General features: G+C 31.0%; 3 protein-coding genes across 11 annotated transcripts; 2 read left to right on the top strand and 1 right to left on the bottom strand.

Annotated features, from left to right (window-relative positions):
- Positions 1–1,524: 1,524 nt before the first annotated feature.
- Positions 1,525–21,798, bottom strand: LOC143067996 (circularly permutated Ras protein 1-like). 2 transcript variants are annotated; one of them, XM_076241714.1, is made up of 15 exons: positions 21,731–21,798; positions 18,657–18,801; positions 18,002–18,187; positions 15,622–15,804; positions 14,194–14,711; positions 13,493–13,719; positions 12,975–13,059; positions 12,295–12,492; positions 11,356–11,548; positions 10,803–11,048; positions 8,503–8,619; positions 7,580–7,675; positions 6,925–7,016; positions 6,474–6,600; positions 1,525–5,262 (listed from the first exon to the last, which is right to left on the bottom strand). In XM_076241714.1, exons 2-15 carry the CDS (start codon positions 18,777–18,779, stop codon positions 5,101–5,103), a joined length of 2,553 nt encoding a protein of 850 aa, XP_076097829.1. In that variant the 5' UTR covers positions 18,780–18,801; positions 21,731–21,798; the 3' UTR covers positions 1,525–5,100. The 2 variants fall into 2 exon arrangements, with proteins under 2 accessions (XP_076097829.1, XP_076097828.1); XM_076241713.1 differs by lacking the exon at positions 21,731–21,798 and adding an exon at positions 21,202–21,359.
- Positions 21,568–46,515, top strand: LOC143067998 (uncharacterized). 8 transcript variants are annotated; one of them, XM_076241715.1, is made up of 19 exons: positions 21,568–21,700; positions 23,433–23,495; positions 25,202–25,261; positions 25,958–26,120; positions 28,084–28,173; positions 29,339–29,575; positions 30,501–30,849; positions 31,799–32,039; positions 32,502–32,651; positions 33,905–34,066; positions 34,552–34,702; positions 35,276–35,381; positions 36,277–36,318; positions 37,895–38,008; positions 38,626–38,640; positions 40,245–40,404; positions 41,607–41,732; positions 44,797–44,864; positions 45,383–46,515. In XM_076241715.1, exons 1-19 carry the CDS (start codon positions 21,573–21,575, stop codon positions 45,487–45,489), a joined length of 2,532 nt encoding a protein of 843 aa, XP_076097830.1. In that variant the 5' UTR covers positions 21,568–21,572; the 3' UTR covers positions 45,490–46,515. The 8 variants fall into 8 exon arrangements, with proteins under 8 accessions (XP_076097830.1, XP_076097836.1, XP_076097837.1 ...); XM_076241722.1 differs by having other exon boundaries at positions 21,569–21,700; positions 25,185–25,261; XM_076241721.1 differs by lacking the exon at positions 41,607–41,732.
- A 4,332-nt stretch (positions 46,516–50,847) lies between these two features.
- Positions 50,848–59,548, top strand: LOC143067995 (cytochrome P450 2B5-like). Its single transcript, XM_076241712.1, has 8 exons — positions 50,848–51,595; positions 53,422–53,641; positions 54,002–54,128; positions 54,944–55,097; positions 56,070–56,206; positions 56,838–56,931; positions 58,429–58,638; positions 58,867–59,548. Exons 1-8 carry the CDS (start codon positions 51,220–51,222, stop codon positions 59,085–59,087), a joined length of 1,539 nt encoding a protein of 512 aa, XP_076097827.1. The 5' UTR covers positions 50,848–51,219; the 3' UTR covers positions 59,088–59,548.
- Positions 59,549–60,343: the final 795 nt, after the last annotated feature.

Raw genomic sequence — 60,343 nt, forward strand, 5'->3', positions numbered from 1 at the left:
AAGAATCTACATACACAGTTAGATTTGGTATATCAAAGAACCCCATTTATTCAATTTTTGATGAAATCAAACAAAGTTTAATTTTGGACCCCGATTTGGACCAACTTGAAAACTGGGCCAATAATCAAGAATCTAAGTACATTTTTAGATTCAGCATATCAAAGAACCTAACTGATTCATTTTTTGTCAAAATCAAACTAAGTTTAATTTTGGACCCTTTGGACCTTAATGTAGACCAATTTGAAAACGGGACCAAAAGTTAAGAATCTACATACACAGTCATGACAGTTAGATTCAGCATATCAAAGAACCCCAATTATTCAATTTTGATGAAATCAAACAAAAGTTTAATTTTGGACCCTTTGGGCCCCTTATTATGTTGGGACCAAAACTCCCAAAATCAAACCCAACCTTTCTTTTATGGTCATAAACCTTGTGTTTAAATTTCATAGATTTCTATTTACTTATACTAACGTTATGGTGCGAAAACCAAGAAAAATGCTTATTTGGGTCCCTTTTTGGCCCCTAATTCCTAAACTGTTGGGACCTAAACTCCCAAAATCAATACCAACCTTCCTTTTGTAGTCATTAACATTGTGTTTAAATTTCATTGATTTCTATTTACTTAAACTAATGTTATTGTGCGAAAACCAAGAATAATGCTTATTTGGGCCCTTTTTTGGCCCCTAATTCCTAAACTGTTGAGACCAAAACTCCCAAAATCAATCCCAACCGTTCTTTTGTGGTCATAAACCTTGTGTCAAAATTTCATAGATTTCTATTAACTTAAACTAAAGTTATAGTGCGAAAACCAAGAAAATGCTTATTTGGGCCCTTTTTGGCCCCTAATTCCTAAAATGTTGGGACCAAAACTCCCAAAATCAATACCAACCTTCCTTTTGTGGTCATAAACCTTGTGTTAAAATTTCATAGATTTCCATTCACTTTTACTAAAGTTAGAGTGCGAAAACTAAAAGTATTCGGACGTCGGACGTCAAAATTTGCGGTCGTATAAAAACATTTTTAGGTTCAGAGATATAAGCCAAAATCTACATTTTACCCCTATGTTCTATTTTTGGTTGGTTGGCTGGGTCACCGGACACATTTTTTAAACTAGATACCCCAATGATGATTGTGGCCAAGTTTGGTTTAATTTGGCCCAATAGTTTTAGAGGAGAAGATTTTTGTAAAAGTTAACGACAACGGACGACGACGGACGCAAAGTGATGAGAAAAACTCACTTGGCCCTTTGGGCCAGGTAAGCTAAAAATGAAATGCTAGCCTTTTATCAACAATAAAAGTGAATACAAAAATACAAGAGGCAAAACCATTTACTTGACAACACAAAATCCACTAATATATCAGGTGTTAATGGTCAGACACACCCTGCTTAACATGTGACATCTTCTAATGAACACAAAACACATATCAAACAAGACTTGTTGGTGTATATATAAAACCTTCCCAAAAAAACCCATCACATTTGTTTTTCATTGATGTTTGAAATAAACAAATAAAACTGAATGGGAAATTTACATTCTAAATTTTTATTATAAATATTAACATTAAAAAATCATATCTTTGATACAGAAGTTAAAAAAAATAAATAAAACTACATATTAACATATTAAACATATAGTACTTCACAAAGAGTACGAACATAAAGCAAATATTAAAAATAAACAATATATCAAAGCATAGATGAGAAGAAAAAACTAAAAATAACAAATGCAGTAAATTTTAATCCATCTTTGGTGTCAATGTGTGAAAATGCTCAATGAGTAAACTCTTGGTTTCTTTAACTTTCATCATTTTGATTTCACAAAAATGCCCAGAAATAAATCATATCACAAGATTTGCGTTTGTAAGGATAATTAAGACTATTAAAATGAAAGAGGTTAATCAACAAATGAGTTAACATAATTCAGGATGCAATAGATTCGCATATATCATATATTAATAACATGAGATAATAATATTAAAATATTTTATAACAACAAGTAAGTATGGCACATCAACTATTATTTCTTTTTCCTCATATCATTTAATCTTCAATTATTTATATATTCCATAATTTTGATTAGCTGACACCAATTGTATTGATTTTAAGATGGTTTTATTGTTCAATATAAAGCAACACCAATAAGTAAATTCAATGAATTATCATTGACAACAACAATATGAAGGAATGTTAAATAGAAATCAATGTTAAATAGAAATCAAATAATAACTTTTATTAAACTTTGTAATTCCTTTTTAACTGTTATTATAAGAATTTTTATATTTTTTATTACAGTGTTTTTTAATCATTGACCATACACATATTTTTTTGTATAAAGCATTCATTTGGTTCTAACGAAATGTTAATTCAGTCCCATCTTTACAGTTTATATAATAAATCAAATCTTTGCAACCTAAACTACACTAAATAATTAAAGCTTTATAACATTGTTGACCTTTGGTCATCTATCTGTATTTTGAAGCAATGATGTAATATCCATGACGTCATTGTGAAGTAATAATTATGGCAAAAGTAAATTGAATTTCTTTATCTGAAAAAAATAAATAAAAATAAGATGTGGTATGATTGCAATGAGACAACTATCCAACAGAGTCCATGTGAAGTGGATTTATGAAACAAAAAGTCACTGTTCAGCCTTCGACAATGAGCAAAACCCATAGTATATATATATATAATCAGCAATAAAATGCCCTGACATGACAAATTGTTAAATAATTCATAAGAAACCATATGCTCCGCAGGGTGCAGCTTTATACGACCGCAGAGGTCGAACCCTGAACAGTTGGGGGAAGTATGGACACAACATTTAACTTGACACAGCTCTGAATTTGGATTCTGATTAAATAGTTGACACAACATAGGTTTCTGACACAGAACTTAAATTGGACATTACTTATTATGGTCAATTATCCAAAATTTAAATACATGGTTATATTCAGCATATCATAGAACCTCAAGAATTCAATTTTTGATGAAATCAAATAATGTTCAATTTTAGACCCTTTAGACCTCAATGTGGACCAATTTGATAACCGGGCCCAAATATTAAAAATCTAAATACATGGTAAGATTCAGCATATTGAAGAACCCCATATATTTAATTTTTGTTGAAATCAAACAAAGTTTAATTTTGGACCCCGATTTGGACCAACTTGAAAACTGGGCCCATAATCAAAAATCTAAGTACATGTTTAGATTCAGCATATCAAAGAACCCCAAGAATTCAATTTTTGTTAAAATCAAACTAAGTTTAATTTTGGACCCTTTGGACCTTAATGTAGACCAATTTGAAAACAGGTCCAAAAATTAATAATCTAAATACATGGTTAGATTTGGCATATCAAAGAACCCCAATAATTCATTTTTTTGATAAAATCAAACAAAGTTTAATTTTGGACCCTTTTGGCCCCTAATTCCTAAACTGTTGGGACCAAAACTCCCAAAATCAATCCCAACCTTCCGTTTGTGGTCATAAACCTTGTGTTAAAATTTCTCTTCACTTATACTAAAGTTATTGTGCAAAAACCAAGAAAAATGCTTATTTGGGACCTTGTTTGGCCCTTAATTCCTAAACTGTTAGGACCAAAACTCCCAAAATCAATCCCAACCTTCCGTTTGTGGTCATAAACCTTATCTTAAAATTTCATAATTTTCTGTTTACTTATACTAAAGTTATTGTGCGAAAACCAAATGTCTTCGGACGACGACAACGACAACGACGATGATGCTAACGTCATACCAATATACAACCAAAAAATTTTCAATTTTTGCAGTCGTATAAAAACTAAAATAACAAATGCAAATTTGTTTTGCAGTCGTATAAAAACAGATTTATGACAAAACATTAAAAGAAAGATAAATGTGACAGGCAGCAACAAACAACAACAACTGAATAACAGTCTCCTGACTTGGGACAGTCATACATAGAAAGTGGTTGGGTTAAATATATAAATATGAGCACTCAACCATGCCTGACAGATGTGTTACAGCAAAAATAAGAAAAATAGTAAAATTAATCATCAATCACTACAATGCACAAAAACCTTCAACAAAAGCACAAAAGACACAACCTGCAGATCTAACTATGAAAAGGTTGGAGTTTGTCTTAGCTTCTCATCCATATCATAAAAGAATCTCAAAGTGATTCCAATTTTAGTCAAAACTGGGCTAATATAACTGGATTAGGAGAATAAAATCACAACTAAAAAATACATATACCAAACAAAAACTGACAATAGCTATTCTAGTCTAATCATGTTTATTTGCAAATGATCAATATTTTGTTCAACTTATGACTAAAGTTTTAGACATAACTCAGTTGGTTTAAGTTTGGTCTTGTGTTGATAATTATACATAGACATAACAAATATCATATTATGTCTCTATTGAAAGATACAAATGTTGTGGCACTTACAAGCTAAAAAAACTGGTTAAAAAATAATAATTTAATCTTGAAGGTTTCCAAGACTATGACAAAGTAAAATGGCACTGACAAACTGACAATTTTTTTTTAGTAATTTGACCTTTTAAACAAAGGTTAGATCATATTGATGTATTGATGGTATCATCTTATAATGATATACCCAAATGCCTATATCAATCCAGTATGTCAAACACAATAGTAATTTGACTTTGAGGTGATAGGTTCTTACTTAATGTTCAATTGTTACATAATATAACAACACACATCAGAATTGTATTTTCAACAATAAAAATTAACAATTAACAAAAACTTAAAGGTAAAATCTTAACAACTTTTAATCTGTTTCATCTTTATATCTACAAAAACATCAACAAGGTTTATATACTCATTTTGTGGTCATCAGCCATTTTGTATTTTGTGACAAAAATATAGATTAAGATACAAGCAAACTACTTCTATATGTCTCGATGTTATATACATAACAGGAATGACATATAAATGTGTATTATGTTAGAATTCTTAATAAAAACATTTGACACAGTACTATAAAACAAAACAAAATGTTTCCTGCAGCATACATCAGGCCTGTAGAAGTTGAAGAATTGTGTATATTTATAAATATAGACCTGATCTACATACTACAAACATTAATTGTTTATGCCATGTAGTCATAGTACTGGGTTTTAACCCTTTCATCCTTGACCTGTTTCTTCGAAGCATATTGACCCTTTGATCTGCTGTTTGAGTATCTTTCCATGTTGTGAGATCTCCCCTGTGAAAAGGCATTACTCACTTCATCTCTGTATCTTCCTTTTTGCTAAAAAGTAAAATGATCAAGAGATTAACTAACATAGATAATTAGAAATTTAAAAGATCTATTGACAAAAATTAATCAAATTATTCTTGTCAAGTGTTAACCAATCAAAGCATTTTTCAGTACTGACACATTACAACAACTTGTTTCATATGTCATTCAATAAGCTATAATTTCAGAGACAGCTTTTTTTCACAAATATATTGTTTAGTAATAAAAAACATTGAATTCATACAAATGAACATAAATGAAGTACTTAAAAATTATTGTACTATTCGTTTGTACTAAAAAATGTACATACTAGTTTTGTATATTGGTCTTGTTGTAGGACAATTTATGAACATTTTTTTTTTGTACTGGTTAAGTAATTTGCTATTATTGCACTTACAGTAAAATTCTAAATCAAAATATAAAACCAATGAAATATTGTTTATTTATTGTATCTTTATAGTACTACAAGATTGAAATACAAATCTAATACTTTATAAAAATAGTAAAAATTTAGTACTGTACAATTATAGTACGAAAATCGTTCAATTGTTTGAAAGTACATTATATCTATGCTATGTTGTTGATGTACACTTCTTTCTAGTTCATTAGTATTTGATGTTTGATTATTGGAGGCTATCTGGGGTTTTTAAAAGTCTATCTTACCCTTAGATCTTGGCTCAATAAATGAATTTGGTTTGTAAGATCAATACATTTATACTAAAATAAATACTCCTTGGTATGATTAAAACCATAGATTCATTTAATAGCTAAGATTGTAATTGAGGTAGTGCTATTACATATTAATTCCAGCTGTGTTATATTAGCATTTTTATGATTATTTGCCCTTGTATCTTTAGTCATTTATATGACAAATGAAGCCTTGACAAACAGTTTTTTCATTAGCAACCATTTTGACATAACTCACAATCCCAGTAACTATAGAGCAGTAGAAATTACTTTTTTCAAGAATGTCTTGAATGTAATCTATATACCAATGTCTGAGCCGAGAAATCTGTTTTCCAAGAGTCAGACTGTATAAACAAGTTGAACAACCAGGCCCATGTCTGTATAACACAATGATAGTTGGTTTTAATTACAACTTCAAATAGATGAGACAAATTTTAGGTTTCAGGCTAAATAGTAAAAACAATTTACTTCTTTTAAAGCTCTAAACTAATGTGTTCCGTTGGTCCTAATTATGTGTGTAATATCTATATACTAACCTTTTTCAGATCTTCATGATTTTTTAGTTGTTCCTGAATCAGTTTACTCTCTGACAAATAAGCACATCTCTCTTCCATTTGGTCAGCACCATGTGTTCCTTTAGCAATCAGAGCATTGTTGGAACATCTACAGAGTAATTATACAGTAAATAAAATTAAGGAAAATGGAACTTTCATCATTTTAGTTTTTAAAAAATAATTGTGACTGAAAAATTATTTGTTCTATTTTACCATTATTACAGGTAACTTTTTATAAAGGAGATCAATGTTAAAAAAATAAAAAAGATGAACATTTTTGAATTAATAATCCTCATCAGAGTTGTGTGCAAAATAGTATATTGTTCTTAGTACATTTGTAATACAATTCGATTTCTGCAGTCTTATCATTAAATTCAATTTTAACATATATTACAGTAATGCTATCCTGGTTAAGATTTCAGATGCTACTTACAAAATATTCTTAGCTCTATCAATATCTCCTTCACTAGCCATATCAGATGTAGTCTGCACAGTGGCCACACCCATTACAGCAACATTCATACCCTGCAATGGTGTACATTATCTATAGTATATCCAGCATTTTCTTTTATTATCAATATGGAATTTGACTTTAATTCCTTTTAAAACTTGCCAAAAGTGAAAAAGGTTTTGTAGAAAAACACAAATAGAGTTTGGGTCCAATCCTAAATTGTTGCTAATTGCCTGAATTATTCAAAAACATTAAATATACCAGATAACAATCTTGTTTACAATACAAAATCATGTTCATTTTGATTCCATGAAATCTGTAAAATCTATTGGTACTAAAATGCCCAGGTATATTCAGAATAAATCTCTAATTCTATTGATTATGATGGTCTTTTTAAAACATTATTTTCACAAGGTAGGGTTAAAACTGTTTTCAACTGTGTGTAAATAAATTCATAGGGTATCATGTGGTAGTTGAAATTATTCATTGCAATCAATTTGTGTACTGTGAATTTTCCTGTGACCTCTCAGTCTGTCCGTTTACATATTGGCCACCTTAGTTTTCTCCTCAATACATCAAAGGGACTTCAATATTTAAGAAATTAAATGTTAAATGTTAAAAGTTTAAATGTTTATACCTCCTCCATATCTAATCTTTTGTCAGTAGTTTGGATTGATTTGCTGATCACACGTAACATCTTTTTCCCATCTTTAAAAGTAAACTTTATCTGAGCCTAAAACAAATAGCAGAAGCTATATCACAAATTTTGAACTAACATATTTTCAAAAATCCAAACTATATAATTATATGGCTCATACTGACATCTGTTTTAAAGCAAATTAACTGATTCTGGGTAAATATCTGCTTTATGTGTTACTTACACTGGAAATACTTGACCATTGACATTGGAAAGTCTACAAATCAATGCATTTATTCACAGACAATACAATAACTGAAGATAAATGGGGAATATGACAATAGGACACAGATAATGCCCCCACTTGCATATAAAGTTATAAAGGGCTTTAACTCAGGAAGTGACACTACCCAAATTTGTACTTGATCTGAGTTTTGTAGTAATAAGCATTGTGTCAATAACATTTGATTGAGTCAAACTCAAGTTAGAGAACACAAAAAAAAATCTGCAATTTTTCCATTTGTAAAAGGCATAACTCTAGAATGGTAAAAGTGACGCCACCAAACTTCAAACTCGGTCAGTGTTTGTGGTAATAAGCACTGTGGATCAGTTCCATAACATTTAGTTGAGGCAAACTAAAGTTAGAGAACAGAAACCAATTTTTGGGCGTACAGACGGATGGAAGTACAGACAATGGTAAATGTCAATGGCCCTCCCAGACAGCAGTAGCATAAACAGTATTCAGATATTGATATCATCAATAGTACAATGGTATGATAGGTTATATGAAAACTAGAATTATTGCAGTAAACTTCAATAATTTCTAACCCTTAGAGTCAAATTAAAATTTAATATATATCATGGCTATATTAAAGCATAGTTTCTTTTATTAGAACAGCATGTACAAGTAGGTGTTTTCTTACTTGGAATGGCAGGCTCTCTACATCCAACTTTTTGCCAGGATTTTTAAGCTTGAATTTAAAGATAATATCAGTGTCTTTGGTGGCATTTCCAACCTCTTTAACAACTCTACTGCTGCCCTGAAATAACAATAAACAAAATTCATTAAAATTGAATACAGCTAAGAAATGTAAATGCACATGCTCTATTCACTAAAGATCTAGTTAAAAAAATCCTAAACCAACTTCTGAAAAGTAAAAACCACTATCATTAATGACATAGTAGGGGAAATAAAGGTTGGCTTGTTTTATAAACCTTCCTTTAGGTCAATACATAAGCCACTTTACACCATCTATAATTTCACTATTTTTATGCCCCACCTATGATAGTAGAGGGGCATTATGTTTTCTGGTCTGTGTACTATGGACACATTCTAGTTTTTTACTATTTTCAACTGGGATAGAAAAACAGTGAAACTATAGATTTCCATATGATTAACAGGTAAGAATAATCTTCATCAGACATAATATAGACCAAAGGCTGGAAAGCCAAAAGACAAATCCTTAACTCCAACAGTGTTAAAATGAAATTTTGTAAGATTCCCCCTCTTGCATATAATGTTATAAAGGGACATAACTCAAAAACAATAAAAGCAAAGCTACCCAAATTCTTACTGCATCTGAGTTTGTGGTAAAAAGGATTGTGTACAAGTTGTTTCATATCATTAGGCTAAGGCAAACATAAGTTGGAGAAAGGAAATAAAAATTTCACCAATTTTCTATTTGTAAAGGGGCATTACTTATGAACGGTTAATGTGAGGCACCCAAATTCATACTTGATCTGAGTTTTGTGGTAATAGGCATTGTTTATAAGTTTCATAACATTTAATTGAGGCAAACTTTAGATAGTTAATGGAAACGAAAATTTCAGCAATTTTTCCATTTGTAAAGGGACATAACTCTAGGAATGAAAAATGACCCCACCAAAATTCACACTTTTTAATTGTGTTTTGTGGGAATAAGTATTGTGTATAGGTTTCATAACATTTGTTTGAGGCAAACTAAAGTTAGAGAACAGAAACAATTTTTTTGTATATACTGACAGATTTACCAACAAGGGTAAAACTAAATGCCCCCTCTGCTACGGCAGGGGCAAAAAATCACAATATTTATTGTCCTTAATTTAAAAGAAAATTGCTAAAATAATTTAATTGGTTAATATCAAGGCTTCAAAAAAATATTTGAGCCAGCCGGACATTTTATATCTGATCCCGATTTTTGTCCCTTAAGACTTAGTCACAAAAGGCAATTATGGTAATTAGATGGCCATTCCAATGATTGACATTACATTAAAAAAAAACGTTTTAAACTTTACTTTGATATGAATTTGATGTTCGGATGTAAACTGTTAAATTTGGCAGTGCATCATTCAAAGTGTGCACATCAGCGTGCTCATATCTGCCTTAGACTCTTTATTTGTGCAAAATGACATTGTCAAAAACTTTACTTTCGTTTTTTAAATCACATTTTTCTAACCGGATGTTGACTTGACAATGGTAAAACATGGGCCCTAAACGGATACGTAAAATCCGTGAAAGTTTACAAAGCACGACTGAGTGAAGAAGCTCTTTCCACCACGTTATTTTCTTCAACAAAATACTGATACAGGTATCAATGATAATTTTAGCATTTTTGAAGAAATGTAGGATGCATAATTAAATTTCCCACCTGTGCACATGCACACACATGTTCTAGTTCATACAACATAGTTCTGACGATTTTTCATTTAAAACATTTTTAAATTTTTCATCAAATCATGTTGATAAACTAATTTCTAATAATTTTAATCTTTTGGACGAAATCGATTTGATACAAACCGCTGAAATGTAAGAAAATAATTGTGAATAGACCGATCAATTTCTACGATGTCCGGTACTGAAAATTGATCACCTGTCACCTGAACAAGTAGATTTCAGCTGTCCAACTACTAGTTAGCCTTGATAAAAATTAGAAAGTATTGAAGTAGGGGATGTTTTGACAGTAATTAATCATCATGTCACTTTAATGACCGGAAATGTGTTGATGTTAAAGGCAAAAGGTTGGGTCAAAAAGATCGTGAATTATGTTAAAATGACTGAAAAAGCCTTGATAACTAAAAAGTATATGACCGTTTCATGCTTTGCCCAGCTGGACTTTTATCGGACATTATACAAATGTTCGGAATATATGACAGTTTTGGAAGCCTTGGTTCAAATATCATCTGTAATTTTTTTTAATAATTTTCATTCATCATTTTGGTAAATCTCAGCTAACAATAAGTTTACCTTAGGATATTTAGAATCATCAATTTCCAACTCTTGATGAAGCTGAAGTGTAATAGAAACAGCTGTAGCTACAACATAATTTTGTGAGATCAAACGTAACTGTCTGATCATTTCCAGTGGATTCAGGACATTAATGGTTCCACCTGAGATCTCAGCACATTTGGATACTTTCTGTAACTCTACTGGTTCTCCTTGTACTGCTAATAATGATATCACAATTCCATTTTCTCTGGCTTTATTTCCAACCTGTAATACCAATATAATATTCAATTAAAAAAGAAAGTTCATTTTAACAACAACAATCAAACACATCATCATATTTGAATACAAATTTAGATAATCATCTATCCATTTCCTCAATAACCAAGTGATGGATTTCAATTTATTATTTAGAATTGTGTAAAAAAAAATAGTTTGCAAATTTATTTCATTAACTATAAAAAAAAAAAAAAATATATTAGAAACTTCTCCTTGGTTATTTACCTGTCAGTGGTTTATTTGTTTAAACTTTTTCAGAAGAATTAATTATTAATTATACAGACTGCCTATTAACCTTTTTATAAAAATGTTCTTTTGATTCTGAACCATCAGTCCCTCCTCCAACACCTTGATTGGGAGCTCCATCAGTACACAGAACAATTTCTGATCCAGTTGTTCCCATGGCAATACCCATAGCAATAGACAAAGCAGGCCCAAGGGCAGTACAACCTTCAGTACGCATGGAGTCAACTTTAGTCGTCAAAGTACTGAAAATATCATATAGGTGATTATTTCTATTAACGTTAATAGGGATTCTTGATTATTTTGGAGAATACAATTTTTTTTTAGAATTCAGTATATAGGTATATAGTACATGTACCAGATTTGACCTCATATAAATTTCACATGAAATGTTTTGTCTGGCAATTCCTTAGCATTGTATCATTTTAGAGCATTTCATTGGCAACTTATGATGAATGGATAACAACATAAATGCAAGTTACATTTCACTTTCAAACATTTGTTGTCAATATTTTATGAAAAATCTTTTAAAAAAAATAAGCATACTTTTAAGTTTTTTATATACTTTAATCATGATTAATTTTTAAAAATATATTTGGAGTTATCACATCATACAGACCACCTGAAGTAACTAAATATCACCATCATATGTATGTTCAAATTTGACTCTAATATATGACTATTTAAAGACACTTATGCAATTCTTGTTGTGTAAAGTGTTATTATGCAATTATATTTTTTGTAAATTGTTTTGTTATAAATTTCTCAATTGAATTATTGGATATTTTCATGACAGGGACTTTTATACCCAACTCTATAGTATAAGTTTTTCTCATTGTTGAAGGCAATATTGTTGCCTATAGTTGATACATCCACTTTATTTAAACTTTGGTGGATACCGGTAGTTGTCTCATTGGCAATCATACCACATCTCCTTATTTTTCTAGATAAGATGCTGTAGAAGTTCAGGCTTTCTCCTGGCTATACGTACCTGCAGGATTCTGAAATGGGAGGTACTGTCATATCCATAGCAAACTTCTTTCCTTCATCTAATAGTGAGTTATAATTACTGAAGTTGCATTTACATTTATGCTGGGTTCCATCATGTTTAAAAATATCAACATCTGATGAAAACTTGATTAGCTGAACTTTCCTATCAGGTTGATCTATTTCAAGTCTTTCAAGTTGTCTGGAAAAAGACAGATTAATCAGATTCATTTAAGGTTGATAGTAATAATTTTAAAGAACAGTTTGTATCATGATCTTTTAACTGAACAGTGATGATGTTTTTTTGTTTTTTTCTAGATGATTTTGCTTTTAACTTTTTAATTGTACAATTGACAGTCCTCATTTTTTGACAAATCAAATTAAAGAATGTTATATATCACAATAACTTTTTCATGAAGTTTAAAATGTTTTGTATCATCATCAAGTTTATCAAGGATATATTTGGCAAATACTACTTTTGAAGATAGACTGCTCTAAATATTTTTTTAAACTGAACCAAGAAGTTTCTTATATGTTTGCAGTTTAAAATTTAATACACTTTGAGGAAGCAAGCTGTTATAAATTATATGACAAAATTGGATAACATGCTTAAATGAGTTGTATTTCAAAATGTACTTAAAATCACAATATATTACATTAAGATTTAAAGTTTAGAATAGATACCTGTTCAATGCTTGTTTAATGGCTGCCAATCTGGTGATATACTCAGCTCCATATGATGTTCCATCACGCTGACTTCGCCATTCAGCTGTTAAAAAAAAATTATAATGTTAAAAAAAATTATAACGTTAAAAATAAATTAAAACTGATTGTCCAAGACATTACTGATATTAAAACCTTTTATAATGAATTTTAAAACTATCTAGTAAGAATTGTACACATGTGAGCATTTACAATGCAACTTTCTATAAAATTACCATTTATTAGGGCATTAATGATTTTTTAATTTCCACCAGACATTGCTGATAAAAAATTTTGATATAAATTTCATGACAATCCTTCCAGAATTTGTTTAATGATATTGGGTTGCGGTCTCATTGATATATACATATACCCTACATCACCTTTTATATGTAAAAATACTAAATGTTTAAAATTATTTACCATTCATTTTCATGAAATTCTTATTTGAATTTATGTTTTTTTTTCAAAGATTTATCCATAATAGAGCTTTTACTCACATGTAACTCGGGACATCTCTGTACTCTGGTCCATTGAACCACTCACATCCATACAGTATATCTGGTATCCTTTACTAGGTCCTTTAGGTTTGGCTTCTGCTTCTTCACCGGTGGCCTCCTCCTCTTCGATTTTATCAGGAACAAAAAGTACATAATCATATGTCTCTTTGGTTGGTATTTCCTCTTTTGCTAGGCCCATAATGGTATTTTCTTTTCCACAAAACTCACTAGAAATAAGAATGATATAAACTTTATCCCTTTTTTTCCAAACCCCATATCAAATCAAAATTTTCTTTTAAATATAACAAGGACTTAATTTATCTATTATACGTGAAAGGAGTGATATTTTGAATGCAAAAATTTCAAGTTTTTTTCTTCGGCAGAGGTGAATTATATGCTTACAGTGTACATGCATTATTATGATAACAATGTCTAAAATTATTTTTTAGGCAGTTTTCAAGTTAAGTTAACATGCCTGTAGTTTACAATGTTTGTGATAATAGCATCACAAAATGTTTGCTTATCGCATATACAATGTACAGTTTGTACATGTATCTACCTAGTAATAAAGAAATACATAGCACTAACCATAGAAATTCTTGCGATTATCTTTGTATCTGTAATAAAAAAGACCTTACTAACAGCTAATATTTGCAGTTGAAATGGTGTACTGAAGAAAATCTATAACATACAATACTTACCAAATCCATTTAGTCTTGTCCTCTTCTTGTGTGATTTTAGATACACAAGATAATACAGCCTGACATTTTTCGCATGTCACAGGATCACCTGTAGCTATGTCTGACTCATCTTCCAGATCTTTCATAGAAAGCAACAATACATTTGTATCAGCTTTCTTCACTTTCATTTTGGACTTTGTTTTATGACCCCTAAATACAGGGAAATCTCCCATGCTTGCTGGTCTTTGTCTTCTAACCGGGGCTGATGCTGCTCTGTCTCCTCGTCTAAATGATCCACTTAATGTACGCCACAATGAGGACAATATTCCTCTATTTTGATCTTTTCTAGAAGTAACGCCGGAAGCTTGTGGTGTTTCTGGTTTTGATTTACTTTTCTGTACTTTCTTCTTTCCTTTTACAGTTATTATTTTTCGGTATGAATCCTCAATAGTTGGATCATAGTTTTCCATAAAAATTCCAGATGTAAATTGTAATGTCAGACAGGATTTTCCAACACCTCCACTACCATTTATTACTATCTGTCAACAATAAATAATGGTTTAACTTTATGGCCTTCAACAATGAGCAAAACTAATAAGCCATAGCTTTCGTTAAAAGACCCCAAAACAGAATGTGCCAGGTTTCAACATGTTTGCAGGCCCCCAACATCAAAAGTTTACATTTGCATTTAACTTTGAATTAATATTAGAAAGGAGACACTCATAATTGATATTGCAAGAAATTCTACATTGTATATCAATTTCAAATGCTCCTGCTTAGACAGTTTATAATTTTACATCTACCAGCAAGTCAAGTGTTTTAAATAATTATAATTTTAACAGCTAAAGAAGAAAAACATTGAGATATATTGGTGGAATCTATTCCTTTGAGGATATTTAGAAAAAGAATGAAGGCAAGTTTCATCTTGTGTCTAATGATTTTCAAAGATCCAGTTCTTCTATGCAATGTGACATCATCAAGTTTAGCATTTAAGACATCACAATAACAAAATAAGAGAAAAACAAGAAAGCGTAATGTAATCATTAAATTTTGATCAATGATTATGCAAACCACACAATGATTTTTGAAAAAATAATCAACTGTTTGGGGAAAAATAAACTTGTAAAGAAATGGAGAATTTGGATTATACATTTCATCAGACGACTGAATGTTAATTATAGATGTATATTTTGTTACTGTTTTAGAGTTTCAATGGCACAAACTTCTCATCTAATTTTATAATGTTCTTTGATATCGTGTTAATTATGAACGTATATTTATGCAGATATGTTTTTGTCATACCATGCCTTTACAGTAAGTGTTTTACTCTCATGGATTTGCAGTCCATTAAAGCTGAAACTTGTATCATTGACCCAACTGACAAGAAATTTTACCAAGTTCATGTCATCATTAATTTCTGAATTTACACTATTATTTAATTAACCATACTTTGTATGAAGATGCTGTGCCAGGGATTTCTTTCACTAATGTTTCAAAGGCTTTGGTTACATTGATGGCAGTTTTGGCTGATGTTTCTAAGAAGGGAATTCCTAGTCTGGCAGCCAAATCGGACCCTTCCTCTGTTGTGATTTTACGTTCACTTTCAAGATCATTCTTGTTTCCACACAGAATCTACAATTCAAAAAGCATTTTTTCTTACTTTTTCTGACATGAAATCAATACTTTATTCAATAGACTGAAATAATACAATTCTGAATGGAAGCCCTTATTTAAATTCTACATTCCAGTAATGAAAATAGGAAATTCATTTCTAATCTATGCTTTATGCTTCTTTTTTCAGAGAACAAAAATCTTTCTATCCTTTTCTGTGAAACATATAAGATTTTACTGTTATTTTTTTTAAACCAGACACAGTCACACTGCTTGATATATTGCTGATTTAAACAGATAATTTTATTGTACATAAAAGGCTTTTATATTTTAATTTATTATGGGTTTCAATTACTCCTTAGATAATTTCATATTTTTAATGAAGTATATCTAATAATGTGGTAATAGCAGGAACAATTATGGCAACTTATTTTCCTTCTTTTGACCATGAATCAGGTATAGAGAGTCATTAAGGTAAATAATGTGTTATCCGATCCTTTCCCTTACTTTCTTAGGGCACTAAAATGTTACCCTAAATCTTCGAAAGTCATCCTTGCTGTCAGGGAGTTTTAGGTTTGATGCAATTCCAACTTTAATGTTGAGAAATTTAAATCCAGAGAAAATTATATTTGTTGAAACAAAGTAAAATTATTGGTATAATATATGGACCTGACTTGTTTTGATAGAAACATCATTAACAGCAAACTAACCATAGTCATGCAGACTCATTCCTTTTTACACATCCTTAGATTTAAGAATCATAGTAAGTTAGTCAGTTCAGTTATCTCCCCTTTAAAATGCTTATTTTACATTCTCTGGTAGGGTTCTACAACTCTATTTAACCTCATTCATATCTGTCTATCCATTAAAAGGAGTTGCTCTTATAAGCTATTATCACAAATTGAAATAGTAAAGATCATAATAAATTTGATTATCTCCCCTTTAACAAGTATGACAGTGATGCTATTCCTGTATGCACACCAGCAATTAATGATCTACATTTTTGTAAGTTTTCATCAATATCTCTCCACCTGTTAAGAGGGGTAGGGCATACTATAGATTCTTACCACATATAGCACTATTGATGTAAACACGTCAGTTCAATTATCTCCCCTTTCCCATGCAGGACCAGATTTTATTCCCTTGAGTTCATCCTTATGTAGCGTTCTAAACTGTGTATAATTTCATCAATATCTGTCTACCATTTAAGAGGAGCTGTGCTTACAAGTTAGTAACACAATTGAAATATTGGAGGGAATACTTTGATAATCTCCCCTAAAACTTTGAGGACAAAGTAAGTAAGTCAGTTCAATTATCTCCCCTTTCACATGCAGGACCAGATATTAAGTATATCTTCCAGTAGGGCTCTACAACTATGTAGAATTTCACCAATATCTGTCTTCCTATTAAGAAGGAGTTGTGCTAAAAATTTATTAACACAATTGAAATATTGAAGGGAATATATCAATTATCTCCCCTTAAACTTTTAGAAATTTTAGTTGACTGAAACAATTGGACATTTTAACATATGTTTTCACAATATTATGGCAGTTGAATTTTAATCAGATTTTAGGGCCAAATAATAAGTGAGTGGAATGGACTCTTTTCATTATTTCCCTGTAACATTATACAGGTATAATATTCCTTTATGCACATCCTCATGTAATACAGATACAGAAATGTGTAAAATTTCATCAATATCTGTCCAACAGTTTAAGATAAGTTGTGCTTACGAGACTATTACCAGATATTGTAGTAAGCAAATTAGTTATCTCCCCTTAAACATGTAGGACATCTAGTCATTAAGGATGAGTTGCAATTACAAGGTGGGTGGACAGATCATACAGAATTTCCTTAATATACCCAATATAGGTTTTAATATAAACATGATCTGGGGCTTAATTTTTGAATATCTCATAAATGTTTATCAAATGTAACAATTACATCAATAAAAACTCCTTTTGTCTGAATAACATAGTACTGTAAATTCAGAAATTATTCAATGTTTTTCTTATTGTGAAAAAAGTGAGAGGGTTATAATCGCAATAAATTAAACCTCCATTTTGAAATTTTTCATATAAATTAATAACAACAATTCACAGTAGTATATGTATCTTAAGTGATTTTTTTGTCATTTCTATCCTACAACACGAACCACTAAATCTATGTACATGTTTTTTTTCAGTTTTTAGTATTCACTGTTGTTACTAAGACTTACAGCTGGGACTGTTTCTGTATCTTTTATTTTTAAAAGAAAGTTATATATTGCTTCAGCTTCCTGGAAAGACTGAACATCATTGATACTATATACAATCATAAAACCATCTCCAGTACTTATATATTGATCTCTTAAAGCTGAATATTCCTCTTGACCAGCTGTGTCCAGTATATCTAAAATACATTGCTGAAATAATAAAATATAATAATTTGTTAGAACATTAATACACTTCCCGAATGTGCTTTCTCTTGCTGTTTGTGATCCTGGCTCACTATTATTTTAGTAGAGCTACAGTTGAAAAACAGAGGCAAGTAAACATTAACTGAAAGTAAAAATTATGCAATCCCTAAAGTCTAACAGAAAATATAAACCCCACAGATATGATCACTCACCACTGTAATACTTGAAGAGCATTTGAGGATGTCAGTATGTTTTTCATTTGGTTTTCTTCAGACACAAATCATAGTAATGATCCAGAGTTTTGTTTTCAAAAGTTCAATGTAATGTTTATCGTTTTTAATCTAAATATCTTAATTTGTAAAATATATGATTCTATGATGTGTTTTGAAATCAGTTTATCATCACCTGTTTCCTTTTTATGTTTTTTATTACTGTAATATTATTTACAAAATAGATAGGTAAGTTACATAGATACCTGTTCATCAGAATCTCCTCCACTGTTTTGTTCATCAACCTCCTCAATAATATCCTCTATATCCTCTGCTACCTCCTCATCCTCCTGTTTACCAGTAAACACAAATTGTCCCCCAAATTGCATTTCAAAGTTATTTTGTAGCTACCTGAAATATTCAAATAGTTACACAGATTATTTTACTTCATCACTGGTAGCGGTGGAACAAGTTTTATTCATCAGCTTTTCTCCGTCAATTTGTTTGTTCATTATCTGCTTACTAAAATACATGTTTATGATTACTGCAAAGGTGATTTTTTGACAGGTTTTTATTATCACCATTTCAAAACGTAAACTTTGTATCTTAATTTTTTCCCATATTTAATCAGATCGCTAAAAAAGCTAAGAAACCCCCCCCAGAGAATATTCTTTGGGTAAAAGTACTTTAGTACAGATAACATGTTGATAAGAAAATGTCTATTAAATCTAAATGCAATAAACAATGTGAATAAAAGAACAGACTGTTCCATTGTCCCCACATTGCACATATATACATTTTTTGTACCTTTATCTGTTCTTAGTCCAAGGAGAATAATCAAAAACAATTTTTTATGTTCTTTAAAACTTTTTTTGAAATTTTCTGACTTGAAGACTTGAGAACAATTTCCAAGGACTGCTTGTTAAAATTGGCATATATTTTTTTTAAATGACTGATACATTGCTGTTATGTACCTGTAATATAAGTTTGATAATTTTTTTTTAGCTAAAAACTACTTTTAAGAAGGTGTGGAAGGGGGTTTTATAGAATAGAGAGTAATGAGGAGCTAAAATATAAAGAATAGAGAATAAAATTAATTAGGTGCTTACATAATAATATAAAGAATAGAGAATAAAATTAATTTGGTGCTTACATTATGTATATAATAATATAAAGAATAGAGAATAATGGACAAAAAATTTAAAGAATAGAGAAAAATGGCCTACAAATTAAAGGACCCCATCCTGACCCTCATTTAATAGTACCCCTATGTTCTATATAAAGCATTAGTAACAGCCATGTTTCTAGAAGGATCACAAGGCAAAACAGACTCCTACAAAAGTTGTGGTCTGTATAGGTAACATGACCATCAAAATTTGCAAAGGATCCATATTGCGCAACTTTGATGCGCAACCTTTATCGCATACCCTTTATCACACACCTCCTTTTTTTTCTTTTTTTTTTTTTACATAAAGTCAGTTTGGGTTTTTTTTTTGCTTAAGAAAAATTTTCCTCAAAATAGGTCAATTTTTTGAATGACGTCATTGTTTGGTATGTGACGTCACGAACGTCTAGTTTTCATATTGTATGTGATGTCACGAACGTCAAGTTTTCATATTTTTTGGCACACTAAATGCAACTATAAAAAATACAAAACACACAAATAAATACAATAATACAGTTTAAACAAAATATTTTTAAAACAATAGCACGCAAATTGTAAGGTAACCCAGGTGCTTTGGATAAGTAATTGAGCAGTTCTTTTAAGGCCTTTAAAACAAGACAAAAGTAGAACTGAAGGTAACCCAGTGCTATGGATCAGAAAATAGTTCATATAATATAATACTCTTTTGTTAAAATATATGATAAAGCGTATAATACATGACAAAATCTGTATCACATGCCGTATCACCCTCGACCAATTTCATCCCTCGGGCCTAAAGGCCCTTCGGCTGATATTGATGTCTCGGGATGATACGACATATGATACGACATATGATACGGATTTTGCCATGTATTATTCTCTATATAAAATTTAAGAAAAAAACAATAATACATGAATCATTGATTATAGAACAAAGTTATAAAAGAGGGGGGATAGGACCTTTATCGGGACTCCGGGATCAGGTGTTTTTAAGCTCAGGATTTCGGGATTGACCCTTTCGGATCTGGGAATTCTATTTTCCACATTTCGGGACCTCGGGATTTCGTGTTTTTTAGCCCGGGATCTCGGGATATCGTGTTTTTAAGCCCTGGATTTCGGGATCAGGACCCCTCCTAACCCCCCTCATAAAATATAAGAAAAATACCAAGAATAAAAAAATTATTCAATTTCAACAAGGATTTGTATAGTAACTTACTATACAAATCCTTGATTTCAATAAATTAATATGTTGTAATGACATTATAAATTTTATAAACAGAAAGTAAATTATCAGTGGCGGATCCAGGGGGGGGGGGTTCCGGGGGTGCGCACCCCCCCTTTATTTTTGCCGATCAATGCATTTGTATCGGGACATATGTTTTGCACCCCCCCTTGCACCCCCCCTTTGCCCTGGGTTAGCACCCCCCTTTCGAAAATTCCTGCATCCGCCCCTGATTATATTGTTTGATTTAAAGATATAATAAAAAAATTGTATATTGTTCCAAAAGCCTAAAATGATGAGCAAAGTACTGTATAACAATGATTTTTTAATATAAATTGAAAGACACAAATCATAATAATAATTTGGAAAACCATGTTAAATTATAAAATCACCTTTATTGAGTTATAAATGCCATGTTCTTCCAATTTAAAAGAAAATTACTTACTATTTTTTCCTTCTAACAATTATAAACTTGTGAGTTTTTTTCTTTAACTTATTATTCAAATAATTTCTATTTGACAGCGTGTCGTTTATGATGAATTTCAACGAAAAACAAAATGATTCTGAATTTATAAATACATGCTGTCAGAACTATTTTTATCCTCGACAACGATTGGTGATTTATTTTTAGAAACATCTCAAAGTTAATATTAATTTTAACAGATACATTTATTGATAAATTATAAAAGTAATCAATATGAATAGAAAAATGAAAGGAATCTATCTATATTATATTTTCTTATTTTTCTTTGAGGTTTTCTTTCATTCCAATTATAAATTTAAAAAAATCTGGAGAACTAAAATAGATTTTGATACATGCGTAATCGAGGTGGAGACTCTTTTGTAAGGAAGACTCGTTTCGTCCCTGTTTGTTTGCAAATGGCGTCCTCGAATGTTGAATATTACCAAAAACAGAAGGAATTGCAAGATTTTATGTGTGAACAGTATGTAATAATCACAGGACAGTTACTTACATGAACCTTGTTACATTTTTTCATGTCGGAAAGCTATTTACTGTTTTTTTTTTTTGTATTTTCATATGCATACAAAATATATAACTATGATAATTTGCATTATTTGGCTTTTATTTGATTTTGATCTAAAATCACAGACATTATTATGACTATAATGCATGACCTCTATGATATTTTGCCAATAGATGGTGTTAAAATCACTCTAATGTTCAAGAGGTATACATGTTCATGCAAACATATCTGATTTATAAAATATTTGAATTTTCTTGTCTTGACTTGTCACTGGTCACCTCCAGATCAGGTCCATTCTAGTATTACACCATATCGCTCTTTCTGGATGACTCACGAATCTGTCCCACTTGAACTATTGATGTCAAACAACACTCAATTTTCCATTGTGGCGTCAGATATTTTTTATAATGACATCAAATTTTTCACGGGAAACTGTCTGATGTCCTGTAATGCCGGACAAATCGCCATAAGGTGTATTAATTTATGCAAAAAATTTATTTTATTTGAAACTTTAGCAACTTATAAGAAAATTGCATGTTTATACAAATTATTCAAGATAATAGATTATTACCAGAGACGTCCAGAGTTCGATTATTACCAGAGACGTCCAGAGTTCCTAAAATAAATTCCTGGTGGTCCTTGAACATAATCTGCATGATGCTTCACACTGTTATCTCTATTGCAAAATACCCACATTGTGTCGGTCCTTTGTAAAATTTCAAAATTCTATTTGCAAATGTTTGCTGTAACAAAGCATAACCTATTATATTGTCATTTGACAACACAGGGGAATAACTCTATTTGATATCAGAAGTGTAACTGAAAAATGTAAGTCAATAACTATTTTCCTATTTAGAGTCAGACAAGATAAGTACAACATAAATAATATCATAGTAAAAATGAGATCTGTAAAGCTCGATCTTAAACTGACTTTCAATTTAAAAATAAATAACAAAAAAGCACATAAAACAGAGTTCAGCACTCATTTACATAAAAAAAACATTAATAGATTAGCAGTATACTTCAATCAAAGCAATTAAACTTAAAGGATATTTTACTTAATTGCTGATAAAGAGAAAAAGACTTAAAAAACTGAAGGCTAAAGACTTCTCTAGTGGGCAGCAAATTTTAATCATGTTATTTGATGATATACATGTACATAGTATTTTTATGTCATTCCCTGTTGGTAAAACATGAATATACTTAAAAGTTGTAAGTCTGCTGCTATTTAACAAATTATTGATCAAATTTCATCAGCCATTTGTTACAGGAAGTAAACAATATATTATTTTCACCAGGAAATATAAAACTGATCCCCACTGCCACAGGATAACCAAATGAAAAACCATTGTATATGTAGACATGGGAAAGATGTGAAGGTAGACAAAATCCATTTTACTTTTGTGGAGAAATTTGATTTATACAGCAGATTTGCTAAATTTTCCTTGTCTTAAAACTACAAAAAAAATATAAATACATGTAAATAGAATATAGATGTGTAAGTATTGTATTGTTGTTTTCTCCTGGCAGGCTGGCACTCCGGCTTCCTCCACCAATAAAAACTGACCACCACAAAATAGCCTAAAAGCGGTGCTTAAAAGTGACGTTAAAACACCAAAAAAAAAATTATATTAGTAAAAGAATCCTTAAATACAAGACCGAAATTTTACATAACTTTATATACTTGCAGGGAACAGAGAAGACAACATTTAGAACATCAGTTACAGGTTTACTCTAGGTCTGATGAAAGACTGTAAGCATTGCATTTATCATTAAGAAAGTAATCCTTTTGTAAATATTTGAAAACATTCACCCAGGCATGAAATGTCTAATATAAAACTAAAAAATGATCATGTAGATGTCACCTTCCTAAACGTCAATGTTGATTTTTTTCATAGTTGATTTGGTTGTATAGGAAGTAGAAGAGTCAAGACATAAACATTGTTTAACATTTTAAAATCATCGTATTTACTATTTAAAAATTATTTTTATACAGGTTTACCCAATTTTACCAAGTACTAAGGGTACAAGAATAGTGTTTCTGCTCTGTTGCCCTTTCTGCCACTTAGCTGTCACTCAATATTGGTTTCTGGGTGATATTTGGAGATTCATACATGTACATTTTTGTACTTGTGATTGTAATCAATTTTCGATACATTTTTATAGATTTTTGAAAAGATGGTCCTTAGTGCAGAAAGAGCTATAGGGATGATTAATGGAAAATATTTGTGTGAATTTGAAGCAAAGTTGGATACATAGTCACATATTATGGCAGAAATATCCCTTTTGTTTTAAGGCTGACAAATCCATTGTTAAGGTCACCATTTAGTTAGAAATAGATCCAAATCAGTGCATATCTTCTTATTTCTATATATAATGGATTTCTTTTTGATAGGTCTTGAAATTGGGCCAAAAATATAATAATTCACCTTAAACCTTCAGTCATGGTTCATCGACTTTGGGTGGTTAGTTCTGTTAGATAACAAATTACATAATCAACATTTGCATTATAAAGTGTCTTTGCAAAACATATTCAAAGGCTAATGTCAGGATTCTCACTAAGACGAGTCCATGAGTCCTGGACTCATCAAAATCTGTCTGGACTCACCATTTCAAAACTGGTGAGTCCACAGATGCATCAAGATAGAAATATTTTGTATAAACTGAACACAGTTAAACACAAATATCATCATTTTATAGCAAAAGTTTAAAAGTGATCTGAATTTAATGTCATTTCATTGCTCTGTTAGGAAATGGAGACTAGAATATTACATTATATTGCAATAAAATATTTTTTTCTTTCTGTTGGACTAATCATGGCTAAAAATGATGAGTCCCTGGACTCGCCTTTAAAAATCCTTATCGAGAACCCTGAATGTTAAAGAATGCTATTGCTTAAGAAACTTCATTATTATATCCTTTAAGTCAGAATTGAAAGGAAATATCCCTCTTAAAACATGTGTCTATGATATGCAGCAATTGGTTAACTCTAAAATACGTTTGATTCAAAATCGTTTCCGTTGCCTGAAAAACTCTTTAGTTATTTCCTGATTTCTAAAGTCATTTAAATGTTTATCTGCTAACTGGATTCTTGATATTTGAACTTTTAAATATAAAGTCATTGTGGCAATGTACCTGCTTGTCATTTTTCTTTAAAAAAAATCTTCTTCATTCTTATGTACATAATCCAGCATTTCCTAGATAAATATATTAATTTTATCATTTAACACATTTATTTGAGCAGTCATAAGGAAACTATCTCCATTAGAATATTTATTCCTTTTTGTCTACATATTGACATAGATTTTATACCTAATAAATGCACAAATGATGTCAAATGTCACGATCTAAAACCAAACAATATGAAGGAAAGATAACGATTGGAATCTAGCGTATTGAATGCAGTTATATTGTGTCCCTACTATATTTATGTTTGAAACAGGTAACTTTTGTCTTCAGTCATAGAGTTAGTAGAATGGCAGGTACCAGTTATTCAAAATCTAAAGACACATCAAACAAGTAAATAAAAAAAGCACAGTGTGTTTTTGATGTCTGGACAGTGGTTGCACAGGAATATATTGATATGAACATAATTTACCTCATTACTATGTTTTTTCCAATAACATTGTGGCACATGCTTTGCTATTATTTTCAGATGTATACGTGAGGAAGCACCATTTTATAACTAACAATTTTGAAATGTTGCAGATATAAAAGCTTATGATGCACAATCATATAAAAATCACTTGTTAGAGTTATTTCAAGCTCATGATATTTTTTATTTTGTAACTGAAATCTTTACTTCCTTATTCTCTTACTACATGTACTACGTATACAGATTATGATGGTTGTAATGGGGTTACCTTCTCACACTATTTGCTGAATTTATTATTATACCAAGAAGTTTTCCCTAGCTTAAATGATTTAGAATAAGAAATTTTAGGTCTTTGTGATTCTTACATAGTAGTGCTGTAAACTAGTGGTAAAAGTTAAAATAAATAATTATCATACAAAGATGAGAAAAAAATTCTATATCTAAATACTTATTACGTTTCATAAAAAGTGAGTATGTATCTTTAAGGTACCAGCAATTGTTTGTTTCTCTGTTTGTACTCAAATAGAAATATATCTCTGTGTTACAAAAAAAAAAAAAACACCATGAAAAATGGTTAATGAATATTAATATGCATGTATATTTACTTTGTTTTCTCATAGAGCTAAGCTAAGAGCTACTAGATTACAGAGCTATTGGAGGAAAATATGTGAAGATCAGAGAAGAAGTCAGCAAAGGAATGACCAGATTTTAAAAGAGTTTGATCGAATTGATGCACATTTGGGAAACTTGTCAGCTAGGACAGAGAGACTGAGACTTCTTAAGGCATGACTAAATATTTTTTTAATGGCCAAGATTACAACTAAAACCATACACATGTTAACCAATTTTCTGACAATTATTCAGTTGAGCTTTAAATTTATCTAAAGCTATATACATGTATTTACCTATAATCATATATGACACTAATATTTTACATCTGAAACAACCTTCTCTCTGTAACTTACCACCTTACTGTCCTTTGATATACCTAACTTTCACCTTAGGTTTATCCAACTTTCATTTTTGCAATTCTTTTTTCACACCTGATACTTTTAAAACAGGTCTTGATTAAAATTGAATAAAATTGACCATGTTAGAAAATTAGGTAACACATGCATGTGTTTTGATTTCAGATTTTTTATGCCCCATCTACAATAGTAGAGAGGCATTATGTTTTCTGGTCTGTGCATCCATTCGTTCATGCGTTCGTCCGTTTGTTTGTCTGTCCCGCTTCAGGTTAAAAGTTTTTGGTCAAGGAAGTTTTTGATGAAGTTGAAGTCCAATCAACTTGAAACGTAGTACACATGTTCCATATGATATGACCTTTCTAATTTTAATGCTAAATTAGAGAACATACCCCAATTTCACGGTTCAGTGAACATAGAAAATGATAGTGCGAGTGGGGCATCCGTGTACTGTAGATACATTCTTGTTTTGGATTGTTTTGTAGAATATAATGGCAATTTTGTTTATCTACCAAAATTCTACATGAATTAGTAATAACTTTTACTGTAATTTCTGCTTTTCTGATCATACTGTGAAAGTACTTTTATTCGTGGGGTACCAATTTTCGTGGTTTTCGTGGATGACATTATCCACAAATTTAAGTGTCCAATGAAATAAAACAACCATTGTCCAAATCAAGACATGGAAAGATCCCCATCGGTAGGTTTGACCACTGATATGATCTAGAGAATATATTGAATAACGCCAAATCTGAGAATACTTAATAGCAGTCACAGAACTACAACAGCATGCAGGATTATACCCATTTAATCTTTAATCACCTAAACTGTACAACTTTTGATCCTTTAATTCTCATAAAAAATATTTTAAATCGATGAAAGTCAGATTTCCGGTATTGATATGCTTGTATGATAAAGTGTTCATTTTATATCCTCATAATTCTCGTACATATGAAAAATAATAAATTGAATTTTGATAATTCAAGATACGTTTATAGCATTTGTTTATGTTACTATTTTCTATAGGTGACATATTTATGGCCTAATTAACACCTTTGATGGTTTTTAATCTGTTGATCACTTTATCATGGGTTAATAAGTGTTATCACTACGATTTACACCGTGACGGGTCAATTTTTACTTTGCATTTTCCTTCAATCCAGACTATTTGTAACCTTCGATTCTGAAGGCTTTAATTTTTAATTTTTTTTTTTAAGAAAACTAAAATCCACGAATTTAAAAACCCACGAACATGTAAATATTGCTCAATCCACGAAAATTGATACCCACGAATTAAAGTACTTTCACAGTATTGAAGGCATTTGGATACACAGAAAAAAAATTGTGAAACTTGTTACTTCTATCGGATATATATATATATTTCACTAATTCTATGGTAATTTATCCCTTTCCGAACCCATTGTATAAAAAAATTTATTCAGCGTGTGGTTGCTGGTGATCTCAAATAATCATTGGATGATTTTAAGGGTCATAACCTTTTTAGCTAACTGGATGAATCAAAATATGCCAACAGGTGTTACAGTAATGAAATTAACAACTTCGTAGAATGTGAAAGGCACTCGAAGGGGATTTTGGTTTAACAATAAGGGGTTTATCGGATTTATCCAATCTCGATAGTTAAATTATAAATTTAAAAGTCCTCGTCGAGGCTCGGACTTTAAAATTGATAATTTAACTATCTCGATTGGATAAATCCGATAATCCACTGGTATCAATGTAAGAATCTATATATATATTAACAAATTCTGTCTCATTTACAGCAACAATATGCAGACTATATAGAAAAAACATATCCACAATGGCACCAACAGGTTCTACAGATGAAACAAAGGAAAGATGAATCTCAGAAGGTTTGTTTATTAGATATATCTCAAACTCTAAAATTGAGAAAGGTTTCTCATGCTCTCCTAATTTATACAGTAATAATACAGGTAGTAATTACAGTCATGATCATCCACAAAAACATTGCTAATAGGTGAATATCAGCAATATCTTAGACAAGTTGTATAATGGTAGACAATCAACTTTTTAAAAAAGAGTTATGCCTCGTAAGCACTCTCACATGTACAATTCTTGCCAGATTTTTATAAAACTTATACTATAGGCTGATATCTGCAATATCTCGAACAAGTTATAAAATAGTAGACAATAATTTTTTTTTTTAAATGAGTCATGTCCCTTGGAAATATTAAATTTATGGGAAATGGCCTCGTAAGCACTCACATGGGTACAATTCGTGCCAGATTTTTATAAGATTTACTGTAGATTAAAATCAGAGACATCTCAGACAAGTTCTTAAATGGTGGATGATTGACTTTTTTTCAAAAGAGTAATGCCCCTTGGCGCTCTCACTGGTACAATTCTTGACAGATTTTTATAAAACTTATGCTATAGGTTAATGTCATTAATATCTAGGACAAGTTATATAATGGTGGACGATCTACATGCACTTTTTTTATAAGAAAATTATAAATATTGAATAAATGCAACGCAGGGGGACATAGGAACTCTGTTCCATTTTGTACATTTTATAACAAAGGACTACTTACTCAGAAACAAAATTTAAACTATTTTTACATCTTATTACAAATTTTCAGTTGGTTCATTAGAATTATCGATATTAATTGATAATTTACCATATACAGAAACTTTTTAAACATTTCATGAATTTAAATATCAATTAAGATTCTCATGGCCCAAAAGACCAATGGATATTACTAAGATTATAGGTCTGGTATACCCTTTGAACGACATTAAATGTCATTGCCAAATTGGTCAAGATATAAAATTAGTATCAAATATATATTACATAGAAAGTTATTGTGAATTACAGCTAAAGTTAATCAAATTTCATTCTAAGGGGTCTGTTTCATATTTATATTTTATGACTTGGCAGATGCAGTAACTGATAATTGCTATGAAATGGTACTAAATGTTGCAAAATGATTCCACGATAGCCTTCTTATGTGGTATATTTTACTGATTAAGCCGTTATACTTTGATATGATATTTCAGCACCATAATGAAAGAGCCACTAACTTGTCCCAGTTTTCTCAGTACACACCACCAAAACAACAGCCAGTAACAGATCAATTTGTAGCCTCTACATCATCTAGTCAGTTTGCTACACAGCCTGGACAACATAATCAGTTTGCTGCTTCTACACCAGCATATCAACAACAACAACAACATGTTCCTGATGTATCGGTTACGCCTATACATAGAGATTCAAGAGACAGAATTAGTACTCAGGTAAATATCACAAAGCTGGTGACTGCTACATGTAATTATTCTGATGAAAATCTTCTACCTGTATATTTATAAAGAAGAAGTCTCTAAAAACTATCATATATTTTCTTCAAAACATCTAATAGCAAGGTTTGACTTTTCATTGTAAGCATATTTACAACCAAAACAATTAACCAGAATTTTTTTTATTAATTTTTACAATAAAGATTCTAAGGGACAAAGTTTTTTATGTTGTGGCACACAAAACCATCAGCTGCTGTGTATGGTACTCATATCACTTGTCATCTTTATAACATTGTTAACATAAATATAAACATCTGAAAGCATCTGATCAATTGGGACCTTAATTGGCCTGGATCATCAAATGGGGATCTTCTTTAAATATTATGTCTGATATAACTTAATGATAAAATTTATCAAACAAACATGACCACCTTACCAAAAATAAAACATAGAAGCAAATCCACACAAATTAAAAAAAAATTTTTAAAATCCTGTAATACTGACATATTTTTAACATGATGCTAACTTTGATCAGTCAATCCACTAATAAGCATGTATGATAATTATGCATGAAAAACAACAGAACAAGTTAAAAGCAATCTTGAGTCGTCACAAGAGTCTGGTTACAATATCATTGATAATGATAGACTCTGACATCTTTAAGAGCATAAGTAGTTCAGTATAAAGTTCACTCAAAGTTATCGTCAGATCAAAAGTTGTCATACGTCATATGAATTCGTACTATGCATGCTTTTTCAATGGAAATTGTGACTTCACAATAGATTGTTAATATAACGAAAAACCCATGAGAAGAGGATAATTCCAATTGTTGTAAAATCTATCTGCCTTCAATCAATCAACCACTTACACATGATACCTACAATCAGGATTATACATTCTCCTTTAAAATAACTTTATCTTGAAGGTTACACAGGAGTCTGCAGTGTATGCTAACTTTACCTCAGTAACCAGAGACAGTTCAATGCCTCAGTGCACTACACCACCACAAACTAGTACCCAACAGCAGCATGCTGCTTCTCTTCAAAACCACCCTAGTAATCAACAGTATGTATCACCATCTCAGACCTCAGCGGCTGGGTATAAGGTCCCTGCAGAGAGAGAATCGGATGCTCAGTTGAAAGTTAGTGAGTTACAAGGAGACATCAGTTTTAGTTCCGATATTCCATCTGAGGTTATAAATAGACCTATCCAGAGTATAACTGTAGAGAAGTTTGGACAGAAAGTGACACAGGACTCCAGAGTGGAATCACCAGGTAACAGAATGAAACATTATCGCTATTTTACAAAATTTTCCTTTGATCTTACTGACTGATAATTTCCTTTCTCAGCACAGTACAATGATATGAAAAATGATAGCTAGAAACTAAGGGGGCACATGGCATTGTTAATGAACAGTGGCGGATCCAGAAATTTTCATAAGTGGGGGCCCACTGACTGACCTAAGAGGGGGCCCGCTCCAGTCACGCTTCAGTGATTCCCTATGTAAGCAACCAAATTTTTTTCCCAAAAAGGGGGGGCCCGGGCCCCCTGGGCCCCCCCTAAATCCGCCTATGATGAAATTGACATTGTCGTCATAGGTAAAATAGTGATAAACAAATTATCATTGGTCATCTCAACTCGATTGCTTTTTTCACTTTCCCTGTACTGGCTCAAAAGAGAAAATCAATTTCTTTGAGATTGTCAACAATAATCTATAATTGTATTTATAATATCTAGAATAAGCTTTTTGCAAGAAATAATTTTTTGTCTTACTAGTTGAAGTAATGTGTTCTTTCTCGCTAGAATTTACACAAGTAATTTTTGATTGTATTGAATCTACACTTTTTTCTTTTTTTTATGTTATAAAACAAATCTTTGAGGTATGTAGAAAACATATGGAAACATCAGCTCAGATTTTATTTGCAATATTAAACAAATACGATGTACCAGTGTTTCTACAAGGTTTTTTTTACTTTTTAGTGTTGCCTCCCTTAGACCTATGAAGGCAGCCATGTGTAATATATATATTAAAAAGATTTTCATAAAAAATTTCTAGAAAAAGACAATCATTGAATTGATATTATGCATGATTGATCAGATAATGGTTTTGTAAAATTTTAAAGTAAGACCTAATTGTGGTTAGCTACATGTATGTATAATCCAGAATTTGGCATATCAAAACATAAAAATTTGATTTTTTTATTTGTTTCTGTTTTTGCAAAGATATTGTATCTAAATCAACATCTGGTCAAATGGAACCAAATTCAGCTGATGAAGCAGATGATGATATTAGTAACTTTGATGAAGAGGACATTCCCGATGATGGCCGTCAAGCACCTACCCCAGCACGACAAGCCACACATACAGATGTAATGGAGGAGATTTCTTCCACTGAAGAATCCCCTATACCTACACCTCAACCAGGCAGCCATCAAGTCTTAACTGTACCTACAGCTGGAGTAAGGTATATCATTGATATTCAAAGTAATTTATACATCAACTTCTGAACAGTGTTAAAGAATAATTCTGTATTAAGAAAAGTATTTTAAAAAAGAAAAGCTAATAGTAACATTTTTCTCCCTCAATGTTTTTAAAGCACACAAATTTTATTTCCTCATCAAACAAACTGGTCCTTAAAGTTCTTCAGTCTTAATTAAAAAGATATATTGGGTTAAACATCAATGAGACAGCAACGTGACAACCAAAATTTACATCACATTATTTTATTTGATTCCAGAAATAGACAAATGCTCAAACATGAGAGACAACAGAAATTCAGACTCACCATTTGAAAATCCTGAAAACATCAAATATAATGAGAATTGTGACTTGTTAAATATTGCATAAGATACTATACAACTGACACTGTCAGAAAGATTTCTTCATCCGTCATATTTCTATTTAAAACCTTGTTATTTACTTCTAGTCGTTCACCACTACTAGACTCAGAACTGACAATAGATGGTATAATACACCTGATACATTATGTTGAAAGTCATATCCCTGATGCTTTGTCACTGGAAGGGTTCTACAGATCTACACCTCCACAGTATGGAGAAAGATTAGAAATCATAAGGTAAGACAAATTTAAAGTTATACAAAAAAGCAAGTGACTATCACATTTTGTTAAAGCATGAAAGCATTTCTTGTTAAAAAGCTAAAAATTTGATCTTCACCTGTTTTTATTTTGTATTTTTTCTAAAATATACACATGTTATTAGCATTTTGAATTTAAAGATGAAACTTTAAACACAAAACCTGTGGCAGAATTTGTTTAGTGAGTTGAAAGCACTTATCAATTCAAGTATAAGAAAATATAGCTAAAATTGAGTTTGCATATTGAAGATTTCTATATTAATGGTTTAACATTCAATAACTTTCATTAATTATATTATACATTTATATCTTAGGATACTATTTTATTGATACATATTTCTATCAATTATTCATAACTACAATATATTTATTTAATGCCAATAACTTTCTCAAATTCATAAAATTTGCAATATTTTGAAGCATAACCCATAATTTAAAGAACAATGCACAAAAATAGGACAATTTTATTATTAACATTTGTTTGTATAAACAGTACTATAATAACCATCAAATGCACAATTGACATGCCGTAACTAAGGAATTGGCTGCCATATTGACTTTCTAAAATCCATAAATGTTTGTAAAATGCAACGGAATCTAAATAAAAATGGCACCTACCTCCAAAACTTCATTTTAATGAGATATTATCTGAATTTGGAGCGTTCAAGTAACGAAATAATCTATCTAATGGAAGTTTTCATTTGTATGACGTTGTGTTTTGCCATGACGTAAATTCCCCAAATCATTCATGAAGTTTTGCGGAATTTTATTTGAATTTGAATTTGATACATTTTTGAAGCTTTAGTGTATTTATTTTATTTCTTTTTTGTTATATAGGCACTTACCCACTAGAATAGTCACAACTGTTATGCATTTGTTTTTTAATCTCAATTTTCTGAAAATTCTGGGATCACTGCAAGCTTGTGTATCGCGTATGAAAAGAATAAATGACTCAGTTAATATTAAAAAATAGGTACAGTATGTTCATATTTTTTTTATAAACTCAAATATATTGAAAGTATATTGAGTTTCTTACAAGCTGTTTAGAGACCTCATTTCAGCAGATACCAATTATATATTCAACTCATACATTCTGAATACATGTATATGTTAGCAGTAGCAGAACATATGGATACAACTACTCTTCTACATTCATACAAGTACTTTTAAAAACGTATCAAACAAGTAATTGCAATGCTTTATATGAAAAAAATATTATTCTTATTATTGTAGTAAGGCCAATGGTGAAGAACCTATGATTGATTTAGATGCTGAAATGTGTACTATGGTGATTTTAGAAAATGTGGTTCTTCTGATTCGTAATTTACCTGCTGGATGTTTATTACCTGATGCCATCTTAGCCAGTAGTCATACAATCAACGAAGTACAAATAGGGCAAGTATCACACCTAATCAGTATGTGACTTATTACATATATATAATTCAATGAATCAATACAATCATATTACTTATGGGAAAAACAATTTCTCCATGTTTTAGTTCTTTTTTTCAAACTAATCAACAACTGGTAAAAAAATATAGTCCATAGAGAAAGGTTATTGTTTATAGAATGCAGATACAGTGTAATTATACGATTCTTATTGGTCAAATCCTTGGATTGACCTTCTGTTTCATATGATATTGGAAAAATCAAACATCTTATTATCATAGCATGTGCTAAGAAGTCGGAGTGAATATTTATTTGGTAAAACTTTTAAAACTATCATTTTGATAAAAATAAAATTATTGCATGATTTGTGGTAAAACTTTGACAGAAGCCCCCTCATCCTCAAGAAATAGCATCTGAAGAATCTTAAAAAATTGTAAGTTTTCTAATAAATGGACTCGGTTAATAACAGTGAACATTACACTATTTTTCAGGAGAGTACTATCGATGGAAGCCAAGCCATTGTGGGATTGTTTATTTACACATTTTCTACAGTTGATTAAACATAAAGTGATGACTGTCAAAGAAGTTGCTGCTGTTTTTGTTCCATGTCTTGTGGTTGACTCTTCTGATTATCAGGACAAGGTAAATAGATATAAGAAGATGTGGTATGAGTGTCAAAGAGACAATTCTCCATCTTAATCAAAATTTGTGTGGCTATTTTCCTTCAAACACTTCAAAGACAGAAAATCTTATGGAATACTGTTGTCTATCTGTCAGTCATTGAGAGAACTTCTCTACTTTTGAAAACTAAAGGTTGTCTTGACCTGGGCATTCAATATTTTTTCCACCATGTAATGTTCCAAGTAAACAAGGTATCAGTAACTCATCATATATTTTACTAATTTATTATTAATCAAAATTTAGAGCACAATACTGCTGTCTTCACACCATGTCATGATGTCATAAACATGTTGAAATTTATATATGTTTGACATGAAATGGCTATTATTCACATAACTATTGCAAAATAAGATATGAGCTGCAGCTTCATTCAAAAGATTTTTTACCTTAATTTTCAAAATGCAAGAAGTTTGAAGATTTAAAGTAGTAATAATACTGCTGCCTTTTTTCACAGTTTCGGCTTTACAGGGATTATCTCCCTTTCAATTTTTCATGATTTTTGAAAAATCTAAATAAGCTAAAACTGCTTTTTAGGCTTATGAATTATTAGTGGATTTGTTAGACAAAAAAGTAGAACAAGCTGCATCACCACCAACACCTAGGGAAGCTGCTGAAAGTATGAGGAGCAGTCAAGGGGGAGGTAACTCATCTTTTTGTACTCTTAATTAGAATGGAATTGCTATAACTGTTGTTTTCATTTATTGCTTTCTTTTTAAAACTTTAGATATGTATTGATCAATCTTAAACAATTAGCAAAAATAGAAGTGAAGAGTACTGTGTAAATTCCAAAATAAGTAAATTCAGATTTTTTAAACATGATATGATAAGCCTGGCATTTATTTAAACTTAAATATTACATACTGATCACATTAGTTATGTTATGCATTTCTAAAAGATTCCCATTCGTTTTGCATTTTTGTCTGTTAATGAACTGATTTGCAATAATAAATAAATGCAATCAGTTTATAGTATATTTTTGTAGATTAAGAATAGGTAATTGAGAAATATGTTCAATTTCAGAGAAAAAAATGTGCTTTGAAAATCACTTTATATCTCACTTTCAGGGATGTTTGCAAAGAAAAATATTCGGGAGATGCCATGTAATTTTTTTATTTACAGTATTATGGCAAAGGGAAATTAAATATGTAACTGATATTATTGCTTTAATTAACTTTATAGATATAATTGAGTTTGAATCCTTAACAATTATCTAAATATAATTTACAAATAGCTTTCAGTTTATTTCAGTTTATGCCTTATTGCAAAGGGTTTTATTTTATATATGTATCATCAAAAAATCACTTGATAATGCAAATTTTATTTATTCTGAGAAGGGACATTAAGCAATCATCAATCATATAAAAAAAACTTAATCATGGTGTAAAGCACTTATAAATTGTTTCTGTCAATATTTACATTACATTTTAAAGGAATTTTGAAAAGGTCTGTGCTTGTCAAAAGCCTAACAGTGTTAATTTTAGATATTAATTAAAAAAACAAAAGCATTTTTTATTCACTTTGTCAGAAATTATTAGTTTCAGCTGAGTTAGAAATTGATGAGTTTGGCAAATACAAAGGTAACACAGGTTAAAAAGTTGGCATCAAAATTGACTGAGTATTTGAAATTACTAAACATAACATTGTCTTTTTTTGACATTGTTCTGAAGTCAATTTTGAAAAAAAAACATTTTAACACTTCTCAGAAATACAGTCAATAACATCCCGAAAAGTATATACAAATCAAGGTTTACTCTGTTACTTTTGTCAATTGGAATCTGTGCAAGACAATGGATTTTTTTTATTTTTATGTTTTTTTTTCTTCAATTTTTTGTTTCTCTTTTTTAAATTATCAAGTTTAACAAACAAAAATCTGTTAGAAGCAAAAATATAGTTTGGATGATGTAGACATAGTTAACACTGAATTTTTGAGAAGTTGACGAATTATGATATTTTTTATATTTAAATGCATGGCTATATATTGGTTTGCTGTGTAAATCAGAATGAAGTGGGGAATTGACATATCATTTATTTTTTTAAACCATAGCCTTAAAAGGTCAGGGGCGTTGGTTGCCAAGTGGTCTAAGTAGTTCATCTGTATTACTAGTATATCGACACTGAAGTTGTGAGTTTGAACCCAGTATGAGGCTGGTGCATTTGACTCTAATCTTAATTGACTAGGATTGTCAGTTTCCTTACTGAAGTTGATGGTTCTCTTTTGACACTCCAGCTTCCTCAGCAGTATAAAATCACACCCCTAATATAGCCAATACTGCTAAAATTGGCATCAAATGTCAACAATCAATCAATCAAGCATTGGGTCAGTTTAATCATGTCATGTAACATTGATTTTGGTTCATTCTTCATCATGGCATCAATGCATTAAACTTTCAATCATGTCATAGATCAGGTAATGGCATTTAATCATATTTGAAATCATATGGTAACAGTTTGGTTAGTGCTAATTTTATCTGGATTTAATAGATAACAAATTAAATGGAAAGAAGTTTTAATGTTGAATGCTCCTTTATTATCTTAGGTGTTTTGAGATTTTAATAAATATATTCTTTTCAGACCATATTTTTTCCGTTTTTAATGTATTTTTAGGTTCAAATTATTTCATGTAAAGAATAAGTATATATTGTATACAAAATTAAAAGCCGAGGAAATAGTTTAGTTTATAGTTCAGATATATTATACAAATTATTATTCAGAACTTTATATTGTCTTTGTTTAAAACAGATAACTGAATTATTACTTTATCATTACTGTTGTTTTAGTGTTAGTTTATTATTAGTTATGTATTCATCTGTCAGAAAAAAATATAAGAGTGAACAGTTTGATTAGTCATTTAATCAAATTTAGCATGCCTTTAGTAAAATACATGAATTTGCTAAAACTCTAAAGATTCTGTTGGACATACAATTAATGAATTTATTTAATTGTTAGAATGAATTCCCAGTAAATTATTTGGTTTTTTTTATCATTTGCCACTCTCTTTTGTTTTAGATGGCATACATTCCAAGAATTGAGTTCTTATATCATTCCACAATCAAGCACACTGATGTAAAGCTAGCAAATGTAGATTTGTACATGCTTTTAAAGATATTTCTTACTTTGTGATACACTTTCTTTTATGTTTTTTTCTGAATTCAGTTCCGCCTTTGAAGTTTGGAAGTTTAGTTGACAGTAAACAACATAGCGATGATGAAGACACTACCATGGTAACACCAAGTGTACCAACAGACGGACCAAGAATCCCCTTGAATGGTAAGGTTACAACACCTAAGAGAGGTGATAATAGGTCTCCACAATTAGACAATTTTCAGTTTTTATTCACCTAAATAAAGTTAAATGGATTATTGGATTGTCAAAGGTGTGCAAGTCAAGGGGCATGTGTCTGTCTAGTCAGTTCTTAGGTATGAATTAGATGATTGCAATATAGATTGGTATTCAGATGCATCTTGGAGAGACTGACCTTATGCCATAAGATGAAGGTCACATTGCATATCGTTCATGGTCCAGGTGCTTTGGTTCAGTTTTTTTCAAGCTCAAAATAACAACAGTTGCAATTATTAATTAAGAGTTAATTTTGCACTATTGAAGCAAGTTATTATTATGATTTAATCTATTTCATCATTGCACAAATTTATTTTGTACAATTAGAGCGTCGCGTCAATGTCAGCTGTAGTTCAATGCAACTTATACCAGGGTTAACATAGCTTATACAGTGAATATACCAGGGCCAATACAGAAACAGCATTTTAATAACACTATAATATAAAACACATAACTTTTATTTGCTTTGATAAATGCTTTGGTTGATGTTTTACAGGACATTAAAATAATCTTTTCACAAAATATTTAAAACCAATATGTTTTGCTAGGTGGACAGATGAACAGTAAGAATTCTCTATCTAATACAAACTATCAGTCATCTATTTTCAAAATGCTAATTTTGTTTGTATCTAAATGACAATATTAAAGCACATGACACAATTAAGTCATTCTACATTTAGTCATACATCAGACCCATCATCATATGGAAATTTGATTTAAAAAATAATTCTTTCATGCCATGCTCTATGCTCATTTTAACATGGGTAGGCATTATATTTGTTAATATTTAAATACCGAGCGTTAGCCAGGTATTAAATGTTTACAAATATAATGCCTACCCATGTTAAAATGAGCATAGAGCATGGCATGATAGAATTATTTCGATTCTAAATAGGAATATTTTGAACTTTTGTACTTCGAAGCGGACCTATAGTAGACGCTCGAAATGTCGCCATTTTGATTTGATGAACAAAAACGTCATAGAAAAATCAATAGTTTATCAATAAAAAAAGAACAGAAACATTTAAAATTACTTTTAGAATGTTTTATTTAATTTCCTAGCAAGTAACACCAACAAAAATGTCCATTTTGATCTCTGTCGTTTTTTCAAAGTTCATCTGACGTTGCAATTTCAATTGTGACGTCAATCATGTGCAGCCCATGTTCTATTCGAATTAGAACATGGCTTTGTACCATAAGCTAAAGAAGAACGTCATATTAGAATCTGAAATAGTATCCCAGACAAGTTCTAGTTTTGTTTTACACACATTAGTAAGCATGGACAAAATTAAAACAAAGTACATCTGAAATTTATGATAATATATGTGATAAGATAAAGTTGATAAAAGTGAAAATATGTGAAGAGTGTATTTTTTTTTTATTATTGAAATGTATAATTGTCTTATTTATTTGAACCATGCACATACTATTATAAACTTGATTAAAAAAAGATAATTGATAAGTTTTACACAAGATCTCATCAATGACTTTGTACAAATAAATGAATAGAAGATATCAACACTTTGTATAATGGTAGCAGGAAATTTTAGGCAAAAGCTTCAAATGACTTAACTTTAATCTCAAATAATATATAGAATACATAATTTGTGTTAATCTTTTTGACAAAATATTTCATCAGCCCCTTTATTGACCCTCATCTAAAACCTTTTATCATTCCAAATCATTATCATAAACTCATTTCATTAATCACAGTCAGCCATCAGATTTCTTTACACTTTTTAACGTGTTTTTGGTAAATCTTGTCTTTTTTATGACGTTATTCTTATACTGTTGAGCATGGAGTGATTGTGTTAAATTTCATATCAAAGCATGTTTGCTTGGTTTAATTTATTTAACGGACTATCAATCAAATAAAAATACATATAATTTTTTTTCAAATTTGTGTAATTTAAAGAATTGACTCAACATGCATAGGTTAGATGTTTGATAATTAAAAATTTACAACATGTTTAATGCAGAAAATTTAAAGAAAAATAAAACTCTATACTCCTTCCCTCATTTTATTGAATCAAACATTCAAAAATACAGAACTGTTAACATGTTGTTGATACATTGAAGTATAAAAATTCCTTGTGTAACTCTATCATATAGATAAAATGTTAAATTGGAGTTAAGTTTTTTACATGAATTAGTTATACATTTATAGAAACTGCAGCCTATCGTAATTTGTTGTCTGGTACCATGAGTGGTCAGAAACAACCCAGTTACCATGACGATAATGATGATGATGAAGATGACACGGATGATGATGTAGAAAAGCAGTTCGCATCGACTCTGTCTCCTAGAACACCAAGGGAGACATCTAGGTAAATACGGGCTTTGTGGGCTAATGCAATCACTTAGCATCCTTCACCCTTCAAAAACATGTAAGATTTTGATCTCCTTGTATAAAGCTTCTTGTCTTACAGCAAGAATTCAATCTGAATTTACACAGTTTTATTACCATTATTTATTTAAACAAAAGTCAATAACCATATGTACTTGCTCTACAGTAAGAAGTTACAAAAACCAAAAACAAATATATACAGTCTTATGATCCATGCCTGTTTTATATATAACCTGAAAAACAGATGATTAAAGATACTAATTCAGCAGTGTTTTCCCTTGTTTTTCAAGTTTCAACATTTTTTTCCTTCCTTGCTTTGCTTACTTTATTTATATGCCAACTTGTACTTGATTCTGCAAATGTAGTTCTAGCTTTACACAATTAAAAAACCTAAGATATCTGAATGTCATTGTTTTGAAATTTTGAAGGCTTGTTAGTAGTTTAAGTTTAGTTGGAATTTGAGTATTAAAGTATTATTAATTGAAAACCAACATATAGCCATGATTTATTATAGATGTAAATTTGTGTTTTATTATATTTCATCAATACAGTATTGCTTTTATTACAATATTATTAATAGCAAAAAAATAAATGTACTTTTAAAATTAAATGAATTTTAATTATATCAGAGTTATCATGATTATTTAAATCTTACACCGAAACCCTCTTTTGTTCTCTTTCAATTTCAATACAGTTCCTTTATAGTATACTACTTTTCATACAATGGTTTGGCTTGTAATTTGAAAGTTACTTGTTTAGAATTGATATGTTATTTCACTCTATATTCAGTCAAGATGGTTAGAATGTGGGTTAATGGTTAATCCCTCAAAAGATATTTTTTCCCATTTTTTGTCTTGTCTGAAAAAGGTATTTAAAAAATACCTTAAAACTTTAAAGATGTTTCTTATATGACAAAAGTTAACTATGAGTGAAATGACATCAGTCTTTGTTTTAATGTATAGTGCTAGTGGAAATTCTCTTCTTAGTGTTTAAACAAACCTTGAGATAAAGCAACAAAAAAATAAATCATTTTAATTGATTTGACAAGCTTTTTTCTATCAGAGTTTTCTTTTTTTCTGAATTTGGAATTTATGTGCTTTTAATGATAAGAGAATATTAGCATTATACTCTCACAAGTATGTAACTTCCCTCTTTCATTTATTTCTCACAATGGCTTTACAGTACTATCCCACCTCAGCCTACCACTGCTATTATGTCACAATCTAGACCGACACAACAGATGGAACCACTATCTGAAACAAGTTCAGCAACATCACCAGTGTATGTGCCAACAGGCATGCAGAAAAGGTAACTAAAGCTCTGTGACATTGAAGTTTGAGGATTCCTTATGACATTGGTTATAGATATTGTATTCTGTACTTTATTTCTTGGCTGAGTGATTTTCTACCATAACATGTCCATATTAACTAATCAATGGTGTGAGTTTCACAGTGCTTTTAATATGTATTTGTAAAACATAAGATTTAAACAGATTTTCAATAATATGGGATTAATTGGTACTTTAAGAAACTTGCAGAAAAAAATCATGTATTGAAAATGTTAAGGAAATATATTACTGGCAGTATGAATAAAAAATAAACATATACCATTAATGACTTTTTATGAGATCAATAAAAAATATATATTGTCCAAAGGACAATGTATTTTCTGAGGCAAAAGGTAGATAAGATTTTGACAGAATTCAAAAATCAAAGAATTGACAGAGTAAAGTCATTAATTTATTATATAACATATTTTAACTGTTTGTTATATGCTAGGAAAAGATTATCATTGATTTCAGTGTGTACTTAATGTTTATATTACTCTTATGGTCCTACATCCTAAGGGTCATTATAGTTTTGCATTCCACAAAGTAAGGGTTATCTCAGACCATTATGTGTTTACACTTAATCCATGGAGGTGTTCGCATTGACATTTAGGTTTTATTTGTAGAAATTAATTTGAACTAGCTTTCAGCAACTGGGTGTACACTTAGATTGGTTATTTGTGTTTTCTGTCCTACATGACTCTCCAATTGATGTTTACAGTTTTTATACACCCTCTTTGAAAAGTTGTGGTTTACTGGTTTTTTTTACCTGTCTGTCCACCTGTCCAATCCCATGAAACTTCCATTGTATTGACATCAGGAACCAAAAATCAGAGCTTTCTGAAATATGTAATTGCTTCATGTCAGAATACTGTACTGTGTGACAGTCATGCAATATTCAGATTCATGGCTCATCAACTTCCTGTTTACAGAGTACTTTAAAAATAAAGTTGGAATTATTGCAAGCATTTATTATTGTGATTTTTGAAGAAATGACAAAAGTGAATTTACCACATTCTAAGCATAATGGCTATGAATGAAATTTTCATCAAATTTTCTTGTTTTTGGTTTCATGTCAGCATTTTTCACACTGTAACAGGGTTTTAATTTCATGGCTCAATAACTTCCTCTTTTCCAAATATACTTCGATGTTCTATAATAGATTATGGTCATGTATGAAATTTTTTGTTTCATTTCTCCAGGGAACTACAAATAATAGCTTCCTGAAATTTTTTATCAGACTTCATATCAGCATGCTATAAGATGTGACAAGATTTCAGAATCATTGTATTTACTAAATACTTATATATACATATTATTCTTTCACACACACCCCTAGTATGAAAAAAGTCTTGAGAACTGCAAATAACAGTTTTCTGAAATTTATTGTCAGGCTTCATGTTGACATGCTTTACCCTGTGATGATTTTTCAGATGCATTTCTTTTCAACTTCCTAATAACGAAAGACATAACGCGAGGGTATCATTTTAACTTGCTTCTGATGTTGTGCTATTAAACCCCAGGTTGAGGGGGATATTTTTTTACAATTTGTATTCATGGGTCCTAGCTTTTATAGCTAACTAAATGTGATGGGTTTTGTTCATTGTTCAATGCCATGAGGTGTTCACATCTTTGTACTTTTTTTGTGGTTTAAATTGATAGCTGTCTCATTGTCTATCACATCTCCTTATTTTTCATATTTATGATACATGTGAGGTAGACATTGTATCAGAGAAATTCACTTTGGACCATAGCCAATTAAAATAAGAGTACCCTGAAATCATATTACCTGAGAGATATTTGTAATAATACATGTAGCAGTCTTTCTATGCATAATACAGATTTCTGAATTCTCAAATACACATTTATTTATACTTTAATGTCACAGTATATACCCTTTCTGAGACCTGAATTACACATATATTACGGATTACCCCTGACTTAATGTTATTTTCCAGTGCAGGTATTTGTTGACAACACATATATATTGAAAAACCCAACCTGATATGTTCGGCATACATGAAGGATTTTCTAATTTGCTGTGAACATAATTTTATTGTGTATGTAATAATTTATAATAACACTTTTAACATAAAATTTAAGTATTAAAATAAAGTGTAAATGCGTGATTTTGTATCAAAAATGTATTATTGACTGAAGCACGTCATTATTTTCCCTCTGTGAGCTTCTGACAGTCTGATAGCTTTTGACTACGTCACATAGTAACCGGTGTTATGATGACGTTTTTGAGGTTCCAATTGGGGATAAAAACGTCGTATATACCCCGGCAGTTTTCTGAATATATACTGACATCTCTGTGTTGTTATCCAATTACAAACCTCGACACATTTGTAATCCGTAATATATATTCATATACCTGTATATTACTTCTGCACTTCAGCCAGTAAAAGTGTTACACAACACAAACCCTGTATCTTTCACTTCACTACACAACTGCACCTGCATGGTTGTACATGCCCTCAAGTTTAAAGTGCTATAAATAACAAAAAGTAGTAGTTCAATAGTTTTTAGTTCAACTGTTCCCAATTTTAATGTTTTATTTCATTCTGGTTTCAATTGTAAATCTAGGGTCATAAAGAGAGTAAATTTTGATGTTTTGGCCAAGATCATATTGGTTTATTTGGCACTCATATAAACCATGACCATCACCAAAATATACAGGTTTACAATAAAGAAAATAAAAATTCAACTTCCTCAATGACTGAAGTTTTTTAGATATTGACAAAGCTTCTTTTAAATTATCAAGTTAGTGATACTTTAAGATGATATGGTAGTGATAGTTTGGGTGACATGGAGATATGATAGTAATATTTTAGGTGACATAGTAGACTTGAGGTGACATGGTAGTGATATTTTAGGTGACATGGTGACATGGTAGTGATATTTATCTGACATTGTAGTATGAGATTTATTTGGTGCATTATACTAACACTCGCTGAATGTGCAGGTATCAAATAGACTGAATCTAGAAAGTCTAGAAAGTTACCAATTTTTTGTATTTAATATTTATGAATAAATTTACAGTGTTAAATCAGAGGCTGGTTCTACGGGGAGATCAGAGAAAATGCAGCCATTCAAAAGACCTGCAGCAGGTAAGAAAATGAAATTTGTATTTAATAGAAGATGGAGAACACACTTTCAGATAATATAAAAGCAATTCAAAGTTTAAATTCAACTCTTTAAGGTCCCTGTAGACATTGTCTGATAAAAATTAGTTCCTCTTATTGAAAATTAAACTTAGTAATGTCAGCAAAAAACTAAATTTTTTCATAAAATTTTTTACAATTTCATAATTTGTTGTAGTTAAGCAACATGTTAACATATAGCTCTCTATGTTTCATAAATTCCTGTCAATCAGAGTGGAGTGATCACATAACCAATTTTTACAGTCGTAATTTTTGCCTAAGAATTGATATGTTTGTGAGAAATAACTATCCATAAACATGCTAGGTTCATCCACTTGATACTTTTGGGCATTTCCAAACTTATATAGAGCTGGCCATGGGAACAGTATATCTAACATATATGTTCCTGTGTAGAGGAAAGGATTTTTATAAAGCAAAACTTATTTGTCAAGTTCGTTAAATGTTGTTTTTTGTTTCTTTTACAGTTGTGATGATAAGTTCCGATTTGGATTCTGAAACAGATTTAGATATCCTGATGGAAAAAAAACAGACATCACAAGAAGAAGATGATTTCTTTGATTTTTATGAATAGTGATTTACATATTTGTAGTATCTTCATATATTTATTAATGTTATATTTATACATTTTTAGTATAAAATATTCTAACATATAAAAATTACACACATATCACTGATTTATAGCTAAAATATGTAAGTGTATGTACATTGCTAGAAACAACATTCCTGCTGGTCCTAAATCATAATAGTTGTCTTCTTTACCAAGTCCCGAAAGTTGTGTCCCTTGAAGAGTGATGGGGAAGCTATTAAAATTTTTAAAAAACTTTACTTATGATGAATTATTCCAAGTCTTTTTTCCCAAAGCAAGTGTTTTTTATAAATGTGGCCTAGCTAGAAGTTTAACTTGGTTTTGTTTTATCAAGAGACTATTTTATAGAAGCAGGTTGGTGTAATAACAAACAATTATAAATATTATCCTTCGTGTTAACGTTTTAAAAAGCTAGATGTAAAGACTATAATAATACTTGTCTAGAAAGAAACAAGTGTTAATTCATAATGAGTTCTTCCCTCCCTTTCCCCACGGCACATATATGATAAATATCAAGATTTTATACACTTTGTAATGGAAAATGTATTACACAGACACAAAATAATATAACAGCATTGTTGTCATTCAACTATATAGAACCTTACAATTTGCTTTATTTAATACTTGAAAATTACAAATTCCACACTTTTCTGTCAATAATTTAGTATTAATTTCTCCTCCTTGTTTTCAAAATCTTGAATTTTCCCTACATTTAAAAATTTGTAAATCTGTTATAATATCTTTTTTTAAGTGGATGCTTCTTTTATTTTAAGGATATTGACTTTTATTGGTTCAGGAATTGACGCATAGCAATTCAGCTTAACCAGATTATTACATCTAGTTCATTTCCTGTTCAATTTGTTAAATATTGTAGTATCCGTCCAATGAACTTGTTGGTCTAGTCTGTGATATTATATCCTTAAATGTATCTTAATTTCCTCTTAATTTATTCTAATAAAACAATTACTAATATTAATTTTTGTACTGTAATAAAATAAAAATGGAACATTTGTTGCTCTTTGTCATTAAAATATTTTGTTTATGTTTGGATTGTTCAATTTTAAAGATGCAAAAGACCTAGGTGAGCAACACAGGCTCTTTAGGGTCTCTTGTTATACCCCCGCTTTGAAAAAAAGGGGGTATACTGTTTTACCTCTGTCTGTCCTTCCGTCAGTCCATCAGTCCGTCCGTCCCATGAATATTTTTCCTCACATTTTTCTCAGGAACTACACTACCAGGATTTCTGATTTCAGTTTCAGGCTTGATATAAGTCAGCTATACCGTGTGATGCGTTTTCAGATTCATCACTCAACAACTTCCTGTTTACCGAACACTTGTTTGATTTTACACATGATAGCCAAGTTGAAAATTTTTCGTCACATTTTTGTCAGGAACTACAATACAAGGATTTCTGAAATTTGGTTTAAGGGTTAATATAAGTCATCTATACCTTGTGATGCGTTTTCAGATTCATCACTCGACAACTTCCTGTTTACCGAACACTTGCATATTTTTACACAATTAATATTATCCACTTGCGGCGGGGGTATCATCAGTGAGCAGTAGCTCACAGTTTCACTTGTTTTATCTTGTTTGTCTTAAATAAGTGGTTATTATTTTTATGTCCCATTTATGGGCATTATGTTTTCTGGTCCGTTCCTTCGTTTGTTCGTCCGTCGTACAGCTTCAGGTTAAAGTTTTTGGTCGAGGTAGTTTTTGATGAAGTTGAAGACCAACCAGCTTGAAATTTAGTAAACATGTTCCCTATGATATGATCTTTCTAATTTTAATGCCAAATTAGAGATTTCATCCCATTTTGACGGTCCACTGAACATAGAAAATGATAGTGCGGATGGGGCATCCATGTACTGGGGACACATTCTTGTTTTCAATCTTTTAACAAGAATGTTGATTGTTTGAATAAAAAAGGTTTGGGTATTGCACAGCGTATTATTTTCCTTATCTGTTCATGACACTGCTATATGGAAACTACTTGAACATTTAGCAGCCAATATGAAAGTAAATGGATGTAATTTCATTCACAATTTCAGTAATAGCAGATATAGAATTTGAGCTTGTTTTAGGTAATTTAGACATTGATGGTCTGATGACCGGCATCTCAAAAGTTCTACCTGGATTAATTGTACAATAGGATACCCTTTTTTTCTGAGAAGCTGTTTTTAACAGTTCCATAGTACTAAAATCTGTGATTCAATAAACAGCTGCAAATAGCTAAGCTAGCTTCGTTTATCAGGGAGCACATTATGACCTTGCTTTCCAAATCATTTGCGGTCTTATTTTCTTGTTCAAGTTAGTGGTCATCCTTTTGACAGCTGGGTTGTGCAGTTTGTTGTCTCAACTTCACGGAAAAAAAACAGATTATGAGACCATGGGGTTATAATCAGGCGGAAGTGGCAGCAGCTTTACATTTTAGAGAGAAGAAGACCTGGATGCTTCATAACTAGTAGATACCTTATGTAAAGAGACATATGTCCATTGTCCCTGACCTCATTTCATGCTTGAAAAAATAGTTTTGTCTTGTTAAATACTCACTTATTATGAGTAATAGCATAACTGTTTTTGATATATAGGTCCTTTGCAAGATCTACAAGTCCATTGAATAGGTTCAACCTGACCTTTACCACATTTGATGCATCAGTAATCAAAGTTAAGTCCATATCTCAGATACTATAAGCAAAATGTCAACTACATTTGGTGTAAATGATTGTAAGGTGTTCATGTAAGACTAGCAGGTTTTATCTGACATTGACCTCATTTTCATCTTTCATTGGTTTAGTTATTGATGTTTGGTATGTTTTTCTGATAATTTAAGCAATAGATCAGCTGTGATTTTGGTGAAAGGGAACTGTTTCACCTCACCTTGAACTTTTTCATGGTTCATTGTACATTGTTATGACTTTGTCTGGTTAGGTTTATTTCTTAGACACTATAAGCAATAAGTCAAAAAATATCCCGTTTATGGATGTTGTTCATGTTGTCCAGTAGGGTTTTATCTGGCCTTGACCTTATTTTGATGATTCAATGGTAAATGTTTAGTTTTCTTAATTTAAAAACGTTTATTTCTCGAATAATTTTAGAAAAAGTCTATAATATTCAATGTGGTATGAAATTCACTCGTGATAAGTGATGAAGGCGAGACATTTCAATGGTTGCACTTTGTTATTATGTGGTTTACTTTTATGACAAAAAAGTCGGTCTATCTGGTTCATGTTTTGTTAGTTGTAAGTTTCTAGCTGCTTTTCTGTAGAGTCGATTGTTGTTGGTTGGTGTTGTTTATTCTACTGCCCAATATTATAATTGATTGCCATTGTCTTTTTTGACATGGTATCACTTATCATATATTCTGATATTGTTGAGTTTGTTGCCGTGTTTTTGTTGTTTGTAATACCAAGGATTTGTATAGTAACTTACTATACAAATCCTTGGTAATACCTATATTATTTAGTTATATGCTTGGCACTGAATTTATTGTTGGTCTTTGCTGTGGCTTTAATTATTTAACTGGACAGTTGTCTCATTGGCAATCATACCACATCTTCTTTTTTATATAAGCTTTATATGGAACTAGAGTAACACTGCCATATGTTTCCTGTGTTATATTCCGTGTGGGTTGTCAAGTATATTAGGAAAAGATTTTGGGTGGCTTCACCCATGACAAGATAAAAAAAGACATAATTAGAATATCAAAGAATATGTATTACTTTAAGTTAACATCAAAGTCAGGATAGCATGAGTAGTCGAATCTATACTCAGTTATACTTTTAGAAAATCTCTACCGTATGTTGGCAAAGAAACAAATGCTTGAGTTTCCCATTAATTGTTCATAAAACTGGTTAAACTATCTTATAAAGTCTGAAATTTGAAAATGGCTATTGAACCGGGAGAACTCAATCATAAATCATAAAACGTGCATTCGGAGTATATTTATATCACAGTTGGTACGATATAACAGGGTTTTCATATCATATTGTCTTTGATTGAGGCCTGGGTTTGTACTTACATGAGCAAGACGACGTTTGTCATGAGGGCCCTCATGGGGTTTTTGATTATGTGATTACTTGGCCGTTTTTTTAATGATTATTTGATTATTAAGCCAAATATTTCATGATTATTTGATTACCTAGGACTGTATTTTTAGTTTATGATTATTTGATTACTAAAGATAAGCAAATATTTAATGATTATGTGATTATATTGGCCAAAAAATGGTGATTATGTGATTACTAGGACCCCCCATGAGGGGCCTCTGTCATGTATGTGTAGCAGGATCAGCTAAACCTAACAGATCGTCCGTTTTTGATGGGGTTCGTGATGCTCATTGTTTTAATTTTGTGTTATATGTACTGTTGTGTGTCTGTTTGTCTTTCCTTTTTTAGCCATGGCGTTATCAGTTTAATTTCGAATTACGAGTTGGAATGTCCTTTTGGTATCTATTGTTTGTGTTTTGTTATTATGAACAAGCCTGCCTCAAATGAGATATAACAAAGAAGTCCTAAACTATTCGTGAATGGTAGTTGATTTCATTCTCTCGTATTTATAAAAGCCATCGAATTGGACTTGAATTAAAATTGAGAATGGAAATGGGGAATGTGTTAAAGCGAAAACGACCCGACCATAGAGCAGACAACAGCCGAAAGCCACCAATGGGTCTTCAATGTAGCAAGAAACTCCCGCACCTGGAGGCGTCCTTCAGCTGAAAAGCTGCTTTAGTACATGAGTGCTTTATAGGATATTCATTACGCTTAGTACTGGACAACATTTTCACTATTGTGGTTAAGAGTATAGGTCGGTTATCTGATACATCTAAACATAATTACAATATTGTGATAATTGTCGCCGGCACTTTCAAGAAAATATGCATTTGTATTTTGGTTAAAGTTTCATATGAAAAAAACAATTGTCCACTTTCCAGGTCAGTTTAACTTTGCTATCCTGCTAATTCAATAAGTGTCAAAAATATCTGGTTTGTAAGTTTACATCTGGCATCAGATTTCAAAAGTAGATAATACGCTTCAAGATGCATCCACCCAGAAACAGTGGCAAGTGTTAGTTTAAACATCTGGGCCGATCTTGTATGTTAGTGTCTAGTATGTAACATGTATACGAGTATATATGTCAAACTCGTCTTGCCCCTGTGCACAAAAATGATTCGAGATAGTTATGTTTTTTTTTATCTTGATTGCAAACTTTAACGCAAACAATACATTTCATTTCACACAGCTTATAATCACTCGACTTTAGTATGACAAATTCATTCATTGTCACATGAATATCCTCTAAAACTAATTATAGGAATATGACTTACACGTATTTTGTAGGGTAGTTTTTATTTTTTATAATACATCTTTTTTAAAGATGATGAATGAATAGCGTGAGAAACAGTAACTTTTTGTAAATCTCACATCCACACAACATGATACAGGACTAAAACTACGTCATGTACCTACTTACAGTAGATAATATACTTGTCTTAATGTGATTCATAAAAAAATATGTGTGCAGATTCGGGACTTCTACTTCCGTGCGAATAAATATGTTTGTATTTCCTATTGTTAATAAGATGAGGATATAAAGACTAAGATGTAAAGGAAACAGTGAATTAAAGCTTATACGATAGTGATACGACGACAACCTATAGTCTAATACTAACAGCTATCGACAAAAACAAAATAAAAACATTAGAAAGTGATAAAAATGAGGAAAATATACATTTTAGATTATACTGTTGATGTTGACTGTAATCCAGTTTTACTAGCAACGTTTGTTTGCATTTTGTTGGTTTTATTATGGCAACGTGTTACAAGTAGAATTAACTCTTTACCCGGACCACACCGATGGCCTGTTTTAGGCAACATACCTGCACTGGCTGGTTCTCAAAGTCTTTACAAAAGATTACTGGAGTTAAGAAAAGACTATGGTGACATTATTCAATTACGAATGGGACCTTCCATGAATCTTGTGGTAGTTTTTAGTCAAGATTTGATTAAAGAGTTGCTTGTAGATAATGCAGACAAAACAGAATTCAGACCTAATTGGCTGTATGTTCCAGACACAATGTTTAACAAAACAGGTACTACAATTATATTATTTCATTTTCAAATTTACATTGAAGACCAGTTAATATAGCAACATTCGAACAGCAGCTGAATACAGAACGTCTTAGAATATATATAACGCCCAACTGGGAAAGCATTTCTAAATATGTTTCCGCGCCCAGTTAATACGATATACAGATATTTCAGAGATGGTCTTTTCTTTTAGGCTTCATGAATGGGTGATGTTAATAAAAGACATTACTATAGTATTAATGAATGGGTATTTTTATAATGGCCCTGTTATATGTCCAAGGTCTGTAATAATGGTCGAGGAAGTCTGTAATGGCCCGAGGCAACGCCGAGGGCCATTACAGACAACCGAGGCCATTATTACTGACCAAGGACATATAACAGGGCCATTATAAAAACACCCATTTCTTAATACATTTATTAACCAACTGAAAAAAGTGTATGTGTTGCTGCAAACTTGATGTACTCTCTTACTCTTTTAATGACAGTTTAGTTTGAAAAAAAAATAATGTGCACTTCACCATGATCAAGCTTTAAGGTGGTATGGGAGTCTAAAATAAAAATGATAGAATTTGTTCATACTTTGCCAAAACGTTGTATCTATTGATACATGTTGAAAAATATAATAAAAATGATAGGTCACCGCGCATTTTCTCAAGCTACAGGACGGGACAAAATGACACATTTTGTATGGATTATACAGGAAAAAACACCATTTTGTGATTAGAAACTGAACAAAATGATAGAATTGTTAAATACTTCAGGAAAAGATAGCTTTCAGACACTGCTTTGAGAATATCAAAAGAAAAGATAGGGTCACCGTACGTTTTTTCCGGCTAAAATACAAAATAGGAAAATTCCATACAGAATCCTTCAGAAAATGCACTTTTTTAGAGTTACCTCCCCTTAAAATGCCAATTTTAAAAAAAAAAAATAAAAACAACCAAAAATAATTAACATTTGCAAAAATATCAATATTTAGAAGTTATATTCTTATAAATGGGTACTTTTAAATGAAAATGTACATTAAACATCTGCATTCCTGAATCAAATTTTGCTAACTTGATGGAAAATCTGGACCTTTGATTCTCTGTTTTTTACAATCCAAGATGGAGGAAGACACCCATACCACCTTAAATATACCGAATATCCAAGATATTAAGTTGAAAGAAGTTATGTGTTGAAAAACAGGATGAACAGTGATCCCTTTATATGCCTCTTTAAATGTTTGTTGCTGGTTACTAAATTAAATAAAATACAAAAAGATATTATACTCTTTACAGTTTAATTTTATTAACTTTATTAAAAACCCTAACTGGGCTTAATACAGACAAGCTGGGCATTAATACAGGGCCATTACAGAAAAACAGGGCCATTACAGAAATAACAGGGCCATTACAGAAAAACAGGGCCATTACAGAAAAAAACAGGGCCATTACAGAAAAACAGGACCATTACAGAAAATATGTTATTTTTAATAACCAGTCATTTTTGGCAATAATGTACTTAGTTGGTTAATAATTACAGATAACCAACCGTCCTGAAGATTCCTTGCACAGGGTAAGGGTAATGACAAGTCATCCAATCAGTATCACTTCGCCGCTGTCTATTACACAATAGTATGTTCTAGACGGGCAACATGATCAGTTCTCTGGTGCATTGTTTCTTCGACAGTTTTCTTCTTGGTAAAGTAGAAATGTATATAAAAATGCATGATTTTTAGATAAATACAACTTAAAAAATTAAATACTAGGAAATGTAGAAACCAATAACAAGGCATATAGTAACAACTAAGTCAATATATAGTAATACTGAATCATGTATGTTGTAGGAATAATTTGGAGCAATGGAAAACACTGGACTCACCTCCGTAAATTCGCTATTCACGCATTAAAAGACTTAGGGGCAGAGAAATCCAATCTTGAGCAGAACATTCAAGTGGAAACAAACTACTTAATATCTGCTATGTGTAAAGAAAATAATGTACAGATGGATAAACTTCTTCCTAAAGCAGTTTCAAATATCATTTCAAATATAGTTTTTGGTTCCAGGTATGTATTTGATTTTTGGGAAACTTAGTGGTCAAAACGATAAATTATGTTTTAAGTATGTCGTTTTCTGTGCAACATCCACACTCTTGTAATTTGTTGAGAAGATTTGATAACTATTTGCCAATTTTGAGTAACAAAAGCGAATATCAACTTGCAACGTAAAATTACTAACGAAGACAGAGGAAAACATTTATGCGTCGTTATTTGTTCTGACAAAGGTTTGTAAATGAACGAAATGGAATGTAAGCACTTTTCATTAGGACACATATCATATTTTTTTACATATAAAAACCATGAAATACTGCATTATAAGAGCTCTTTGTGACTAAACAATTGATATTTACTCGTTTGTCTTCGTAGGTTTGAATACAACGACCCTGACTTTGAAATGATCCTTAATGTACTGGATTATATCTTTAAACATGCTGGCCTCCATCTTCCGGAAAATTTCATGCCAATTTTAGCAAATATAATGCCGAATTCTGAGGTAAGATTATGCTTCGTTTAAATACTTCATATGAAGCTATGTAACTAACTATATTTAAGATTACCAAACAGAAACATGATTATAACTGCTTATAAGGCCAATGTTATCTGAAAGTAGTTATCAAAGGTACCAGGATTATAATTTAGTACGCCAGACGCGCGTTTCGTATACATAAGACTCATCCGTGACGCTCATATCACTGAAATAATTATTAAGCCAAACAAGTTAAAAGTTTTGTAAACAGGAAATTTGTATAAAATAACCACATTATTGATATTCATGTCAACACCGAAGTGTTGACTACTGGGCTAGTGATACCCTCGGGGACGAAACGTGCACCAGCAGTGGTATCGACCCATGCAGTGGTGTAAATAGTTATCAAAGGTACCAGGATTATAATTTAGCACGCCAGACGCGTGTTTCGTCTACATAAGGCTCATCAGTGAGGTTCATATCAAAATATTTCTTAAGCCAAACAATTAAAAAGTTGAAGAGCATTGAGGATCCACAATTCCAAAAAGTTGTGCCAAATACGGCTAAGGTAATCTATGCCTGGGATAAGAAAATCCTTAGCTTTTCGAAAAAAAAACCAGGAAATTTGCATAAAATGACAACATTATTGATATTCATATCAACACCGAAGTGTTGACATGAATATCGAAAGAGTTGGTACCAAGTTTATAGAGAAAGAATAAAAAAAGAATCCTTAATTAACAATTAGAAATTAACAATAAGTGTAAACTACTGATTTATGAGACACATTTTTTTGGAATGACATTCTGTTTGCAATAATATAATTTTTGTTGCCGTCTCAGGCTAGAAGTTGTTTCGAAGAGAAGGAAAAGATAGACGACTATGTGAAATTGCAGATAGAAAAACACAAAGAGAACTATAATCCATCTGAAACAAGGGATTTTATAGACATTTACCTCCATCATCTGAACAATGCAAATGAAAGCAATATACCAGGTAAACGATTTTACTAATAATTCACACCAGAACGCACGGATAAAGTTTTGAGGAAAAAGAGGTAGATGATACAAAAGATATAATTACTGTATGTTTTAAAGAAAAAGAAAAAAAAAACCACTATAAACATATAGATCAAATAATTTGAATATTTTAACAACTCATTAGAAACCAATCCATGTAAACTAGAAAGTACAAACTGTACCACGTTGTTTGAATTTATGTGTATGTTAAAGTTGTAACTAGGTAAAGGAAATCCCAGGATGCAGTTCTTTGAATACCCATCCTCCTTTAACAGCTATCAATATGTCGCAAATTATATTATGTATCTATATAAAATATCAGAATTTCGTTCACAAATATCCGAATATGGCAATGACCATAAAAGAAGTAAAACAATATTTTTTGTTTTTGATTATTATTCTTTTGTTTCTCTAGGTTCTTTTTATGCCCCACCTACGATAGTAGAGGGGCATTATGTTTTCTGGTCTGTGCGTCCGTTCGTCTGTTCGTTCGTCCGTTCGTCCGTTCGTCCGTCTGTCCCGCTTCAGGTTAAAGTTTTTGGTCAAGGTAGTTTTTGATGAAGTTGAAGTCCAATCAACTTGAAACTTAGTACACATGTTCCTTATGATATGATCTTTCTAATTTTAAAGCCAAATTAAACTTTTGACCCCAATTTCATGGTTCACTGAACATAGAAAATGAAAGTGCGAGTTTCAGGTTAAAGTTTTTGGTCAAGGTAGTTTTTGATGAAGTTGAAGCCCAATCAACTTGAAACTTAGTACACATGTTCCCTATGATATTATCTTTCTACTTTTAATGCCTAATTATATTTTTTACCCAATTTCACGGTCCATTGAACATGGAAAATGATAGTGCGAGTGGGGCATCCGTGTACTTTGGACACATTCTTGTTTTAAGTATGTATGAAAGCTATATATACGTGAAGATAACTGGTTTATTTGATTTCAGATAAAAGTTTATTCCATATGATATTTGACCTATTTGCTGCTGGATCAGAGACAACATCAACAACATTATTGTGGATTATTTTGTATCTTATAAAATACCCAAGTGTTCAAGATCTTTGTAGGACAGAAATAACCACGGTAGGGTATATAATAATTTTCAGATATACTATTGAAATTGTCCTAAAATTTGGTTATATGACATTCACCAAAAAAGCTGATTGTCACTATCAAATACTATATCTAGGTATACTTGGACGATGCAGTTACCAACATTAGGAGATTGTTTAAGACGAGCCATTAGATTAGTTTTAAATAATCGCCTTAAATAGGCATGTTTTGTGTCTGACAACTAAACTGCATTTTATACCTCTGTTGATCTTTCCCTTCAAATTTCCATTGTTACATAAGAGACTAAAATATTCTATTGTATCAAGAAAGTGTGTCGGTGAATTGTATCTAAATATAACATTTACAAAAAATAATCTGCCATGTACAGTATCCTGTTTGAATTTAATTTCTTTTTTGCTCTAAAAAAAAAAACATTTGTAACCACACTAAGTTTGAGAATAGAAAGAAACAATACAAGTAGTCAGTTTAAATTAAAAAAAAAACTGCTTTATATGTTTTCCCTCCATTTACGCATATTGTATTTGTTATTACGTATGATCAAAATAAATAACCAGAAACAAATTATCACAACTTAATTAGTTCTATCCTGTTTTATTTTAAGACAAAGCAAAAAAATACTGATAATTGTTTTTGTTTGTAGGTTGCAGGTCTAAGACAAGTGTCTTATGCAGATAAAGATAAAATGCCCTACACACTAGCAGTTATAGACGAGGTGCAAAGAATAGCTAGCATAGGTAAATAATATACTATATACATGAAACAAAGATACATTAACTTTTAACAAACTTGTACTATTGACAAAAAAATCCGATTTGGAGAATGTTTTTTAAATATTCAGTATCAACCATAATACATGATGGTTTTGATGTATAGATTCTGTGTACTGATGTTGTTTATCATCTAAACAACGTGTTATATTGTTCTTTCATTTGTCTTTGTTCTATTATTAATATTACTTTTACTGTTGGATTGTTTGATGTGATATCCATTTGACGTGGCTCGGTACTTAAACATCCCGTCAATGTGTTTGTATTATCTTTCATTTTTTGCTGGTGTGTTTTGTATATGCGACTTTTTGTGTTTCTTTGGTTCTTATAACGTGACTATGTACTTTAAAAATCCCGTCAGTATGATATTGTTCTATTATATGTCATTATGATACATTTCTATTATGAATTAGAAAACATGTTGACCCACAAACGACAAAATTATTCAATCGCGTAGTGGAACGAACTATTTGTGGATTTTATTTAAATTCTATACAACTTTTGGACTATTTTAAATCTCGGTCTATTTCTGAAAATAATTCTTACTTTTGATGTTTTAACCATGTATGCTGAGATTGCCCGCTTGAAATTTTAAAATTGTTTGTATATACATTGAACGACACATATACGTGACGTATAAAATTTTCTGACATCAGACACGCGAATCAATGAATGTGTTTGTAGATAGATCTGTTTGTGTTCTGTTAAATTGTTCCTTTTAAAATTGTTACACGATGATGACTGCTGTACCCATATTTTGACTATTTTATTTGTTATGTCTGTTTAGTTCACGCATCATTGTAAATATAACGGAATTTGATGAGACTGTCATCAAAGTGAGAGGTTTAGCGCTTTAAAACCAGGTTTAATCCACCATTTTCTACATTTGAAAATGCCTGTACCTAGTCAGAAATATGACAGTTCTTGACCATTCGTTTTTGATGTGTTTTGTCATTTGATTTTGCCATGTGATGGAACGATTGGATTTTCCTCTGAGTTCAGTATTTTTGTGATTTTACTTTAAACTCCAAAATGAAAGAAGAAAAAACAAGTCGATTTCAAATTCCTCCAATTGACAACATATTTGCCGACAACAATTATCTTTACAATGACTATAGCGGGACGGTATAATCGGAATTTTGAGTATGATAGGAAAAGACCGTACTAAAAATTTTGCTTGAAGTACGGTATTTTAGTTATTTCACTTTTTATCAAGTAAAATGATATTGACATTGCATGAGCGTGGCGTTTTTCTCATAAAAAGACTTTGTTTTATTTTAAACTGGGACTAGCAAGAAATATTAAAACTATGCATTGTCCAATAGTAGAGTGTTATTAAAAAATAAATTTACAATAAACGAACAGGATCTGTATTTATCAAATTAAAGGTAACGAGTTAAATTGTTACTGAAATAAAATTTGACTTAAGAGTCGATTGAGGATTATTTTTTTGTATGTTCACAGGCCCAATTGGTTTACCAAGAGCTTGCATGGAAGACGTGAGCATATCTGGTAAAATTATTCCTAAGCACTCCGTCATCATACCACATTTTATGTCAGCACATTATGATGAAAACTATTGGGAAAACCCCACAGAATTTCAACCAGAAAGGTTTCTAACAGATGATGGAAAACATATCAAACATCACAAAGCATTTCATCCATTTTCTGTTGGTATGTATTTTATGTTATGAAAGCAATTGTTATTTTATCACATAAGAGACAAAAATATACAAAGCACTTGTGAGATTAGACTGTTTTTATCTAATAGTTCTGCCTGTAAAATGCGAAGAATGTGATACTATGAAATTAGCAAAATTTACAAAAGAATAAGATTACTTAATAGTAACCTTTGTTTTACATTCGTATTTTAATAGCATGCAATTATTTCTTTGTTTGAAGGATCAAGGACATGTATAGGAAAGAATGTTGCTGAAATGGAACTGTTTCTTTTCACGACAACTTTAATTCAACGTTGTAGACTGCAGCATGCCACACCATACGAACTATTAGATATGGAGGGTGTCCAGTCTGGCATCACACTCCTCCCCAAACCATACAAAGTTCGCATCAGAGACAGATCATGTTCCGTGGGAGTAGAAAGACAAATATCTATTTACTGAAGGAAATAAGTACAACGGAAGAAATGTTCTCAGTAACGACCGCTGCTTACATGACACCAACCATGAGACCAGATAAATAATACGTCTGGTTTGTCCAAATTTGCTATACGTGTGTGTGATACATAATGCGACTGCTGTTTAACTGTCATAACATCTAAACTAATGCAAAAACGATTTGATTTGAACTTTTAAACACTTATAGTGTATTATATACTCAGAGATAAAGTTATAGCTAAAACTATCATTCCATTCGTACGTCATATTTGTCTGTGACTATTAAATACCGTACAGTAAAGTCACATATGTCTGCGTGCACTCTTAAACCGTGATTGTTTGTGAGTATATGTTTTCAAAGACATCAGATGATCCTGTATCTGTGGAGTTGGATAATAGACCTGCTATTAAATTGTTTGACACGACTGTCTTCAATCCTTCCCGACAATATCTTCTACTTTTATTTCGGTTAGTTACATCGACATGGTTAGTCGGCTGATATGGTCTTGGAAATAGCCGTCATTAATTAATATTCAAATCGTTCAACAAAACACCACGCAATACAAAACTGGCTACTTACAACAACATCGCGATTACTCATCGATAACTATAGAAGCAATTTTGTGTATGCAGCAAATCATAATCTAAAGTTAAGAACCGTCCAACTAAAGTTAATGTCAGGACGTTAAACTCACAGTCCAACGTATATAGCCATTATATAACATACTGACTTAACAGTGAGTAACAATCATTTATAGCGTTTTATCGAGAATACTAGATATAAACATTACTAACTGTGTGTGAAATGATAAATTGGACGAGGAATGTTCTTGTTACATGTCGAATAATTTGTATAGAATAGTATTTTGATTAAATAATTTAAAAAATAATATTTATCAATATTTGTTCCTACTCCCTCTGTCAAAATTGACATTAGATGAAATTGATCTTTTAGGTCACATTTGTTCGTATATAGCTCCCAACTTTTGTAAGTATGTATACACCCTTGGCTTTTAAATGAAAATATTTTAGCGTTTATGATGATGGTAAATCAAGAAAAGCTCACCAGACGTGCACACTTTATAAAGTGGTGTTTTCATTGAGATTGTACTATACTCGTTTCAAGTTCTTGTAGATCCTTGTAGTCTAAGATCCCAGTGTTGCTACTTAAAAACGATTTTTCGCGTGTGGAACCGTACTTCTTAAGGACAGAGCATTTTATTTCTAGGGAAAAAAGGCAGAGAAGGATTTTAACAGCAAGG

The sequence above is a fragment of the Mytilus galloprovincialis genome, chromosome 3 (genome assembly GCF_965363235.1).
Source record: "Mytilus galloprovincialis chromosome 3, xbMytGall1.hap1.1, whole genome shotgun sequence".
Lineage (NCBI taxonomy): Eukaryota > Metazoa > Mollusca > Bivalvia > Mytilida > Mytilidae > Mytilus > Mytilus galloprovincialis.

Excerpts from the sequence above, each read along its gene's own strand:
- LOC143067996 (XM_076241714.1), bottom strand. The coding sequence starts at position 18,779 with ATGCAATTTGGGGGACAATTTGTGTTTACTGGTAAACAGGAGGATGAG. Across the intron at positions 18,188-18,656 it reads GAGGAGATTCTGATGAACAG|CAATGTATTTTAGATATACT; the intron begins GTATCTATGTAA and ends TTATTATTTCAG. Across the intron at positions 6,601-6,924 it reads GATAGAGCTAAGAATATTTT|ATGTTCCAACAATGCTCTGA; the intron begins GTAAGTAGCATC and ends ATTACTCTGTAG.
- LOC143067998 (XM_076241715.1), top strand. The coding sequence starts at position 21,573 with ATGCGTAATCGAGGTGGAGACTCTTTTGTAAGGAAGACTCGTTTCGTC. Across the intron at positions 25,262-25,957 it reads TCTAAAGACACATCAAACAA|AGCTAAGCTAAGAGCTACTA; the intron begins GTAAATAAAAAA and ends GTTTTCTCATAG. Across the intron at positions 32,652-33,904 it reads GAAAGATTAGAAATCATAAG|TAAGGCCAATGGTGAAGAAC; the intron begins GTAAGACAAATT and ends TTATTATTGTAG.
- LOC143067995 (XM_076241712.1), top strand. The coding sequence starts at position 51,220 with ATGAGGAAAATATACATTTTAGATTATACTGTTGATGTTGACTGTAAT. Across the intron at positions 56,932-58,428 it reads GCAAAGAATAGCTAGCATAG|GCCCAATTGGTTTACCAAGA; the intron begins GTAAATAATATA and ends GTATGTTCACAG. Across the intron at positions 58,639-58,866 it reads ATTTCATCCATTTTCTGTTG|GATCAAGGACATGTATAGGA; the intron begins GTATGTATTTTA and ends CTTTGTTTGAAG.